The sequence below is a fragment of the Nicotiana tomentosiformis genome, chromosome 12, assembly GCF_000390325.3.
Source record: "Nicotiana tomentosiformis chromosome 12, ASM39032v3, whole genome shotgun sequence".
Lineage (NCBI taxonomy): Eukaryota > Viridiplantae > Streptophyta > Magnoliopsida > Solanales > Solanaceae > Nicotiana > Nicotiana tomentosiformis.
This window is the reverse complement of record NC_090823.1, coordinates 132,850,142-132,922,230: the sequence shown is the minus strand read 5'-3', so window position 1 is coordinate 132,922,230 and position 72,089 is coordinate 132,850,142. Positions and strand designations below refer to the sequence as shown.

Sequence of the window (72,089 nt, the reverse complement as noted above, 5' to 3'; positions counted from 1 at the left end):
ATTTGAGGTGTTGAGGCGGGTTGGGGAGGTTTCTTATGAGCTTGCTTTACCTCCCAGCCTATCAGGGGTTCATCCGGTTTTCCACGTGTCTATGCTCCGGAGGTATCACGCCGACTTGTCACATGTGTTAGACTTCAACACTCTTCAGCTAGATGAGAGCTTAGGTTATGAGGAGGAGCCAAATGCCATTGTTGCTAGACAGGATCACCAGTTGAAATCCAAGAGGATTTCCGCGGTAAAGGTCCAGTGGAGGCGCCAACCAGTCAAGGAGGTGACCTGGGAGTCCGAGGAGGACATGCGGAGCAGATATTCACACTTATTCAGCACTTCAGGTATGATTCTAAACTCGTTCGAGGACGAATGTTTGTTTAAGAGGTGGAGAATGTAACGACCCGACTGGTCATTTTTCTTTCTAGAACCCCGTTTCCCTAAATAAGACTTCCCGTACATGCTTTTAATATTTTATGACTTGCGGGGATGGTTAGTTCGAAATTTGGAAGGGTTCGGGTTAAAATCGGAATACTTAGTTTCAGAAGGTTGGCTTAAAAGGCCAAGTTTGACTTCAGTCAACATTTTGAGTAAACGACCTCAGAACCAGAATTTGACGGTTCCAATAGGTTTGTATGATGATTTCGGACTTAGGCGTATGTTTGGATCGGGTTTTGGATGAACCGGAAATGTTTCGGTGCCTAATAGTGAAAGTTGGTTCTTGAAGGTTTTAAAAGTTCTTTGAATTTGGTTTTGAGCGGGTTTTGGTGATATCAAAATCCAAATAGAATTCCGAGATCGGGAATAGTTCTGTAATGTCATTTAAGACTTGCACGTAAAATTTGGTGTCATTTCGAGTAGTTTAAGTTTGTTCGGCGAATTGGAAGTAAATTGAAGAACTTGAAGTTCTTAAGTTTGATTCAATTGATTTTGGGGTATGATTCTTAGTTTTAATGTTGTTTTGGGCGTTTTGAGAGTTCGAGTGAGTCCGTTTTATGATTCCAAACTTGTTGGTATGTTCGGGCAGGGCCCCAGGAGCCCCGAGTGTCAATCGGATGAGGCTCGGACCAAGATGAGAATTTGGAGCAGTAGCTGATGCACCAGATCTGTCAACACCGCACCTGCGCTTGGTCAGCCGCATGTGCGAGCTCGCAGGTGCGGGCCAAGCCTCGTAGAAACGGCCAAAGGAGGGTAGCCCAGGTTTCGCAGATGCGGCCCATCCTCCGCAGAAGCAGGATAGCAGAAGCGGGTACCCGTCCGCAAAAGCGGTCCCAGTCGGCTCAGTGAATTCCGCAGAAGCGAGGGCGTAGGTATGGCCCTATGACCGCAAGTGCGGAAACTGCTGGAGGCAATGAGCCTCATTTATTACGGGTTAGGACCATTTTTATCATATTTTCTTCCACTCTTGGGCGATTTGAGAGCTTCTAAGGAGGGGATTTTGACCTAGCGTTGTGAGGTAAGTAATTTCTTTTAAATATGAATTTAGTACATATATTATGGGTAGATTTCCACATGCAAATTGGTAGAAATCATGGGTTGAGATGAAAAAAACCTAGGGTTTAATAAAAATGAGATTTTACCACGAAAATGATTATGAAACTTAGTGAAAATCATATATTATGTTCCTAAGGTTATGGGTAACAACTTTCTTCAAATATTTTTTGGAATCCGGGCTTGTGGGCCCGGGGGTGAATTTTAGGAATCTTGCAATTTTGGTTAGGTAATCACTTTAATAGTGGAGATATGAACTTTTGAGCAATAGATTGATCGATTTATATTATGTTTGGCTAGTTCCGAGTCGTTTGGCATCAAATTTGGAGGTTTGAGCGCATTCTTGAATTGGGAAGTAAGCTTTGAGACGAGTTAAGTCTTTTTTCTAGCCTTGTAAGAGGGAACTTACCCCATAGGTGAACTTAATTAATATGTGTTGTTATTTGTGGGGGCTACGTATGCACGAAGTGACGAGAGTCCGTACGTAACTACTATTCTTGTTTATGTCCGGGTTGTTTTAGGTTTACACCATGCTTGTGGACACCGTTATTTGATCATATTTGTTAAATGTATCAACCTTAACTGAGTTAAGGATTTTTAAGGATTTAAAATCTTTAAGTCGAATTGTCTTTATTTTGAAAAGAATCAAGGAAGGGTTATGATTTATTGATAAATTTATATATGACCGTGTCGCATGTATGATTCGCGAGCGGGGTAATAGATGCATCTATGGTTCACATCGTTCGACCCTCGGCAGTGCACAGTTTACATTTATGTTGGATCGGGCCGAACGTCTTCGGTTGTATTCGTGTGTGATAATAAAACTGGAAGTTCCTTTCATAATCGGTATAAATTCATTGTTTGTGTGATCATATGTTTTAAAGGAAGGAAGTGATTCAAGCTCTTAAATATTTTTGAAGACTTTCTCAGTTATTTCTTGTTCTGAGTCTTATTGTTGTATATCATGCTTAATTAGAATTTCATATTATCATGTTATTGGCCCTAGTAAGTATCGGAGTCGACCCCTCGTCACTACTTCTTCGTGGTTAGGCTATATACTTACTGGGTACATATTATTTATGTTCTCACGCTACACTTCTGTACTAAATTGTACATGATCTGAGGAAGGTGCATCTGATTACCAGTCTGGTGCGTAGATTTGATCCCCATCTCGAGACTTCACGGTGAGCTGTCTTCTGAGCCGTACTGCAGCAGCTGGAGTCTCTCTTATGTTTTATTTTGTTTCTGTCTATTTCATTTCAGACAGTAGGATAGTGTTCTTTTGTATATTCTACTAGATTTTTCACATACTTGTGACACCAGGTCTTGGCACACACACTAGTAGACTTACGATTTTGGATTTGTTTACATGATTACGATTTGTACTCGTTTTCTTCCATTTAATTATGTCACCTTTGCAAATTTCTAAATCTTTTAAACAAATGAGGAAATGTTATCCACTTAGTAATTTATTTAAACGGGAAACCATTAGTTTGATCAGTGTTGGATTGCCTAACATTAGTGTTGGGCGCCATCACGGCCTGAGATGGAATTGGGTCATGACTTAACTGAAATAACCATCATAAATATATCAAAGTGGAGCAACAGTGCTAAATTCATAAGAAAGCAAAATTGATAATATGGGATGAAGCGCTTATGACTAAGTGTTAAATGATCGAAACAATTGCCCCTGGAGATATATTGAATACTAGTAATCCATTTGGTGAAAAACTAATAGCTTAGAAGATGATTTCTGTCTAGTACTATCAATAGTTACAAAATCGACGAAAGCAGAGACTGTAAAAACTAGCTTGCCAAAATTATATTTGTGCCTCAAATGAAAAAGATTCAACTCACAAGAAATATAAATTAAGAACTGATCCAGTATTCAGTAACTTCTTCCTTCGTGTCAGACACGAAGAAGAGTATCAAATAAAAGATGATTTAGATCTTCCAGAACACTTGGTTATCAATCCCAATTGTAATAGTAGTGCATTTAATAAGAAAAATAATTCTATCAATAGATTAAAACGCAATTTGTGCAAATTGCATGATAGAAATTAAAAAGCTATCTTAGTAGCAAAAATGAATATGTTGATTAACTAAATAAAAGGTTGATTGCGAAATTTTATGGTAAAAATAAGATATTTTTCAGTTTTTGACTCGGCAAAATATGATACTAACAATTACTACTAAGAATAATGCTTAAATACTTTAATACCAAATGGCCTTCTACCACACAAGTTTGTTGTCAAGTTTATTTTTTTCTTATGTATGCCAGTATCATCGTATATGTAATAGACTAAGTTAACATTGATCTTCCATTGCATATAGATTGATTTTGAAGAAAACTATGTCCGGCATGCTACTGAAAACTTAGATCCACTGAATAGCTTATGTAATAGGACATAGATGGTATATAGAAGTTTTGACAATAATGTTATACATGCAAAAATTATGATACTGGTCAATATGCTTCTAAGTATATTTCTATCCCCGAATTTAGCTTTCGTCTTACGAAACTAAAGAATATCCTTTTAAATTTGTGTGAAAATAATTTTCGGTATGCTTATGCTTTGCAATTATAATAAATAAAGTACAAGGACAAACATCCTAAATATTGAACAATATTTATCGCAATATATTTTCTTGCACAAACAACTATATGTTGAACTTTCAAGAGGAATATCAATATCAACAACAAGAGTTCTGGCCATGGCAGAGCAACCAAAGCATTAGAAGGAAACATACAAAAAAAATCATCTACAAAGAAATGTTCGGTAAGACATGTAACGACTCGGCCGGTCGTTTTGAGTATTACAGCCCCGTTCTCACATTTACTGCTCCATTTGTGCTTTATAGATGTATTATGACCTATAGGATTAGTTAGTTCGAGTCCGAAGAGATTTCGGAATGATTGAGACACCTAGTCTCGTAATTAAAAACTTAAGTTGAAAAAGTTAACCGGATGTTGATTATGTGTAAACGACCTCAGATTTGAATTCTGATGATTCCAATAGCTTCGTATGGTGATTTTGGACTTAGGAGAGTGTCCGAAAAATTATTTGGAGGCCCGTAGTGGAATTAGGCTTGAAATGACGAAAGTTGAATTTTTGGGAAGTTTGACCGGGAGGTTGACTTTATGATATCGGGGTCGGAATACGATTCTGGAAATTGGAATAGGTCTGTAATGTGAAATGTGACTTGTGTGCAAAATTTGAAGTCATTCCGAATTGATTTGATGTGTTTCAGCACAAGATATAGAATTAGAAAGTTCAAAGTTCATACATTTTTTATCTGAGCTGTGATTCGTCGTTTTGATGTTTTTTATGTGATTTGAGTCCTCGAGTAGGTCCGTGGTATGTTTTAGGACTAATTGGTGTATTTGGTTGAGGTCCTGGGGGCCTCGGGTGAGTTTCGGATGGTTAACGGATCAAATTCGGACTTAAGGAAAATGTTGGAAATGCTGCCTCTGATGTGATCGCACCTGCGAGGGTCTTGGCCGCAGGTGCGGCGGTGTTGGCGCAGATGAGGGACTGGAGCTGGCCTAGGGTCTTTGCAGATGCGGCGATTTTTGCGCAAAAGCGCGACCGCAGATGCGAACCTAAGCATCGCAGAAGTGGAGGCTCGCTGGGTAAGTGAGGTCCGCAGAAGCGCAATTCCTTTCGCAAAAGCGGATGCGCAGGTGCGAGCCCAGGCACCGCAGGTGCGGAAATGCCTGGGCAGTGTTAAAAACGAGGGTTTTTGAGATTTTTCTCATTTTAGTCATTTCGGAGCTCGGTTTGGGCAATTTTGGAGAGGGATTTTTCCACACAACTTGGGGTAAGTGTTCTTGACTCCCTTATGATTATATTCCATGAATCTATCTTCATTTTTAGCAATTGGTTGATGAATTTAAAGAGGAAATTGGGGGTGTTTGCCTAAAGTTCACAATATGAATTTTTGAGTTTTGTACATCGATTTGGAGTCGGAATTGAGTGAAATTAGTATGGTTGAACTTGTAATTGGATGGGTTGTCGAATTTTGTGAGTTTCGTCGGATTTCGAGACGTGGGCCCCACAGATATTTTTGGAGTGTAATTTCGGATTTTGTGGGAAAATATTAGTATTTTGATATGGAATTAATTCATATACTTGTGTGGATTGAATCAAATTAATTGTGACTAGACTCGAACCGTTCGGAAGTTGATACGCGTAGAATGGGATTTCTGGAGCATTATTTAGCTTGCCCGGCATAGGATTCGCCTTGTTCGAGGTAAGTAACTCTTCTAATCTTGGAGCTGAGGGTGTGAACCCTGAATATACGTATTTTGTGAATTGTTTGGAGTTGTTGCTAGGTGACGGGCGTGTGGGTGTGCACCATAGAAATTGTGACGTAATTGTTTCCGTGGAATTTTGTAGTCAAATAATCTTGGCATTTTCTATGCAGTTTTATATGTTGAAGAAATTTAGTTGAGAATCATATTAAAAATCATGTTGAGGCTATGTGCCAGTATTATTAGGACCCACATAGGTCATATTGCTGTGAATTATTTGTTATAAATTGAAAATTTATACTCAGTCATATTCATTTCATTGCATATCATATCTCAGTCTCTGTTGTTATTTATTGATACATCATATCATCCTTTTCGTGCTATTTTCATGACATTGTGAGCCTATGAGAGAGAGACATGAGATATTGATGACTGAGGGAAGCCGAGAGCCTGACTGTGAGGATATTATTATGTGGATCGGGGCTGCCCGCCTACAGCAGGTATTATAGGCTTTATATAGCGCTTGGGCAGAAGGAGCCCCTCCGGAGTCTGCACACACACCCAGTGAGTGCGGTTGATATTATTGAGGGATAGATCTTCCCTAGACACGGATCTTGTCCGAAGTATTATATACCTGGAGATGGATCTTCTCCATGGGCTGGATTGGCCCTACTCGGTACTGGGTGACTGATGATCAGTTGATATGTATATTCCGGGATGGATCTAATTTTTTCCAATTTTAACCCCAAAAATCTGAAATTAAAGAGGAAATTAATGATAGATTAGTGGAATATAACCAAAATGGAGTGTAGAATCATTACCCAATCGATATCTCTGAAACTCCCTCAAAATCTCGTCCAAATCCGAGCTCCCAACTCAAGTTTTTGATAAAATGGCAAAACCCTCATTTTTGGAAACGATATAAGTCTACCCAGTGATTCCTTAATCGCGATCGCGGAAATAGCCTCGCGATCTCGAAGAACAACTTTGCTGCCCCAGAAACTAACTCTACGTGAACGCGTAAAACACCACGCGAACGCGATTCTCTGGATCTCAGACTCATGCGATCCCGAACCTCCTCACGCATTCGCGATGAGCAAAGCGCGTGGCCCATCATTAGCCTCCTTTACTCTATGCGAACGCGAGTGCGACCTTGGCCACGCGTTCGCAAAGCACCACTTTACACCACTACACGTTTGCATCCTTCTGCCCGCGAATGCGAAGAACAAAACTTACTCTGCCCAGCTAAGCCTACGCGATCGCGGATCACCCCGCATGGTCGCATATAAGAAAACCAGAACTCAGACACCAGAAAACTTTAGCAACCTCCTAAGTCCAAAAATCGATCTGTTGGGCATCCGAAACTCACCCAAGGCCCCCGGGACCTCAACCAAATATACCAACCAATCCTAAAACACCATACAAACTTAGTCGAGCCCTCAAACCACATCAAAAAATGCTAAAATCATGAATCGCCTCCAATTCAAACTTAAAGAACTTGAAACTTCAAATTTCCAAAACCGATGATGAAACCTATCAAACTACGTCCGATTGACCCCAAATTTTGTACACAAGTCATATTCAACATTACGGACCTACTCCAACTTCCGGAATCGGAATCCGACCACGATATCAAAATTTCCACTACCAGTCCAATCTCCAAGATTTCGACTTTCGCCACTTCAAGCCTAAATAAGCTACGGACCTCCAAAACACAATCCGGACATGCTCCTAAGTCCAAAATCACCTAACTGAGCTAACAGAACCGAAGGAACTCTATTCCGGAGTCATCTTCACACGGTTCTGACTACGGTCCAAATCCTAAGGCTTAAACCTCCATGTAGGGACTAAGTGTCCCAAAACACTCCAAAAACCAAAACGAAACCTCCTGGCAAGTCACAATAGCAGAAATAGATATGGGAGAAGCAGTAAATAGGGGATCGGGGCTATTACTCTCAAAATGACTGGCTGGGTCATTACATCCTCCTCCTCTTAAACAATAATTCATCCTAGAATGAGTATCAAGACATACCTGAAGTGGTGAAAAGATGAGGATAGTGGCTGCGCATATCCTGCTCGGTCTCCCAAGTCGCCTCCTCGACCAGTTGTCCCCTCCACTTAACCTTCACAGAAGCAATATTCTTTGACCTTAGCTTTCTGACCTGCCTATCTAAAATAGCCACTGTCTCCTCAACATAAGCTAAATTATTGTCCAATTGGACTGAGCTGGAATCCAACACATGAGACGGATCGTCGTGATACTTCCGGAGCATCAAAACGTAAAATACCGGATGAACTCCTGCTAGGCTGGGAGGTAAGGCAAGCCAGTAAGCAACTTCCCCAACTTGCCGCAACACCTCAAAGGGACCAATAAACCTTGGGCTTAGCTTGCCCCTCTTTCCGAACCTCACAACGCCCTTCATAGGCGAAACTCGGAGCAAGACCCACTATCCAACTATGAATGCAACATCGCGAACCTTCCGATCCGCATAACTCTTCTGTCTGGACTGGGCTGTGCAACGTCTATCCTGAATCACCTTAGACTTCTCTAAGGCATCCTGAACCAAGTCCGTACCCAATAATCTGGCCTCGCTCGGCTAGAACCAACCCACTAGGGACCGACACCGCCTACCATACAGAGCCTCATACGGTGCCATCTGAATGCTGGATTGATAACTGTTGTTGTAAGCAAACTCCACAAGTGGCAAAAACTGGTCCCAAGCACCCCCAAAATCTATCACACAAGTGCGGATCATATCCTCCAGTATCTGTATAGTGCGCTCGGATTGTCCGTCCGTCTGAAGGTGAAATCATGTGCTCAGCTCCAATTTAGTACCCAACTCCTGCTGTACAGCTCTCCAGAACCTTGATGTAAACTGCGTACCCCAGTCAGAGATGATAGATACCGGTACGCCATGAAGTCTGACAATCTCGCGGATGTAAATTCAAGCTAGCTGCTCGGAAGAATAGGTAGTCATCATAGGAATGAAATGAGCCGACTTGGTCAGCCTATCCACAATCACCCAAACTGTATCAAACCTCCGCTGAGTCCATGGGAGTCCAATAAAGAAATCCATAGTGATTCGCTCCCATTTCCACTTTGGAATCTCCAACTTCTGAAGTAACCCACCCAGCCGTTGATGCTCATACTTCACCTGCTAGAAATTTAGGCACCGAGCAACATACTTCACTATGTCCTTCTTCATCCTCTTCCACCAGTAATGCTGCCTCAGGTCTTGATACATCTTCCCGGCACCTGGATGAATGGAGTACCGCGAGCTGTGAGCCTCCCGAAGAATCAACTCACGTAAACCATCAACATTGGGCACACATAGTCTGCCTTGCATCCTCAATGCACAATCATCCCCAATAATGACCTCCTTAGCATCATCGTGCTGGACTGTGTCCTTAAGGACAAGCAGATGGGAGTCATCATATTGATGCTCCCTAATACGATCATAAAGAGAAGACCGAGAGACCACACAAGCCAATACTCGACTTAGCTCAGAAATATCAAATATCACAAACTAGATGGCTAAGGCCTAAACATCCAATGCCAATGGCCTCTCTGCTGCTGGTAGATATGTTAAACTCCCCAAACTCTCTGCCCGGCAACTCAAAGCATCGGCCACCACATTGGCCTTCCCGGCATGGTACAAAATAGTGATATCATAGTCCTTAAGTAGCTCCAACTACCTCCGCTGACGCAAGTTAAGATCTTTTTGCTTGAACAGATGCTTCAAACTCCAATGATCGGTGTAAATCTCATAAGGAACAACGAACCAATAATGCCGCCAAATCTTCAAGGCATGAACAATAGCTGCTAACTCAAGGTCGTTGATAGGATAGTTCTTTTCATGCACTTTTAGTTGTCTGGACGCGTATGCAATCACCCTACCGACCTGCATCAATACCGCGCCGAGACCAATCTGCGATGCATCACAATACATAGTATAAGACCCCGAACCTGTAGGTAATACCAATACTGGGCTGTAGTCAAAGTTGTATTGAGCTTCTGAAAGCTCTCCTCACATTCCTCTGTCCACCTGAACAGAGCACTCTTCTAGGTCATCCTGGTCATAGGTGCTGCAATAGATAAGAAACCCTCTACAAATCGACGGTAATACCCCACCAAATCAAGAAAACTCTGGATCTCTACAGCTGAGGACAGTTTGGGCCAACTCTGCACTGCTTCAATCTTCTTCGGATCCACCTAGATCACATCACTCGATACTATATGACCCAAGAATGCCACTGAGTCTAGCCAAAACCCACACTTTGAATATTTTGCATATAACTTCTTTTCTCTCAAGGTTTGAAGCGCAGTCCTCAGGTGCTGCTCATGATCCTCCAAAGTCTGGTAGTACACCAGAATGTCGTCAATAAACACAATGACGAATGAGTCAAGATAGGGCAGGAACACACTATGCATCAAGTGCATACAAGTTCTTAGGGTGTTGGTCAGCCCAAAAGACATCTCAAGGAACTCGTAGTGACCATACCAATTCCTGAAAGCAGTCTTCGGGATATCTGGCTCCCGAATCTTTAACTGATGATAGCCTGAACGTAAGTCGATCTTGGAAAACACTCTAGAACCCTGTAACTGATAAAATAATTCATCAATATGAGGCAATGGATACATGTTCTTCACCGTGACTTTGTTCAACTGGCGGTAATCAATACACATCTGCATAGAACCATCCTTCTTCTTTATAAATAAGACAGGATCACCCCAAGGTGACACAATAGGCCTAATGAAGCCCTTATCAAGCAACTTCTATAACTGTTGCTTCAACTCCTTCAATTCAGGAGGAGCCATACGATATGGAGGAATAGAGATGGGCTAAGTGCCCGGTAACAAATCAATGCCAAAATCAATATCTTTGTCGGGCGGCATGCCCAGAAGATCAGCTGGGAACACATCTGGAAAGTCCCTCACTACTGGAACTGACTCAACTGCAATGGTATCAATAATGACATCTCTCACATAAGCTAGAAACGCATCACACCCCTTCTCAACCATTCGTTGAGCTTTAAGAAATGAAATAACTTTGTTGGGAGTATACTTTAAGGTACCTCTCCACTCTATTCGCGGTAAACCTGGCATAGCCAGTGTCACGGTCTTAGCGTGACAATCAAGAATATCATAATGGAGCGACTACCAGTCCATGCCCAAAATAATATCAAAGTCCATCATGCTGAGCAATAATAAATCGGCTCTGGTATAAAAAACACTAAGAGCAATCAAACACGATCGATACACGGGGCCCACAACAAGAGAATCTCCCACAGAAGTAGACACATAAATAGGGGAACTCAAAGAATCCTGAGATACGCCCAAATACGGGGCAAACTAAGAGGACACATAAGAATATGTAGAGCCTAGGTCAAATAATACTGACACATCTCTATGACAGACCGGGACAATACATGTAATGACAGAATCTAAAGCGACTGCCTCTGTACGAGCAGGAAGGGCATAATATCTGGCCTGGCCTCTCCCTCTAGGGCAACCTCTACCTCCCCGACCTCCACCTCGAGCTGACTGAGCAGGTGGGGTGGCAGCTGGTGCTATAATCATAGCCTGAGGACCAAGTGGAGCACAATGTGGCTGAAAAGTCTGTGGAGGTGCACCCCTCCTAAATCTGGGGCAATCCCTCACCATATGGTGAGTGTCGCCACACTCAAAACAAGCCCTGGAAGGGCGTGGCTGATGTGGCTGACTCGGTCCAGATCTACTGGATTGGCCGCTAGGAACACCCCGTGCAGGAGGCACACTAGATAATGGTGGTGCATAATAAGGCTCCTGGGGCCTATAAGGAGCTGGAACACCACTAGCAGCTGGAAGAGCTGAATGAACGGTGTGACTCACATAACCCCTACCATGGCAAGTTTCTAGGGCACGAGCACCAGAATAAGAATCGGTCTCTCGTTGGGCATCCGGCCTCCTTCTCCTCTCTATCCCGGGCAAGCATGCCCTCCAATCTCCTGGCAATACTCACAACCTGCTAATAAGAAATATCCATCTCCAACTCCCTAGCCATACTAATCCGGATACTCGGGTGGAATCCCTCAATAAACCGTCGAAACCTCTCTCGAACTGTGGCAGCCAAGGCCGGTGCATGTCGGGCCAAATCACTGAAGCGAACTGCATACTCCGACACAGTCATAGATCCCTGGCGCAACTGCTCAAACTCCGCGTGCGATGAGTCCTTGAGGCTCTGAGGGACATACTCTCTCAAAAACATGTACGAGAACTGAGTCCATGTAAGTGAAGTTGCCTCAGCCGGACTACTCAACTCATAAGCCCACCACTGATAGGCTGCTCCTCTAAGCTGAAATATGGTAAAAAAAAACCCACTCGTCTCCGCTACGCCCATAGTACGGAGAAAACGATGACATTATTCTAGAAAAACTTGAGCATCATCTGTAGCCAATCCGCTGAAGGTAGGTGGTTGGTATTTCTCGTACCTCTCAAGTCTGAGTTGCTCCACCTCAGAAGTTGTTGCTCTAACCTCGGGCTGAGCTGGAGCTACCGGCTGCATTGGTACAATTTCTGGAACCTGGTCTACCTGGACCCGCTGCTCTGGAGTACAGGCGACGGGAGTCTGTGCTCCTCCCCCAGCCTGAGATGTGGCAGGAGTAAGTGGGATCAATCCAGTCTGAGCTAAGGTGTTGAACATGCTTAGAAATGGGGCTAGAGTCTCCTGAAGGGCGGGTGCAGAAACAGGTACCTCAGGTGTCTGCCCTCCATCTGGAACTACTGGGGCTCCTCTGTAGCAGCTCGTACGGGTGCTCTGGCTGCACCACGTGGACGTCCTCGGCCTCTACCCCGGCTCCGGCCTCTCGCAGCTCTAGCAGGGGGCACGGGTGCCTGGTCATCAGATCCTCCTATACGAGTCTTTATCATCTGTGAGAGAATATAATACTGAAGTTTAGAATTTTTGAAGTCAACAATTTTTCGCACGACAAGGAATCAAAGTAGTAAAAATTTTCTAACAGTTCCATAGCCTCCCGAAGATAAGTACAGACGTCTCCGTACCAATCCGCTAGACTCTAATAAACTGGCTTGTGACTCATGACACATATGAACCTAGAGCTCTGATACCAACTTGTCACGACCCAATTTTTCCTCCGTATGACGCTGTGACAACACCTAGTCTATATGACTAGATAAGCCTAACATTTGCGGAATCATGAAATAAAAACATAAATTTAACAACTAACTGTAGCAATAACACTATAACTGAGTACCATGCCACTTGGCATGTATAATAACCAACTCCTCAATATACTACATAGCAATCCCAAAACATGGAACATCGTAAATCATAAACTATAGAAGGAAAATCTAGTGTCTATATACATCAGAGTCTATCAAAAGAAAATACATAAGATAATGGACATAGGGAAGAGTAGTAGGGGACTCCGAGGTATGAGGACGCGGCAGATATACCTTGAAGTCTCCAAAGCTATCCCGGCTCACTGATAGTATGGCTGATAAAGAGTACCTGGATCTGCACACGAAAAACATGTGCAGAAGAGTAGCATGAGTACACTACAAACGATACCTAGTAAGTTCCAAGCCTAACGTCGGTCGAGTAGTGACGAGGTCAGGTCGGGCCCTATTGGTATATATATAATAACACAAGATAGAATGCAATACCATAGTAAAATAAAGACTAAAATTTAACAAGAATGAAATCATAGAAGACAACAGCTCAGCACACAGAGATAACAATAGGGGTTTTCCCGAGATACCGTCTCGTAGTCCCAAACGTAAATGTGCAGTAGAGGGGGATCTCCCGGAATACCATTCTGTAGTCACAAAGTAAATATGCAGTACAGGGGGATCACCCGGAATACCGTTCTGTAGTCCCAAAGTAAATATGTAATATATGGGGATCTCCCGGAATACCGTTTCGTAGTCCCAAAGTAAATATGCAGTACAGGGGGATCTCCCGAAATACCGTTCCGTAGTCCCAAAGTAAATATGCAACTCAACCAACAGAAATAACGGTTACAGCAAGAAAACCTACAATTGAGACTAAGTTCAAGTTAAGGAAAAATAGGGAATTTCACTAAACATGTTGCATAGAGTTCAGATAGGCAGTTAAGGCACGTAGGCATGCTATTCTAAACTAAACGGGATAGTTACATATGCTAGTGTAGCTCAAATAAGGAGAAACATGTTATTACTTAGTAAAGAACGGATTTTTACAACAAATAGCCCGCGTACATACTCATCACCTCACATACACGGCGCTCACATATCAAAACAGTACCAAATCCTAAGGGGAGTTTCCCCACACAAGGTTAGGCAAGCCACTTACCTCGAACCAAGCTCAATCAATCGGTCACAATGCCTTTTCCACGAATATCCAGCTTTGAATGGCCCAAATCTAGCCAAAAGCTATTACATATCATAAATACAACCATAATAGACTCATCTAATTAATGAAATCAAGACTTTAACAAAATTTCCGAAATCCGTCCTAAAAAGTCGACCCTGGGCCCATGTCTCGGAATCGGGTAAAAGTTACAATATATAAACACCCATTCACTCACAAGTACAACCATATAAAAATTACTCAAATCCAAACACAAATCCCCTTTCAAAACTCGAAATCTTTAATGAAAAAGTTCTTGCAATTTTTCCCAATTTCAACCCCAAAAATCTGAAATTAAAGAGGAAATTAATGATAGATTAGTGGAATATAACCAAAATGGAGTGTAGAATCATTACCCAATGGATATCTCTGAAACTCCCTCAATATCTCGTCCAAATCCGAGCTTCCAACTCAAGTTTTTGATAAAATGGCAAAAACCCCGTTTTTGGAAACGATATAAGTCTGCCCAGTGATTCCTTAATCGCGATCGCATAAATAGCATCGCGATCGCGAAGAACAACTTTGCTGCCCCACAAATTAACTCTACACGAATGCGTAAAACACTACACGAATGCGATGCTCTGGCTCTCATACTCACGCGATCGCGAACGTCCCTACGCGTTCGCGATGAGCAAAGCGCGTGGCTCAGTTTTAGCCTCCTTAACTCTACGCGAGCGCGACCTTGGCCACACGTTCGCGAAGCACCACTTCACACCACTACGCGTTCGCATCCTTCTGCCTGCAAACGTGAAGAACAAAACTTCCTCTGCTCAGCTAAGCCTACGCGATCGCGGATCACCCCACGCGATCGCGTATAAGGAAACCAGAACTCACACACCAGAAAACTTCAGCAACCTCCTAAGTCCAAAAATCGATACGTTGGGCATCCAAACCTCACCCGACAGGACCTCAACCAAACATACCAACCAATCCTAAAACACCATACGAACTTAGGTGAGCCCTCAAACCACAGCAAACAACGCTAAAATCATGAGTCACCCTCCAATTCAAACTTAAAGAACTTAAAACTTCAAATTTTCACAACCGATGTCGAAACCTATCAAACCACGTCCGATTAACCCCAAATTTTGAACGCAAGTCATATTCAATATTACGAACCTACTCCAACTTCCGGAATCGGAATCCGACCCTGATATCAAAATTACCACTACCTGTCCAAATCTCCAAAATTTCGACTTTCGCCATTTCAAGCCTAAATAAGCTACGGGCCTCCAAAACACAATTCGGACATGCCCCTAAGTCTAAAATCACCTAACGGAGCTAACAGAATCGACGGAACTCCATTCCAGAGTCGTATTCATACAGTTCCGACTATGGTCCAAATCCCAAGGCTTAAACCTCCATTTAGGGACTAAGTGTCCCAAAACACTCCAAAAACCAAAACGTAACCTCCCGGCAAGTCACAATAGCAGAAATAGATGTAGGAGAAGCAGTAAATAGGGGATCGGGGCTATTACTCTCAAAACGATCAGTTGGGTCGTTACAATGAGTTCATCTATGAGATACATTGCATTGACATGCACACATGATATTCAGGCATATAGATGTATTTTCCTCATATTGTACGGTATCACATCATTCATGACTTCTCACACATGTTGACAGATGGGCATAGTGATGCATTTGTTTTACACTGGTTATCTGGAAAGAAAATGAAACATCTTATTTATTATGGAAAGGATTTTGGGAAAATTATTGTTTTCAAACTTATTCATATTTTTGGCAACTCCGGTAAACGATTTGGGTTTTCATTGATGTACTTGAAAGGCAGAACTGTTGTCACGACCCAAAATCTCACTCGTCATGATGGTGCCTATCTCAATACTAGGCAAGCCAACAATCTCAATAAACCACATATTTTTTAAATTTGAAAACATAATGATTAAATTCAGCCGAAGAAATCTCATAAGTACAAATATAAATACTCCCAAAACCTGGTATCACTGAGTACATGAGCATCTGATATGAATGCAAGTCTGGAAAATATGGTCTATAATAGTCTGAGACCAAATATAGTAAACAAGGAGATAGAGAAGGAGAGACAAGGTCTGCGAAACACGGTAGTTACCTCTGAATCTCCAAAAAATCAACTATGCGAAAGAATCAACACCCGCTATGTCCGGGAATACCTGGATCTGCGCACGAAGTGCAGGGTGTAGTATGAGTACAACCAACTCAGTAAGTAACAATAATAAATAAAGAACTGAAGATAGTGACGAGCTACCCAGTTATAGTTCATTTTCAGTAAATCTAGCAAAGAATAGACATGCTTACAAATCCGGCAGTTTAAGTCAAATCAATTTTATACAGTTCAAGTTCATGTAATCCGGATATAGAATTTTTCAGGAATTTCACAACAATAACAGATAGCAACTAAGTGCATCAACAAATAAAAAGTAAGTACAGCCTCTCAGTACAACAATCACTCACTGGCTCCAAACCCTCAACACTCACACTCAATGGGTACCCGCGCTCACTAGGGGTGTACAGACTCCGGAGGGGCTCCTACAGCCCAAGCGCTATAATCTGCATGGACAAATCATGTGTTGCACGGACAACTCACGCGCCATAGTATAAATATCTGGATCCGCACGGACAACTCACGTGCTACACGAACAACTCATGTGCTATAGTATAATATAAGGATCCGCACGGACAACTCACGTGTTGCACGGACAACTCACGTGCTATAGTATAATATAAGGATCTGCACGGACAACTCACGTGCTATAGTATAATATCTCACAAACAGGCCCTCGGCCTTGCTCTGTCATAAATCTCTCCAGTCTCTCGGGCTCTCAACAATCATGAAATCAGCCCAAACAACAATGATATGATGCATCAATAATGAACAATAGAGACTAGGTAAAATAATCAAGTAAATTGTGACTGAGTACAAAACAACAATTAAGTAGATAGTTCAACATGTACACGACCTCTGTGGGTCCCAACAGTACCAACATATAGCCTATACATGGTTTCTAACATGATTTATAGTCAAGTTTCCACAACACATAGAGAGAACATAGCTATCAACAAGTTATTCAACTTTACAGTTTCCACGGAACAGACCAAGTCACAATCCCCTCAGTGCACGCCCACACGCCCGTCGCCTAGCATGTGCGTCACGTCCAAAATAATCACATGACACAAAATCCGGGGTTTCATACCCTCGGGACCAGATTTATAACTGTTACTTACCTCAAACCGTGAAATTCTTTACTCTACTATGCCTTTGCCTCGCAAATCGGCATCTGAATATCTCGAATCTAGTCACAAATAATTTGTTTCAATTAATAAAATTTATTGGAATTAATTCCATATGAAAATATAATTTTTCCATTAAAATCCGAAATTACACTCCAAAAATTGCCTGTGGGGCCCACGTCTCGGAACCCGACAAAAGTTATAAAATCCGAAAGTCCCATTCAACCACGAGTCTAACCATACTAATTTTACATAAATTTGACCTCAACTCGACCTCCAAACCCTCAAATCTTATTTTCAAATCCCTAGATTCAAATTCCCGATTTACACCTCAAAAACACGTAATCTAGTGGGTTTATTCGATGATAATTCAATATTATGAAGTAGAAATGATTACAAGTGACTTACCTCAAGATTCCCCATGATTTCTTGCTCAAACATCGACAAAACCCGAGCTCAAAATGTCAAAAATCACAAAAATGTCGGAACCCCTCTATTTTGAACACTCCCCGGGATTTTCGCACCTGCGACCCCCTATCCGCACCTGCGGAACCGCTTCCGCGGTGAAATTTTTGCTTCAACGGAAGTCACTTGGTTTCCCAAACTCCGCACCTGCGTTCCATCGCCCGCGCCTACGTGAGTCGCTTCTCCGCAATAAGATTCGCACCTGCGGCTAATTTCTCGCAGGTGCGATCACACCAGAAGATAGAAATTTTTCAGATTTCTTCTAAGTCCGAATTTGATCCATTAACTATCCGAAACTCACCCGAGGACCTCGGGACCTCAACCAAATACACCAACAAGTCCTAAAACATACCACGGACCTACTTGAGGCCTCAAATCACATCAAACAACATCAAAATGATGAATCGCACCTCAAATCAAAATCTATGAACTTTGAACTTTCAAATTCTATTTCTTCTGCCGAAACACATCAAATCAATCCGGAATGACTTTAAATTTTGCACACAAGTCACATATCACATTACAGACCTATTCCAATTTCAGAATCGGATTTCGACCCCGATATCAAAAGGCCAACTCCCCAGTCAAACTTCTCGAAAATTCAATTTTTGCAATTTCAAGCCAAATTCCACTACGGACTTCCAAATAATTTTTCGGACACCCTCTTAAGTCCAAAATAACCACACGGAGCTATTGGAATCATCAAAACTTCATTACGAGGTCGTTTATACATAAGTCGACATATGTTCACTATTTTAACTTAAGCTTTAAACCTTGAAACTAAATATTCCAATTCATTCCAAAGCCTCACCGGACCCGAACCAATTAACCAGGTAAGTCTTAGAACAACTGTAAATCATAAATTGAGCAGTAAATGGGGGAACGGGACTGTAATACTCAAAACGACCGATCGAGTCGTTACATTCTCCCTCACTTAAACATACGTTCGTCCTCGAACGTGTCAAGAGTTGTTTCCAAGCCATCAAATCACTACTCCATCTTACCACGCGCGTACCCGGGGGTGATCCCACGTCACCCTATTCCACATAGGCCTGACAGCACAATACAACTAAAAATCCTTAATTTAACCTTAGCCCGAGAACCTTGGAATTCAATTCCCAACCTTCAGGACTTCTTTTCAAGACATGAATCTTACATTTACACATTGTATGAGTCTGAACAAGCTGCATCGAGCCATAACCATAACCACGGATATAATCGCCTAACATATTACACAACTCGCATGCTCGTAGCACCATTCCTGATCACAATAACTACTCCAAACCAACCAAGTACTAGTATTAAACCCCATATCGAACCAAACTTCATCCCAAAACCTTTGTACACTGTTGATAAAAAAAAACACGCAGAATCTTGTAACCCCTTATCAGATAAACAAGTCATGGAGCTCTCTCGCCCCAACCAGAACCATAATCACTTTCTAAGCCGACTTTCAATATTATCCTCCCGAATATACCATAATCAAGCCTGATAGTACTCATTTTAGGTCTAATGGCCTTATTTTATTAAACACAACTATCCCACAGACACACCATATCAATATAACTCCAGCCACCACTGCGCAATCCGTTTACCCAAATATGGGAGATGTCACAAGGAAGAGAACTGTATTGCAAGTTCAACAAGCACCACCACAACCACAATGTTACAACCAACTCCTCAAATTTCGTAAAGAGGATAACCGAAGGCGCATGTGCACAATTGTAGAGGGAGGAAATTAATGAATCAAATAATTTATCATAGAACCACATACGACACGGACAACTCACGTGCCAATAATATGAATCACCCGGCATGGTCACAGGCCTCCAGTCCCAGCCTATCATATAGGAGCAATTAAACAAGTACACTTGTATATGATAATGAAATAAGATTCTCGTGCTCCTAGACTGGTATAAATAGCACGCCATAGTGTAAGCATGTGCAAAGTTTGCTATCATACTTCAAATCGGGAATTTTACGCAGAATTAGTAACTACCCCATTTATTTAGGGAATCATCTTCTTTGTAACCTCAAGTATAGCCCAGATAGTTCTCAACAAAGGTACGGATACGGGAAACATTATAACTTTACACTTAACAGTCAACTCTAGTCATATTATAGCCTAAGCATTCTTCCGAGTATGAATACTTGCTCTAATGCCGGCACAATGGCTCAAACCTCATATATATGCGCACTCATAGCGCATAGCTATCACAAATAATTAACGCCACTAGTGCCTTCACTGTGTTTTAAATAAAATAGTCACCTCAAATAGGTCGCAACCCCGAAACAATATACTTTTGAGAACTCCCAGTCTCCAAATTTATCGAACACATGAATCACCGTAACTGATCCCAACTCCAGCACTAAAATGACTAACACATCTTCCATTCACGATAATCCCATGAGGAATACTTTCATAATTCTTCTGTGCCACATAGCAATAATTTGAATATCAGCAGTCTATCAACCAGGTGAGTACTGCAATACCAATGAACATCCGTAAGTCAAAACACAACGCGCCTTCTGAAATGTGCACCCTTCTTAGGAATTACCGAACAGTTATAACATTCATCTAATTATCTGAAATTGACCATTCTGTCCAAAATTCGTGATCTTCCTTTCAAAAATTAACTGCCACCTCGTACATGTAAATCTTAATCTCGTGCCACACACCACATCTATCATGCCATCATGTGACAAGTACGAGAATCTCATTATCAACTTTGGGTAACCAACAAATTACATACCCGGTCATTCAGTAACCTTCATCTTGCTTCATTCCAGGAGAAATTCATAATACACAACACATTCCCTACACCGGTAGAATATATCCAGTTCAACCCATGTTAGAAACCATTAAGAACACTTTGAAATCCATTTGCACATAACCAAGCTATCATAACTGAATTCCTCTAACTCCACCAAGCCACACAGGTTGCCAAATCCGAGAGTATTGCCACAAAACACCCGTAAATCCCCACATCATCATAAGAACCAAAAGAACCGAGCATACCATTACCATATTGATCCAGCATGTTACCCATTTGTCCTATTTGTTTTCTCCGAGTTTCTTCTGAATCACCCTCAAGTTGACATTCCTCCTTGTCAAAACACTATTATCCTTACCCAAAGCTCACTACAAGACATCCTAACATAAAACCATATCGCCCTAAGGCCCATAAGCCACTCTATTCTTCTTAAGCACCTTCATAAATACCCCAACCGTAACACTCACTCTGAAAATACCTTATGCAAATTTAAAATTGTTCCTCTTTCCTTTCTTATACTGAAATGTAGAATCCATAGTCCTACAAAATTACCGCAAGTCTCGACATTTTCAAATGCAAATCTCAGATTTTATCCATACACAAGTTCGGAAACATTCTCCATTGCTATATATAATTCTCAAACCCATTAGAATTTTCTCAGGAGTCACCCACTTTGCTCAAATCTAAATTTCACCACCTGAACGGGCCGAAAGATATGTGCTCCCTTAGCTTGACCACACTTAAAGAAGTAACCCTGCCTTAACGTCACCAATCAAATTCATACTTCGTGCATACTACATCCAACAATAACAACTTGATCATCCCATGATTTTCATATACTCATAAAGTGCAATATAACCTATATTCAGGAATTTCTTTACTCGAGTCATCCTCAATCTCAACCTTTGCAAGTCATAACTAATCCACAAGTATTCCTCGTACCAAAACTAAAATTTAACACATAACTATGAAATCAAATTGTCAATAGTAGGCTCCCCCACTTAGCTTTAAGCTGCAATTATATAAAATTAGAACATGCAAGGATTTCTCTTCTCAATTACCAAGATCTCGCACTGTTAACCAGCCAGACTTCTCGAAGTCTTTTGTTAAGCTTTTCATGAACATTCCAAATCACCAGCCACAGTCACACACCCGACCTCTTACCAGGTAGCAAGTAATATTCCTCGTAGAAGCTTCATCAACATCACGCCACCGCTAACTGCTCACAAGAGATAAACCACCTATGGAATTCCTTACCGACATCTTCCAACGACACTGCATTGGGTGCAACGACCACGTAATCAGTAAATTCTCCTGAGCTCATGCTCGTCCACCATTTGTATAAGTCTGCACTTTCCCTATTGACATCAACTGAAAGTTCAACAATACCTTCCGAACTCAAGTCATATTGCGCCTGAAACGATAATCAGATCTTCACATCCCTCTTCAATACAAAAAAACTCCTTGCTGCCATATTCAATCTTTCTCCGTACAATAACAATCACTCCAAATAAATTATGTAGGCCAAATCACATTCTATCACTTTATCGAGGCGCACGACTACCCTACCATTGAATTCATATGCTAATCTGCCACTCTTACTTCGGTTTAATCATCTCCTTTAAGCAACTTCTCAACCTCTACTTCTCCTACTTGACCTGCTAGTACTTCAACCACCGTGAAACACTTCCCGTTATGTCTTCCCTCACACTTTATTGCCCAATTGTTGCATCAAATCAAAATGCATCTTTGTTGCACCTGAATGAATAAAATGTTACCGACTCTAAGTCTCTTCGAAGATCATCTTTCTCAAGCCATCAACATCAGAAATACCCATTCGCAACCACAATCACTTACTCTTCTTGAGTCCAAACTCATTGACAAGGCATGAGAATTTAATTTGACCCAAAATTTAACAACGTGAAAGATCCTTCAAATCATTCACACTCGAGACCGTACGTCACATCAAAACGAAAATCAAGCACCCAATGGCCTTCCTTACATTTAAAAGAAACACTTCTTGTCACATTCAAATCGTTTTAACACATCCCGCAGTTACATCATACTCCTCGCAAAGCCATTCCACCGCTCATCGAGCCACAAATTCCACTCGTAAGGACATTACCTGACATATGAGTCCAAATGGACAGGTTACAACTGAAGCTACCGAGCCTAAGCTGCGGTCTTGAACCTCCAGACTTGAACCTTGTTCATAGAATCACAAGTTAATGATGCACAGCTGATACCGAGCGCTCATATGCGCATACGAAATGCGTGGAAAGAATTCAAAGAGTTATGTTTCAAGCTGAATCAATTTTGCACGATAGAATACAAGAAAGTGAAATTTTCCTAAGGTTTTGGCAGCCTCTCGAAGATAAGTACAGACGTCTCCGTACCGATCCGCAAGACTCTACTAAACCTGCTCATGACTCGTGAGACCTATGTCACCTAGGGCTCTGATACCAACTTGTCACGACCCAAAATCTCACCCGTCGTGATGGCGCCTATCTCAATACTAGGCAAGTCGACAATCTCAATAAACCACATATCTTTTAAATTTGAAAACATAATGATTAAATTCAGCGGAAAAAATCTCACAAGTACAAATATAAATACTCCCAAAACCCGGTGTCACTGAGTACATGAGCATCTAATATGAATGCAAGTCTGGAAAATACAGTTTATAATAATCTGGGACCAAATACAGTAAACAAGGAGATAGGGAAGGAGAGACAAGGATTGTGAAATACGGTAGCTACCTCTGAATCTCCGAAAACTCAACTATGCGAAAGAATCAACACCCGCTGTGTCCGGGAATACCTGGATCTGCACACGAAGTGTAGGGTGTAGTATGAGTACAACCAACTCAGTAAGTAACAATAATAAATAAAGAACTGAAGATAGTGACGAGCTACACAATTATAGTTTATTTTCAGTAATTCCAGCAAAGAATAGACATGCTTTCAAATCCGGCAGTTTAAGTCAAATCAATTTTATATAGTTCAAGTTCATGTAATCCATATATAGAATCTTTCAGGAATTTCACAACAATAATAGATAGCAACTAAGTGCATCAACAAATGAAAAGTAAGTACAGCCTCTCAGGACAACAATCACTCACTAGGCTTCCAGCCCTCTGCACTCACACTCAATGGTTACCCACGCTCACTGGGGGTGTACAAACTCCGGAGGGACTTCTACAGCCCAAGCGCTATAATCTGCACGGACAACTCACGTGCTGCACAGACAACTCACGTGTTGCATGGACAACTCACGTGCTATAGTATAAATATCTGGATCTGCACGGACAACTCACGTGCTATAGTATAATATAAGGATCTGCACGGATAACTCACGTGCTATAGTATAATATAAGGATCCACACGGACTACTCACGTGCTGCACGGACAACTAACGTGCTATAGTATAATATCTAAAAATCAGGCCCTCGGCCTTGCTCAGTCATAAATCACTCCAGTCTCCCGGGCTCTCAACAATCAAGAAATCAGCCCAAACAACAATGATATGATGCATCAATAATGAACAATAGAGACTGGGGTAAAATTATCAAGTAAACTGTGACTGAGCATAAAACAACAATTAAGCAGATAGTTCAACATGTACACAACCTATGTGGGTCCCAACAGTACCAGCATATAGCCTAAACATGATTTTTAACATGATTTATAGTCAAGTTTCCGCAACACATAGAGAGCACATAGCTATCAACAAGTTATTCAACTTTAAAGTTTTCACGGGACGAACCAAGTCACAATCCCCTCGGTGCACGCCCACACGCCCGTCACCTAGCATGTGTGTCACCTCCAAAATAATCACATGACAAAAAATCTGGGGTTTCATACCCTCGGGACCAGATTTATAATTGTTACTTACCTCAAACCGTGAAATTCTTTACTCTACTATGCCTTTGCCTCGCAAATCGGCCTCTGAATGCCTCGAATCTAGTCGTAAATAATTTATTTCAATCAATAAAAATTATTGGAATTAATTCCATATGAAAATATAATTTTTCCATTAAAATCCGAAATTACTCTCCCAAAATCGCTTGTGGGGCCCACGTCTCAGAACCCAACAAAAGTTACAAAATCCAAAAGCCCATTAAACCACGAGTCTAAACATACTAATTTTATCAAAATACGACCTCGACTCGACCTCCAAACCCTCAAATCTTATTTTTAAATTCCCGATTTACACCTCAAAAACACGAAATCTAGTGGGATTATTCGATGATAATTCAAATTATGAAGTAGAAATGATCACAAGGGACTTATCTCAAGATTTCCCGTGATTTCTTGCTCAAAAATCGCCAAAACCCGAGCTCAAAATGTCAAAAATGACAAAAATGTCGGAACCCCTCTGTTTTGTACACTGCCAAGGATTTCCGCACTTGCGATCCCCTATCCGCACTTGCGGAATCGCTTCCGCGGTGAAATTTCCGCTTCTGCGGAAGTCACTTGGTTTCCCAAACTCCGCACCTGCATTCCATCGCCCGCGCCTGCATGAGTCGCTTCTCCGCAACAAGAGTCGCACCTGCGGCTAATTTCTCGCAGGTTCGATCACACCATAAGACAGAAATTTTTCAGATTTCTTCTAAGTCTGAATTTGATCCGTTAACCATCTGAAACTCACCCGAGGCCCCCGGGACTCAACCAAATATACCAACAAGTCCTAAAACATACCACGGACCTACTCGAGGCCTTAAATCACATCAAACAACATCAAAACGACGAATCGCACCTCAAATCAAAATCTATGAACTTTGAACTTTCAAATTCTATATTTTCTGCCGAAACACAACAAATCAATCCGGAATGACTTCAAATTTTGCACACAAGTCACATTTCACATTACAGACCTATTTCAATTTTTAGAATCGGATTCCGACCCCGATATCAAAAAGTCAACTCCCTGGTCAAACTTCTCAAAAATTTAATTTTCGCAATTTCAAGCCAAATTCCACTACGGACTTTCAAATAATTTTTCGGACACACTCCTAAGTCCAAAATCACCATACGGAGCTATTGAAATCATCAAAACTCTATTTCGGGTTTGTTTACACATAAGTCGACATTCAATCACTATTTTAACTTAAGCTTTAAACCTTGGAACTAAGTGTTCCATTTCATTCCAAAGCCTCACCGGACCCAAACCAATTAACCCGATAAGTCTTAAAATAACTGTAAGGCATAAATTGAGCAGTAAATGAGGAAACATGACTGTAATACTCAAAACGATCGGCCGGGTCGTTACAACTATTTTCATAAATCATGTTTTTGTTGAGCATTTTGATTGTTGAGTTACTTCCGGTATTACTTGTTTTATGTTGTTATGAACTATTGTTGGTTATTGAAGTTGGGACCCGACCTTGGTACAAGTTCGTCACTACTTTCAACTTAAAGTTAGGTTTGTTACTTATTGAGTACATGGGGTCGGTTGTACTCATACTACACTTCTGCACCTTGCGTGCAGATATTGGCCGCTGATATTACTGCGTTCGTTGGGAGATGGATCTGAAGATGTACATGCGTTCCGATTGTAGCTGCCTCTTGTTCATGGTAGCCTTAGATTCATAAAACTTTGTTTATGTACTTTTCAAACAGATGATGTATTACTTCATATCAGCTTTGTATACTTCATTCGTAGAAGCTCATGACTTGTACTACCAGTTCTTGGGGAATGTATAAGATTAAGATTTTTCTTTGCTTAAATTGCTTTAATAATTGTTATTGGAATTGGATAGTTGATAATTGGCTTACCTAGCGGGTTGGGTTAGGTGCCATCACGACTAGTTGGATTTTGGGTCGTGACAAGATACTATCAAATTAAATACGTTTAAATTATAATACGTAATTATCTAACTAACTTGACTAAATTGATCATTTGTGTAAGTTCTGATGATGCCATTTTATTTTGAATTCACGTATTATGCTAATGTAATAATATTTTTCGACTTTCAGATGATTTAAATGGTTAAATCATCACGTGTCATTATTAACGTGCAACGCACGTTCATATATACTAGTCTATCTATCTATATTTATTATAAAAGCACGGATATTGCACGCTAAATGTTAAACGACTAAAATATCCCTGAAATATTGATCGACTTTTATACCCTTCAAAAACTAAATTATTCGCTCAAAATATATATCAATGTTGGACAAATTTGTAATATCTATACTTTGCCTAATAGTTGAGTTTGACTTCAACTACAATTTCGGCCACATAGAATATACAAGAATTTTTGTTCGTTCAGATTCTGTCCCAATTCAAATTGAATATGTTAAGACTTCCAACACAAAATGACATCACTCTTAGCCTCTTACATTAACTTTATATCTATGATGAACAAGGCAAATATCTATCCTTACCCACAAATTCACGGGCAACATTCAACAGGATACTTCCGTGAAGCTATTTGTAAGTTATTATACTTTGTCCTAATTATGGCCTTTACAATTAGATTCATGCGTCTGATTATTGCCTCTAAATTTACTCCAAATACGTTTTCTTCTTTTGAACTACTCCTAATTCATTGATTCGACAAGTGTTTTGATGGTTTATTTTGATTTCTTAATTGTATTGAAAATTGGATTGTTTAGTATGCTGGGAAAAACAAAGAACATAAAAACCAATGCTAAGTATAAAGCCGTAGAAGTTTGGATACTACTTTGGACAGTCAATATTGTAATTTTGTGATTTGCATGCTATCTTATTTTATATATAACTTATTTCAGTTGTGCTCTTTTGGAGGGACGTGCAATGGCCTATAACAAATGTTATTGCTAGAACAAATATGCGATTAAAGTTTATTATCCTTTGTATTAATTATGCCATATATCACTTGAAATATTCGTGCAATGCACGAGCAATAGAGGCTAGTACTATATTAAAAATACGAAGGACCTTAACGAAATGTCGTTCATCTTTTTTACTTTTTAAATATAGAGTTCACACTAGATAAAATAGTCATTTAATTATGTTCCTAATATTTAGAAATTTGAAATTGACTTAAATTTTAACTAATAAATCTTTCTTTATTTTAAATATGTTGGAGTCCTAATTTACACATGTATTGTACCTTAATTACCTTTGTTATTTCCTTATATTCATTAATACTTTTAAGTTTATACAATGCAATTAATTGTTTTTCGTGCAAGACAACGTCTCCTATTCCTATCTCATTACTCTGACGAAGTACGTAGAAGAAGTTATATGAAGGGAACTTGTTTGTGAGAGATTCATTGTTTTAAGGAAAAAGTACAATTTCTTAGAATGCATATCAAATTACTACATGGAATTTCGATGCTAGAAATTTACTTGTATAACGATCCATAAATTAAATATTCATTACCTGAAAACAGTAAATTGCTTTCGTTTAGCAGATTGGGCAATTGATTTTGCACATTGTATTGTGTAGTACATTACGTTTATTCTTTTCCCATTTTTTTCTAATTTAGTTTCTTTGTTAATTTTCGTTGAACAAGATAAATTTTAAATAACACATAAGCAAGTACTCAAGTATTAAAAATCTCACAAGGTAGGAAAGTCTGAAGTTATTAATGAGAAATCTTCTCTTGAGGGACCGAATGAAATACCTAGGGATCTTTAGACGTTAGTTTGTTGATTCTTTATTTTATTTTTCTACTTTCTATTTGGGTGTATTGATTTTATTGTTAATTTTCTTTAATACTTTTGTTAATTTTCTGGTAGGGAGAGGTATGGCTGATTTTACCGGAAGTGTTGTATGTCTGCTTCAATAATAATCCCTGGTTTAATGTAATTATTATTATTATCATTATATTATCATTATTATTATTATTATTATATGTAAGATCTCATCAATACTTTGTGTCCTTTACGAGCATTCTTTTATTTATTTGACTTTCTTGTTAGCGATTGTATCATCTTTAGTTACATAGAAAGAATGCAAATTATCCCGTTGAGTGAGCAGCTATAGCATTTAGTTCGATAAGTATTTCTTTTAGAAGCTTAATTGATAATTTATATATTTTTTGCTATCCTTAAATTTGACTAGGTCAGCATTTTTACAAGTTATCTCTCTACAAATGGTATCTATTATTAGGTTTAGAATTAGTAGTACATAGTTATTTGAAGTCTTTATTTGAAATAAGGATTTTCTTTTCTATTTGTCTAGAAGAAAAGATAACAAAACTAGAAAAATACCAATCATAAATAATGATGCAAACGCATGATGGAGTAGCTTCATTGTCTATGTCGCGATGACTTTTGTTGAGTATGGTTTCTTCCTTTAATACATTAGTTAACTAATGTCATTTATTATTTTCATGAACTTAAATCTTTTTCTTTAATTTTTATTTTATACCTTAAATATAATTTTAAAACAATTTATCAGTGTGATTATTAAAAAGTTTATGTTTATTGATATGAGTACACGCGCAAAACCCGTACTCAAAGACTAGTACTATAAAAAAGTTACTACATATATTTTTTTTAATTTCAGTATTCGTTATCCGCCTTGAAACTTAAATAATTTGGATTCGCGCTAGAAAATCTCATTTTAGGTTAAAGCAAGAATACTTTTGCGGGAAAATACCAGTTATATCCATTTATAAGTAGCTTAATACAAAAATTGGTCAATTCATAAAATATTACTAATATTAGCCAATTAGCTATTTGTAGCCAAAAAAGGTCAAATTTTTGCTTTCTTTTGAGTGAGTATTATTAGAATAGATTGAGTACACTTTAAGGAGCTTGAATCTCAATTTTGGGATTATGTGGTTGAGTTTTGAGATAGTTTAAATTAAAAATTCGAAATAGAAGATGAACATAAAAAAAAATTGATACGTGTATCAAATTGTGTATCATTTGTGTATCACATATGTATCATATTTGTATCAAATATGTATCACATGTATATTCATGTATACCCGTGTATGAGATGCATGTGTGATACATGTTTGATACATGTATCGCAGAATAATTTTTTGAATTCGATTTTAACTACGAATTTTGATACCAAATCAGTCCAAATCTGTAATGACCCCACTTGTCGTTTTAAGAATTTACGTCCCGCTCAGTGACTTAAGGTCTCGAACAACCTTGCAATATGTATTATGACCCGCGTGTGTGGTCGAGTTTGATTTACGGATGATTCGGAGTGATTTGGGACACTTAGTCCCTAAAGCAGAAATTTAAGTCCTAGAATTTTGACCGTAGTCGGAACTGTGTGAAGACGACTCCGGAATAGAATTTCGTCAATTCTGTTAATTCCGTTGGGTGATTTTGGACTTACAAGCGTATCCGGACTGTGAATCTGAGGTCTGTAGCCAATTTAAGCTTGAAATGGCGAAAGTCGAATTTTTGGAAAGTTTGACGGGGGGTTGACTTTTTTATATCGGGGTCGAAATCCGATTCTGAAAATTTGAATAGCTTCGTTAAGTCAATTATAACTTGTGTGCAAAATTTGAAGTCATTCCGGATTGATTTGATATGTTTCAGCACAAGATATAGAATTTGAAAGTTCAAAGTTCATAGATTTTGATTTGAAGTGTGATTCATCATTTTGATATTGTTCGGTGTGATTTGAGGCTTCGAGCAGGTCCCTGTTATGTTATGGAACAGGTTGGTATGATTGGATGGGGTCCCGAGAGGCTCGGGTGTGTTTCGGGGTGGTTTCGGACCAAATTGGAGTTGTTTGGACTATTGTTGCTGAAGTCTGGTTTTCTTCTTCGCGAACGCGAAGGGAGTCCCGCATTCGCGAAGAGGAATTTGAGGGGCTGATGGTTTGGCCTTCGCGAACGCGAAGCTATGGATGTGAACGCGAAGAAGGAGCAGGGCAAGCCTTCGCGAACGTGGCCGAGGCAACGCGAACGCGAAGAAGAAAGGAAGAGTTGGGGCTGAGGTCGTGTGACCTTCGCGAACGCGAACGCAAAAGAGCTGGTCAGCTGGTCACCACGAACGCGACCAGGAGGTCGCGAACGCGAAGAGGAAATGATGGGGCAGGAATAGTTGGCCTTCGCAAACGCGACTCTGGTCACGCGAACGCGAAGAAGGATTTGAGGCAGCTGGGTTTTGGCCTTCGCGAACGCGAAGCAATGGTCGCGAACGCAAAGAAGGTGTATCTGGGCAGAATTAAAAGTCCCAAAAACAGAGGTTTGAGTTCATAACTCAAAAATCAAATTGGGAGGAAATCCAACATAACTCAACACATGGGTGTTTGGGGTAAGTGATTCTTATCCAGTTTTGATTAATTTCCATGATTATGTCTTTGAATCCATCATTTAATTCAGATTTAAATGGGGGGACTTCCAAAAATAAAAGTTTAAGATTTGGAGGTCGTGTTGTTATTGGAATTCGATAAAATTGATATGGTTGAACTCGTATCGGAATGGGTATTCGGATTTCATGAAAATTATGCCGGGTTCCGAGGGGCGGGTCCCGCATTGACTTTTGTTCACTTTTTGGAATAAATTTTTAAGTCAACGTATTGTTGTCCGGAATTATTTTTGATGAATTTTAATAAAGTTATACAATTAATTTGGATAGATTCGGGCGGTCTGGAGGTCAATTCAAGAAAGGATGCGATTTTGGAATATCGGCATAACTTCAAAAAGATAAGTATCTTGCCTAACCTCGAGTGGGGGAATTACCCCTTAGGCATTGCGTCTTATGTGGAAATTGTGTGGTTGGAAGCCGTGTACGCGAGATGACGAGTACGTACTCGGGCTTATATGTGCAAATTTTATTGGTTTAAAATTTTAGGCATCTTTATGTATTAAGTTGGATAATTGTTGGCATTAGTAAATACTTGAATTATCATGCCGCATTCCTTATTTGTCAAGTTTGTATTTTATATAATAATTTGGTGTTATTGTTACTTGAATTTTATGTAAATTCCGTGTGTTTGTTAATTTGATATGTTTCTTGGAATTAAATTCATGATGGAATCCTTATCTGCAAATGTTTATTAAATAAGTTTGAATTGAGGAATTAATATAATTATCAAGAATTTGGATTAATGAAGGTGTTGCCCTATACTGAATATTTTTCACCTCTGTTGATTGTTTGAGGTTTTATATACGTTGTGTAGAGCCTTAGGCTATTTGTTAAGAAATTTATTGATTCTGCTACGTATTTGGAACTTGGTTGTGGTCAGTGAAAAATTGTGATATGAATTATTGTATTGTGTTGTGGATTAAACACTCTCCTTGGTGTTAGTTATGCTTCCTACCTTGCTTGTTAATGATATACATGTACTTGCTGAGGAAGAATGTAAAGCACGAAGGGTGATACCGTGCCATTTTAATTATGTTATCATGTGAGGGAGAGTGTAAAGCACGAATGATGATGCCGTGCCATTGAGAGTGTAAAAGCACGAAGGGTGATGCCGTGCCGTTTCATTTATATTATCAAGTGAGGATGAGAGTAAAAGCACGAAGGGTGATGCCGTACAATTATTTTTATATTATCATATACTCATAGCACGAAGGGTGTTTTCGTGCAGGAGAGGACGAGAGACATACATTATATTGTGATATCGTTTTGTTGTGTATATATTCATGCCTTTATCTTGAGATGTTATTGTGCGCCTATGTTTTCTATGTGACTTGTAGTCGTTGTTGCTTCCTGTGTGCCTCTACTTTATTTCTTTTATTGTTATTGGCATTTCTCCCACCTAGTTGGTACTATTATATGCATGCATAGTGAGGAAGATATAAATGCACGAAGGGTGTTGCCGTTCCAATTTATTTGAATCAAATATATATATTGGGTGAGAATGAGCTAAGTGCACAAAGGTATTGCCATGCCTTTTAATGTGATATGTTTAATGTATTCCTCACGCCAGGAAAGTTAAATGAGGCATCACATGGTGACTTTTATTCGAAAGAATTGTATTAGAAAGATATTTATTTGAAATAATTATATTATAAAGATATTTACTTGAAAGATGTATATTCGAAAGATATTTACTTGAAAGAATTATATTCGAAGGGTATTTACTTGAAAGAATTATATTCGAAAGGTATTTACTTGAAAGAATTATATTCAAAAGATATTTACTTGAAAGAATTATATTCGAAAGATATTTATTGAAAAGGATTATATTGTAAAGATTTTTTTTATTGAATAACTTAGATAAAAGATGTATATTCTGAAGGACCTGATTAATTGGTTGTACCTGTATTTATTACTCGTTTGAGCAATATTTATGGTGTTCCTGTTACCTTGATGTTTAAATCACTAGTTGATTGATGTTGCTATTACTGCCATTTGTTTTTTATTATTTTTGCATGCTATATTACACAGGTTATTAGACTAGTGAGTGTCTTGACTGTACCTCGTCTCTACTCCATTGAGGTTAGACTTGATACATTCTGGGTACCGACCGTGGTGTATTCATACTACACTTCTGCACATTTTTGTGCAGAACCAGGTATTGGTGATATCAGACTTAAGCAGAGTTAAAGAGGGATCGTAAGGATTCAAGGTAGAGCTGCTTGGTCGTCGCAGTCCCTTGGAGTCTTTTCATTTCATTATACTGTTAATTTGTAATCAAACAGTATTGTATATTCGGTCCTCGTTATCATTCCATGTATTCAGTTAGAGTTCGTGACTCAATACTACCAGTCTTGGGAGATGGTATATCTATATTTATTCCGCAGTTAGTTTTGATTACTTATATATATTTAAAAAAAAGACTTCAAAATGTAATAAAAATCGGCTTACTCAGTCTTAGAGACTAGGTGCAATCACGATGCCTGTGGTGGGATTTTGAGTCGTGACAAGTTGGTATCAGATCTCTAGGTTCATAGGTATTACGAGTCACGAACGAGTCTAGTAGAGTCTTGCGGATCGGTACGGAGACGTCTGTACTTATCTTCGAAAGGCTACATAACTGTTAGGAAATTTCTATTTCTTTCATTCCTGTCGTGCGGAATTTGTTGAATTTGGAATTTGAACCTTTGTATCTCCATTCTCTCACGGATGGTGAGGACACGTGCCACTGGGTTAGCTGAGCAGGCATCCGCACATACTGCTAGGACTGCAAGAGGCCGGGGCCGAGGTAGAGGTCGAAGAAGGGCACGTGTTGTGACTAGAGCACCTGTCAGAACAACAGTTGAGGAGCCACCAGTAGCTCCTAAGATCTGGAGGGTTCAGTGGATTTTACTCTTCAGTTAGGACTCATTATAGCGGAGGCTCGAGCAGTCGGTCAGCTCAGTCCGCACATCAGATTACTAGGGGTGCTCCAGTTTATAGTGCACCACTGACACGAGATTCTTGCAGTGGTTATTCCAGTTATCCGGCACAGACTCAGCACGAGCAGTCGCGACCTTAGAGGGGTTGTTATGAGTGTGGTGATACTAGGTATATCATGAGAGATTGTCCCAGACTTGGGAGGGGTGGATTTTATCAGAACATTCAAGCTACAAGCTTTACTCCAGTTAATACTCCACGTGTACAGTCAGCTAGAGGTGGAAGGCAAGTGGGTAGTGGGCGCCTAAGAGGTGGAGGCCCGACCCGTTGATTTAATCACTATGATTTGGCTGAGGACAATACACCGGATGATGTCGTTACAGGTACGATCCTGATTTTTATTATAAAAGGATATCTTCCTTAATTTGATTCAGTTCGGAATATTGAGGTGAGTCCTCCTATTATGCTCCACTTATGGGTGAGCTTCGTAAATTTGTGACCAACTTATATGTTTATCTCTGTTGGGAGATTTGAAGGTGTGAGCCCGTGTCTGTCATTTTATTTTTGTACACCATTAAGGGCTATAAGTCCAAAAGTAATTTTTATTATTCATTACAATGGGTTTAATGTGTTTTGGAATAATTGATTTTAATTTTTATGAATTATATTCCCTACCGGTATGAGGGTTCGTTATGTGTTATGAAAAATATTTACGAAATTTATTGAAAAGAAAAAAGGAAGGAAATTGAAATTCAGTTGGCACAATGTGCAAAACACTTGTGATTCGGATATGAAAACGAGATCCTCGCATTTTTGATGTGAAATATTTAAACCGGGCTACAAGCCGCGGTAGAAGTTATGTAAGGACGAGGTCCTTGTGGTGAAATATTTATGAGTTTAAAAATTTTTCCTTTGTGAAAATAATTTGTACAATAATATTAATAGGGAGTCATGCCTGTTAGGCTTATTTGATAACTCTTGTATATTTTTCTATTCATATACAGTCATTTTCATGTTGTAAACATTGAGTTTTAACCTATGAGATGAGTGCACATATGGCGTTAAATGTAACTCATTAATCTGAGTAAGCAATCATGAGGTCTTCATGCCTCACATTCTGTTGTCAGTATTGTAAAAATTTGAAATGAGGTAGTGGTTAATTGGAGATTAATTGATGATGCTGGAATTAATTATGAACAACTTTTAAGACCAGAGATGTGGTGGTGAGCATACTTATGATGTGCTTCATGTCCTGATATCATTATGATAATATAGTGCTTGTAATGCTGATATTGGTGTTATTGATATATACCTTGTGGTGTTTTGTTGTATTATGGATGTGTTGTTAGGAGTTGTTTTGGTGTTACTCTAGCAGATGGATATGCCCAATTGCAAGGGAGACTCTGACGAAATTTCTGAGAAATTTGGGAGATTGTTATATGCGAAAGAAGAGAAAAGTTATGTTATGTATTTGAGGGCAGACTCTACTCCTCATTCAAGGGCGAATGAACCTAAGCGGGGGGGGGGGGGGGATGTAACATCCCGAAGTACTTCAACAATATCAAGAAAGTTGATGTATGCGTATGCACGAGTTGCTATAGCCAGTTGAGACTAATACCATGCGTCGAAGTGAAAATCAGGCATTTTGGAAATGATTGGAGAGTTAGGGATTTTGCTTTAAAGCTTATAAGAATGGAGAAAAGAAATAATCTCAAATGAGATAGTGTTGTCGGGCTTATTTCTAATACGGTAACGTGGGATTAACCGTGAGTATATGTGTAAAAGTAAAATCATCAATTTGGTAACCGCATAATAATTCTTAGCACGTTCGAGGGCGAACGTTTGTTTGAGAGGTGGAAGAATGTAACGACCCGACTTGTCGTTTTAAGAATTAACGCCCGTTCAGTGACTTAAGATCTCGAACAACCTCGCAATATATATTATGACCCGCGTGTGTGGTCGAGTTTGATTTACGGATGATTCGGAGAGATTTGGGACACTTAGTCCCTAAGACGGAAGCTTAAGTCTTAAAATTTTGACCGTAGTCGGAACTGTGTGAAGATGACTCCGGAATGGAGTTTCGTAGGTTCTGTTAGCTCCGTTGGGTGATTTTGGACTTAGGAGCATGTCCGAACTGTGAATTTGAGGTCTGTAGCCAATTTAAGCTTGAAATGGCTAAAGTCGAATTTTTAAAAAGTTTAACCGGGGGTTAACTTGTTGATACCGGGGTCGAAATCCGATTATGGAAATTTGAATAGCTTCGTTATGTCAATTATGACTTGTGTGCAAAATTTGAAGTCATTCCGGATTGATTTGATGTGTTTCGGCACAAGATATATAATTTGAAAGTTCAAAGTTCATAAATTTTGATTTGAGGTATAATTCATTATTTTGATGTTGTTCGATGTGATTTGAGGCTTCAAGCAGGTCCGTGTTATGTTATGGAACATGTTGATATGATTGGACGGGGTCCCGAGTGACTCGGGTGTGTTTCGGGGTGGTTTAGGACCAAATTGGAGTTGTTTGGACTGTTGTTGCTGAAGTCTGATTTCCTTCTTCGCGAACACAAAGGGAGTCCCGCGTTCGCGAAGAGGAATTTAAGGGGCTGATGGTTTGGCCTTCGCGAACGCGAAGCTGTGGACGCGAACGCGAAGAAGGAGCAGGGCAAGCCTTCGCGAACGCGGCCGAGGCAATGCGAACGCGAACGCTAAGAAGAAAGGAAGAGTTGGGGCTGAGATTGTGTGACCTTCGCGAACGCGAAGTGCGGAACGCGAACGCGAAAGAGCTAGTCAGCTGGTCACCGCAAACGCGACGAGGAGGTCGTCAACGCGAAGAGGAAATGATGGGGCAGGAACAGTTGGCCTTCGCGAACGCGACTCTGGTCACTCGAATGCAGAGAAGAATTTGAGGCAGCTGGGTTTTGGCCTTCGCGAACGCGAAGCAATGGTCGCGAACGTGAAGAAAGTGTATCTGTGCAGAATTAAAAGTCCCAAAAATGGGGTTTTGAGTTCATAACTCAGAAAATCAAATTGGGAGCTCGATAGAAGGCGATTTTTGGAGAGATTCTTGCGTGGGTGTTTGGGGTAAGTGATTCTTATCTAGTTTTGATTAATTTCCATGATTATGTCTTTGAATCCATTATTTAATTTGGATTTAAATGGGTGGAAATCAAGATTTTTGTAAAATCTTCCAAAAATAAAAATTTAAGATTTGGAGGTTGAGTTGTTATTGGAATTCGATAAAATTGGTATAGTTGAACTCGTATCGGAATGGGTGTTTGGATTTCATGAAAATTATGCCAGGTTCCGAGGGGCAGGTCCCGCGTTGACTTTTGTTGACCTTTTGGAATAAGTTTTTAAGTCGACGTATTGTTGTCCGGAATTATTTCCAATGAATTTTAATGAAGTTATACAATTAATTTAGATAGATTTGGGCGGTCTGGAGGTCAATTCAAGAAAGGATGCGATTTTGGAATATTGGCATAACTTCAAAAAGGTAAGTATCTTGCCTAACCTCGAGTGGAGAAATTACCCCTTAGGCATTGCGTCTTATGTGGAAATTATGTGGTTGGAAGCCGTGTAAGCGAGGTGACGAGTACGTACTCGGGCTTATATGTGCAAATGTTATTGGTTTAAAATTTTAGGCATCTTTATGTATTAAGTTGGATAATTGTTGGCATTAGTAAATCCTTGAATTATCATGCCGCATTCCTTATTTGTCAAGTTTGTATTTTATATAATAATTTGGTGTTATTGTTATTTGGATTTTATGTGGATTTCGTGTGTTTTTTGATTTGATATGTTTCTTGGAATTAAATCCATGATGGAATCCTTATCTGCAAATGTTTATTAAATAAGTTTGAATTGAGGAGTTAATATAATTATCAAGAATTTGGATTAATAAAGGCGTTGCCCTATACTGAATATTTTTCACCTCTGTTGATTGTTTGAGGTTTTATATACGTTGTGTGGAGCTTTGGGCTATTTGTTAAGAAATTTATTGATTCTGCTACATATTTGGAACTTGGTTGTGGTCAGCGAAAAATTATGATATGAATTATTGTATTGTGTTGTGGATTAAACACTCTTCTTTGTATTATTTATGCTTCCTACCTTGCTTGTTAATGATATACATGTGCTTGCTGAGGAAGAATGTAAAGCACGAAGGGTGATGCCGTGCCATTTGAATTATGTTATCATGTGAGGGAGAGTGTAAAGCACGAAGGATGATGCCGTGCCATTGAGAGTGTAAAAGCACGAAGGGTGATGCCGTGCCGTTTCATTTATATTATCAAGTGAGGATGAGAGTAAAAGCACGAAGGTTGATGCCGTGCAATTATTTTTATATTATCATATACTCATGGCACGAAGGGTGTTTCCGTGCAGGAGAGGACGAGAGACATACATTATATTGTGATATCGTTTTGTTGTGTATATATTTATGCCTTTATCTTGAGATGTTATTGTGCGCCTATGTTTTCTATGTGACTTGTAGTCGTTGTTGCTTCCTGTGTGCCTCTGCTTTATTTCTTTTATTGTTATTGACATTTCTCCCATCTAGTTGGTACTATTATATGCATGCACAGTGAGGACGATATAAATGCACGAAGTGTGTTGCCGTTCCAATTTATTTGAATCAAATATATATATTGGGTGAGAATGAGTTAAGTGCACAAAAGTATTGCCGTGCCATTTGATATGATATGTTTAATGTATTCCTCACGCCAGGAAAGTTAAATGAGGCGTCACATGGTGACTTTTATTCGAAAGAATTGTATTAGAAAGATATTTATTTGAAATAATTATATTATAAAGATATTTACTTGAAAGAAGTATATTTGAAAGATATTTACTTGAAAGAATTATATTCGAAGGGTATTTACTTGAAAGAATTATATTCGAAAGATATTTACTTGAAAGAATTATATTCAAAAGATATTTACTTGAAAGAATTATATTCGAAAGGTATTTACTTGAAAGAATTATATTCGAAAGATATTTACTTGAAAGAATTATATTCGAAAGATATTTACTTGAAAGAATTATATTCGAAAATATATTTATTGAAAAGGATTATATTCTAAATATTTTTTTTATTGAATAACTTAGATAAAAGATGTATATTCTGAAGGACCTGATTAATTGGCTGTACCTGTATTTATTACTCGTTTGAGCAATATTTATGGTGTTCCTGTTACCTTGATGCTTAAATCACTAGTTGATTGATGTTGCTATTACTGCCATTTGTTTTCTATTATTTTTGTATGCTATATTGCACAGGTTATTAGACTAGTGAGTGTCTTGACTGTACCTCGTCTCTACTCCATTGAGGTTAGTCTTGATACTTTCTTGGTACCGACCGTGGTGTACTCATACTACACTTTTGTACATTTTTGTGCAGAACCAGGTATTGGTGATATCAGACTTGAGCAGAGTTAAAGAGGGATCGTAAGGATTCAAGGTAGAGCTGCTTGGTCGTCGCAGTCCCTTGGAGTCTTTTCATTTCATTGTACTGTTAATTTGTAATCAAACAATATTGTATATTCGGTTCTCGTGATCATTCCATGTATTCAGTTAGAGTTCGTGACTCAGTACTACCAGTCTTGGGAGATGGTATATCCATATTTATTCCGCAGTTAGTTTTGATTACTTATATATATATATATATACATATTTTTTAAAAAGCTTCGAAATGTAATAAAAATCGGCTTACTCAGTCTTAGAGACTAGGTGCCATCACGACGCATGTGGTGGAATTTTGGATCGTGACAAAATCACCTCCAATCTTCATCAAATTTTGTATATTGACTCGTTTATGTGTTTTCAGTGAGTTTCAATCATACCCATTAAAAAGGTTCCTTTTTTCTTAAATTTTTAGAATCTTGTATATATAATTTTTTGTATTTCACCTTATTTGCTACCTTATCCATGAAATTTTCTTTCTGTCTTGCATCTAATATTGTTGATCACGCTTAAGAATATAGAAGGCGATCTTTGCATGTGATTCTTTGAGAGAAAGAATCTTATTTATTTAGGTTTTCAATTTTTATATTTGTTTGACTAGTTTTGGTAAGTTTATGGTTAACAGCTAGAGCTTGGTAAGTTGGAACTTATTTGGGACATTTTCATAAGATTTCCAAAATTTATTAGTTTTTGCAAAAACAGGAACTTTTCTCAAATCGTGATAGGTTCTAAATTTTTTTGAGGAAATTGGAAAAAAGTTTTTCGGAATTTTCTTTTAACAGTTTTTAAAACAAACACTAGAGCAGCTAAGAAATTCTGATATAAATAATTATTAGCGTATGGCTTGTATTTACTGTTTGCTACTAGAAATAAAGTAAGTAGTAACAATACTAATAGATTATTGCATGACTAATAAAATATTTTTCAACTTTTTGATAAAGTTAATGATGATGTAGCCATTCAAATGTTAGGTCTCCGGTTAAGGCAAGATTTTTCCTCATTTGTTTTAGATGTGCATGTCATCTAAATTTATATTGTTAAGGATGACCTTATATGTTTTCATCAATAAACACATTTTATTTCATATAAAATAATACCTAGATTCAACATAAATTAATTCAGATATTATCTAATAACGTCAAACTTATTGAATTTACCATAATCTCCTACCAACCAAAATCTCATAAATCATGCACTGATTATTATTTCTAATATCTCTAACCATAATTTTTTGTTTCCAATTATTCCAACAAAACCTATTAAGAGAGGGCATTCTTGTACTAATATTTACGTCAAACTATACAAGCTTGTCATGATTAAGTGATTTAATGTAGTGAAATATAAGTAAGTGAAAGAAATATATGTATTTATTTATTTGATATAAATAATCAAACAACACAACAATAACATACCCAGTATTATCCCATATCATGAGGTCTGGGGAGGATAGTGTGTACGCAGACCTTACCCCTATCTTATGAGGATTGAGAGGCCGTTTCCAATAGACCCTCGGCTCAGGAAAGTATAAGCATCACATTAATGAAAATATAGACAAGAAGGGACAGTACCAAAAAGCCATATAAAAGCAGAATAAAAATAACAAGATAATAAGGTGATCAACAATGAAAAAAAATAACGGTTAGTCATAAAAAACTACTACCAACAGAAAGCGAGACTGCGTGCCAATACTACTGTTATGAACACTCTAGACTACCTACTCTACTACCCTCCTCGACCTCCATACCTTCATATCAAGGGTCATGTCCTCGATCAGTTGAACCTGCGCCATGTCTTGCCTAATCACCGCTCCCCTCTTCTTTGGCCTACCTCTTACCTCTCCGTAGGCCCTCCAATGTCAACCTCTCACACCTCCTCACCGGGGAGTCCGTACTCCTCCTCCTCACATGGCCAAATCACCTAAGCCGCGCTTCCCGCATCCTGTCCTCAATAGGGGCCACACCCACCTTGTCGCAAATAACCTCATTTATGATCCTATCTAACCTGGTGTGCCCACACATCCATCTCAACATCCTCATCTCTGCTACCTTTATTTTCTGGATATGAGCGATCTTGACTGGCCAACACTCAGCCTCATACAACATCGTTGGTCTGACCACCACTTTGTAGAACTTACCCTTAAGTTTCGGTGGCACCTTCTTGTCACACAAAACACCGGAAGCGAGTCTCCATTTCATCCATCCCACCCAATACGATATGTGACATCTTTATCAATCTCCCCATCCTCTGAATAATAGACCCAATGTACTTAAAACTTACTCTCCTAGGGATGACTTGCTAGTCCAGCCTCACCTCCCATTCCCCTCCTTGAGTCTCGCCACTAAATTTACACTCCAAGTATTATGTCTTGGTCCTGTTCAACTTGAAATAAATAATCCTTGTGAATAAAATTTTTATTGTGTATTTATTCGGTGCAAATCTAAATTAGTCGAATTAATTAATTTTTAAAAGGTTAAAAAAAAATAGAGTAGGTGAAATAAATATTCCTCTTCCTAGACAGCAGTGGCATACTCCGGTATTTTCATGCAAATGAAGGGTAATAAAGGCATTTAATAACCAACCAATGTACTGCTTCTGTGTTCCAAAGGTCGGGCCACGTAAAAACACTTCAGAAAAACGAGAGAATAAAAACGAAAGAGAGAAGAGAGAGAGAAAGAAGAGAGAGAGAGAGAGAAGCATAGAAGATTCAATTCACTCAGCAAAATAATTTCAATGGCGGTTAGGGTTTTGAATTGATTCCCCAATTTTTTTATACCTCAAAAAAACCTCAAATACTTCCTCTTCTTCCTCTTTTTTATCTCCCCTTTTTTTGCCCACTCAAAAACCCTAGTTATCGTTCCTCGTTATCCAATCTACACTACTGGCGCAGTGAATTTTGGCTTCTAGAAGTTTCCATGGGCGCTCAAGAGAAGTCTACAGGAACTAATAATCCGATGCAGGTTAGCTCCGTTTCTTAAATTCACTCCAAAAAAGTCGCACCTTTGCATTAACCCCAGCACTAATTTCACAGTGATTGTTTTTTCTTTAGAATTATTATATTACACAAGTGATTACGTGGTTATCCCGAACTAGTTGGGGTTGAATATTCACTATATTTTGACTATATTAACTATTCGCTGAGCTAAAAAAATGGATATTTACTGGGAATTCTGCACACTGTTTGTCCGAGTATTTATATTTCGGTTCAGTTTCCTTGTAGACAGAGGCGGAGCCAGGATTTGAAGCTTTTGGATTCGGGTCCTTTTGGGTTTTAATAATTTATATATATCCAATAGAGTTCTTAAGACAAATACAGGGTTTGTAACAAAACCTGGGTTTGGCTGAATCCATAATCGAAGAGCTAGCTATGACCCTGCTTTTAGAAGGTACTTTGTAGTGCTAAGTGGCACAGTATGTCTTCTATGTTCTTTGTGGGCCTTACCCGGTATATGTGTTAGGGGGAGGTAGCAGATACCCGGTGGAATAGCTGAGGTGTGCGAGAGCTTGCCCGAACACTGCCGTCATAAAAAAAGTCTTCTATACTTGCTTTGTTATACTGTTAAATTCTTGTGGGTTTTGTAATTTATGCTCTGATTATTCAGCCCTGCCCTGGGTTTGTAATTTATGCTCTGGTTATCCAGCCTTCTACAGTTTATATTAGACTAATTTATGTCTTCTGGGTACTGATCAATCCTAACTGACGCTGGACCTGTATTGTTGATTTGTATGTTAGAATTAAAAAAATCAGGCTCTTTTGGTTGGCGCCAAGGGAAACTTATGATTTTATATCTAATTGGAAGAGCTCTTGCTTTATAGTTGTTTCTGGTGCTTAGTTGTTTTTGCTTCCTCTTTTGTGTAATCTGTGTAGGCCGTAGGGTGAGGCAGCCACTTGTCGTCATATTGATGAATTTTTCAACTTCTTAATTTTTAATAGGTTGAGTACCAGATGTTTCTAGCACTCATCTTTTGGCATTTTTTGGAGAAAATCATTTACTTAATTGTTTTCCTAAATTGCAACTTTTGCACTTTTTTGTAGAAGAAAGAAAAATAGAGAAAATATCAGTTAATGGTTTAGCCCCCTTGGGACGGGAAACATATGCATGTGCCTGGAAATGTCATATGCACCAAAGAAAAATAAGATTTCTCCAAAAAGCATTCAGGTGAAACAGAGCTGGTTTGATTTGAGTGAACTTGTTTTAACTCTTCTGGTTCTTAGGGAGTCTAAGAATGTCCTCTTTAAGTTATAAAAGTCTTAAGCACAAGTTTCAAACTTGGTCTGCAATTAGATTTTTCCTGTGATTTGGAAAGTGAGATGGATATTTCGTATTGATGGATAAAACTTGCTCTTGAGATAAGGAAATTGGGATATGGAAAATATAAGAGAGACCTAATCGATCTTCGGATGATGTTGAAGTATGAATTTACAAAATTTTGAGTGACCTAAGATTTGCTACAATATGATACACAAGCTTCTAATTTAGCTATAAGCTTGAGTTGGCGTTGATGGTTAGCTTTGTATCTCAATGGATCTCATATGCAAGAGTTGAAAAACTTGTGAACAATCACATCACGAATCTTGCTAGATTATTGAGGGCACATGCAAGCAAACTTAATGTGAAAAAGCACAAAGCTACTTTAGTCTTAATAGTGACACACAATATTCAGCATACTATACCTTTTTGTCTATGAGTTAAATAGTGTTAGGGGGTGAAAGAGGGCGTAAATTGAACAAGTTTGGCTTGCTAGTGTTGAGTATTTGTGTAGATGTGTTATTGTTGCTTCAACGGACCTTTTGAAGTTAGTTTGATATTAGATTAATGTTAAATTAGTGGGGATTCAGCCAAAAGTTTGAACTGAGAAGCACTTTACTGTGTGAGGATTTTAGGGTAAGTAGAATAAGATACTATTTTTTTCTGAAGTAAGTTTCTATCATCAAAAACCATCTAGCAGATGCAAAATTTACGAAATTGAGATTGAGTGAGCCCAAATATTAAGGAGAGACTAATAAGATTAAGGAGCGGACAAAATCCAAAAATTGATCAGTGTTATTTACAGGGGAAAGGTTAATCCGGCTAATTTCATTAAGCACAGCTAACCTTCAGGGAGTAGCTTGAAGCTGAGATTCCATCAAAACATATACCTAAGAATACTCGTAGGCACCATTTTCCAGATCTTGTATTTCAGTTCTCGCAGGCATCTCTAACGCATAACCCATTTAGTCCGAAAATAGTGAAAAACATGCTCCATAGGTCTGCTGCAACTTCACAGTGGAGGAATATATAAATTAATACTTTTTGATTTGGATTGACAAATACATCACTTGTTAGCTAGCGGAAAGCATTCTGATGAGGTTGTTTTGTGTTAAACAAGCTCCATCTAAAAACTCTCCAAAAAAATATATCCAGTACAAGTTTAATTCCAATCAGAAAAATGATTGTGAAATGAGATTATTTAGGATTGTTAGTGCGTAAATGCAGACAACCTAAATATGTGGACTCAGTCTTCCTGAAGAATAGTATGATGGATCATAGATGAAGATGTAGCACATTGAATTGGAATAAGATGGTTGAAATGGAGGGGTGTTGGCCTGGTGGCAATTGACTTGAGCCTTGGGGTTTGCTCCCTTTCAAGGTCTCAAGTTCGAAACCCACTGGGTGCAAACAATTTCTGAGGGCCATCGGACTGGGTAAAACCTGAATTAACCGTGGTGCACTTGCGGGAAACTCCTTGCCGAGGGCCCGTGCACCCCCGGGAGTAGTCGGGGCTCAAAGAGACTCGGACACCCGGTGCAAATAAAAAAAAATGGAGGAGTGTTACAAGACTACTATATGGCAAAAAAATATCTAACTACATGAAATGCAAGTTTGTAAAACACTTATGAGACCAGCAATGTTGCATGAGAGTAAATGTTGGACCTCCAAGGTCCAATATATCCACAAGATGAATGTTGTAAATATGCAGATGTTAAGATCTGTATTTTTATAAAGGGGCCTCCTATTATGTAATGTCCACCATTAGCTTATTGCTCGTCTGTTTACATTAATAAAATTTTACCTACTTATCAAAACAGAAAAAGAAGATAGGCGTGCAATGGTACAAGTCCGTACAATATTAGAAATGATCCTTTATCGACAACGTGAACTTTTGTGCTGTCTTCTTATTTATCAACAAAGAATATTAAAAATGTACGCATCTAGTAGAGGATGCAAAAAGCGAATATAGAGGAAACATTGGAGAAGGTCACTCGAGATTGTTTGGTCATATCTTGCATAGATTTCCACATCCATTGGTTGGTAGGTATTTAAGAATATGATGGTTGAAGGTAAAAAGGAGGCAAACTTTTCGTTACTTGTTTAAAAAGGTAATAAATGAAGACAAAGAAGACCTAAGATCACACATTGTAAGTTGTCTCAGAAGGCCTAAAATCTCTTGGAATTGATGCAAACTTAGCTTAGAGTAGAATACCATTTATTAAAGAATCTATAAAGGTGATACCAAGTAGTTGAGATTGATGTAGAGGGCCAACGTTTCTTAAAAGGAATTTTATTTAGTATTGATGAGCCAACGAATATAGACGATCTACATATCTTACTCTAACTGATTGGTACGCAACATCATTGGTTTGTCAATCAACATATTGGATATTTTTTTTGATAAGTGAATCAACATATTGGATATTAAGAACGAAGTTTAGTATAGAGTTTGCAGATTGGTAATGGATTGCATCAGTCGAGATGTCATTGGAGATGAACTTATTCCGATGTAGGATAGTATCTTGGCATTGCTGCGCTAGTCCTTTGAAAAAAATAGATGTTATTGCACTTCCTATTCTTATTACCAGTGACTTTACCATCTGATATTTGTCGCATAGCAAGTAATCTTATTCTTTTGGATGTGATATTGGGTTATAACTTATAAACTGCAATTACATTTTCTAAAAATAAAAAATAAAAGATATTGGTATTAAACTCTGTCCAGTTTATTTTGATGAAACAATTGATTTGATTGCTGGCATCAAGAAGATGCATAATAGTTACAGCAGATTTATAGCAAAAAAGGTATAATGCTAGCTCCAATACAGATGTTGAGGCTAATACTAAGGAGGTAACAAAGTTCAAATAACTATCAGGGGAATCTACGGGGGGGAAAACTCTGTCCAGTTTTGTGCAGAAATGAAAAGATCTATCACTTCTTTTTTAATTTAAAAAGATATATTAAAGTTGTTTAAAACGCAAATTGGTTACATGAGTGGAACTGTGTTTGGTTTGTCGTTACCAGCTGAAACTTCCTCTGCAATTCCGGTGTGCAGGAGGTTTTGGAATACTTGTGCAGGTTGTAGCATCTTTTTGTTCTGTGCGCTTTTCTGTACTCAATGTAGATTTTCTTTTACATTCTTGTATCTTTATCTCTGTATTTTTTATGAGAACCTACCTTGCCTCTCACCTCCCACAAAACAAAAAACAAAGAAGAACCTTCCTGCCCTTTCCCAACTATGATTTCTTTACAGGCTGATGAACATTCCTAAGCAGCTTTGCCTACTAATATATTTGGCCTTGCAGTTGGTCTTTCTTACTTTCTCGTATTAATTCAATTTTGTAAGATTAACCTTGTCCCATCTATGTTGCAGCGTGTAAAGGTCTATCGTCTTAATGACGATGGAAAATGGGATGATCAAGGAACAGGGCATGTAACTGTGGATTATATAGAGGTGAGTTTTAGTAGAATGTTTGATGTTCAGTTTATACCATTTTGCTTGTTTTGTCAAAAAATGATTCATATGAACCGATTGAGAGGGTTAATTTATTGCTTCTGATTGTGGATGCTGATGCAGAGATCGGAAGAACTAGGATTGCTTGTACTTGATGAAGATGATAACGAGACTTTGCTTCTGCACCGTATTAGTGCAGAGGATATCTATCGGAAGCAAGAAGGTATCCTCAAGCTCCATAGTTTTGTCCCCTTTCTCCCCTTCTATGAATTCTATTATGTTGTTATTCAGTTTCAGAATAAAATATTCTTCTATTCAGATACAATTATTTCTTGGAGGGATCCAGAGTATTCAACTGAACTAGCTCTTAGCTTTCAAGAGACGACTGGTTGCTCCTATATATGGCAAGTTTTTGGAAAATAAATTTTTACATTTATCTCCTTTTTGTTTGGTTATACTTCCCTCCTTGTTTTTTAGAAGCTGTTAGAAACATCAGCAAATAACATCTTATGTCTTTTTTTGCTTTGTAGGGACCATATATGTACTGTGCAAAGGAATATGCACTTCAGTAGTCTTAACAGTAAGTCTTTAACGTAATCATTTTATACTCTTGAAAAACAGAATATTGTTGAGCTCCCATGATTCTGAGTTTTTAAAATTTTGGCTGCAATTATGATACGGGATAGTCATACTTCTGGCCCCATGCAAATATAAGGAGTATGTACATTGAAAAATTTCGGTCCATTTTTCCCAATTAATTGAGTTGGAAATGGAACTTTATCTTCTTGGTTAGCATAGGTTGCTAAGACTTTTGGTCCTCAACTCAATTGTCAAACTGGAAATGTGAAAGTCAATTGCAATTTGTCGTCACTTAGTATAAAAATTTTCCCCACGAATACTTTTGAGTTGCTATTGTTAAACACTTCAATTGCTATTGTTATGATTGTGAGTCAATTATTCTGTTGGGAACAATGATTAGTTTATGTGAGGCGCATTGTTGATGATTTTGATATGAGTGTATGTGAGACATGTTATTGACGATATATAATCCTCTGACTGAGTTGGGAGATGCAATGAGAGATACTCCTGCATCAGAATGATTTATTAAAAAAAGTGGATATTGTTGTCTGACTGGTGGAGCTCTTCCTTTAACCTTATTTTCTTGGCGAAGTGTTCATTTTGACGAGGATTACTTTGAACATATAGATGTATTGCTACTACTGTATTCCCTTTTAATTTAAAATTTGTAAAAATTAGCTTCCGCAGATTTTTATTACCAAATTTGTTTTTCACGTTCACATTTCATTTTAAAAAATTTGAATTAATTGATTAGCTTGGATTTACGAATAGCATTTGTACCATCTTGGTACCCTTTTTATTTAATAAAGTTTTACCTTATCAAGAAATAACTTGGATTTACGAATCGATAATCTTGACCTCATAAAGTTGGGCTATCACGTGAAACGGGATTGAGGCTGTATGTTCTGCTGTCCGCCTATATCAGAGATCCTCCAATGGAGAGTCTGGGGTTCATGATATTGTAGTCTTGATTGTTTCGGGAAAAAAGAGAGTAAAATTATAAGTATGACGACAAAGGAAATAGTAAATCGATGCATTACAAAAATAGGTTCACATAGTTTCACTCTTACTTCAAGGACACCTGTCATTGGGCTCTCTTTACAAATTACTGTTGGTTTCTATTGGCTCATTTTTCGTACCTATCGGAAAAAGGTTTTATGTATATTACTTATTTATTTCTTTTCTTTTTTTTCCTTACTATTTTCAGATGAAACATTTCATAGTGTCAACAGTGACCTGAGGGAGTTGCCTCCGGTTGAGCTTTCTACGCTTTGCCAGATACTTGAGGTTTATCTGAATGTCCTCCTTCCAGTATTTCTTTTCTTCTTAAATAGTTCAAATGTCTTTTTCTTATATTGCCCTGATGATCACCTATTCTCAAAGTTGCACCCAAGGGTTTGGCTTGTGGTCAATGAAGTTGGTGTTTTTTTTTTCTTTGAGACTTTGGTAGGTGATTTCTTCCCATCTGCTAAGCCTTGGTGGCTAAGTTATTTAGTACCTATAAATAATTGAGGTGTGCGCAAGCTCGCCCAAACACTACCATTATTAAAAAAATTACTTGTTCTCAAAGTTCGAATGTCTATTAGGTTTGTGGTTAGTTTCAACCTCGAGGCCTTTAACACTCTCCTTGGGTACCTTCCACATCCCAACCAAATAAAAAGGCCTGTAAAAGTAAAAAGTTTAGGGCCAATATCATTATAAGGGATGCACCATAGGTAAAGCTCTCTTTTATTTTTTGCGAAGGCAATACTCTTTCGAGTGCTGTAAATCTTTTCATACTGTTTGCTGATTTCTGAAAATTTGTTGTTTATTGTTTGTTTTGCAGACAGTTGTGGAGAGTGGCATTGCTGATCAGTTGCGTGTTACAGAACTAATATTGCATGATGTGAGCTTCATGAATCTTTCAGTTCTCTAAGCTTGATTTCTTTTCGGGCAATAAATCTTCATTAAAATGAGGGTTGTGTGACCTCATATTAGCATCAGTAATATCTCCCTCGTAACAAAGAAGCCAAGAGTGGCAATGGTTGTGAAACTGCTTCGAGCATGTCAGCTTAGGAATTGTTCGCTATCATATTCATCACCTATCTTGAAGATACAGATGTTGGGTCTTCCCTTTTTAGAAGCAATTATTGATATCACTAACAATAACTGGATGAGAACTTAATTATCTGTTATAGATAAGTTGGAAAAATGGAAACTGAACCATGAGTGGATGTTACCTTTGTTTTCATATGTTAGGTATAAATTTTTTGTTGAGTCTCGCACATCGACTTAGGGATGGGAGACTTGATCTCTTTATATGGCTTGGGCAATCCTCACCTCACGAGCTTGCTTTTGGGGTTGAGTTAGGCCCAATGTCCATTTCTTATCAATTTTGATAGGTGTGGTAAACTTTTCAGTGCCTTTAAAATGGTGGTTGTATGTACAGTTTAGTCTTTCGTACTGCCAGGGCTCCTTCCTCAACCACTCTTCACCCCCCTGATTTTTCCCACTTTAGCCCTCTTCCACGTCAAACTGTATTCAATCTGGGCCCTGGTAGCTTAACAGGGGCCCATGACTCCTTTGGAATCTGCACAGAATTTTCCGTCGCCGGCGTAACTCCGGCGTAATCTCTAGTGACCCCTCAGTTTCCCACCCTGCCTCTTTCATCCTTATACCAGTCTTGGAATAGCTGGAGGCCTTTGAATCCTTTGTACTGTTTGTGATATCCTTTATGCTAAGTGCAATACTGTATTCAAGTTGTTGGTGCACTCTCCAAGGAGTTTCTGATTTATGTAAGACGAGAGAAATGCCCCCCCCCCCCCCCCCCCCAAAAAAAAAATCAAAAAGAAAAAGAAAATCCCAGAAAGGGGAAAACATGAGAAGTGTTTCGCTCTTTTCATTGATCTTGGATCATCCTAAACTTGCTTGTTTATTCATTTGTTTCCTTGTTTTCTGAGTCATGGGTGAATCACTCTGAGTTGGTTTTTTTCTTCCACAGCAAGATTTTTTCCGTAAGCTGATGGATTTATTTAGCATCTCTGAAGATCTGGAGAACATTGAGAATCTTCACATTCTTTTCAAAATAGTGAGAGGAATCAGTTAGTATTGTCTATTCGTCACCCGTTTTTCTTTTGTGAATAGTTCTGCTTGTTTTTGTGGGTGTTAACTAATCAGCATGAAGTGGTTTCTTGCAGTTATGCTCAATAGCTCTCAGATCTTTGAAAAAATATTTGGTGATGAGCTGATAATAGATATTATTGGGTGTCTTGAATGTAAGTTTTTGATTTTATTACTTTCGATTTTTAGTTAAAATGACTTCTTTTGATCCCAATGGAACTCTATTGTTTAATTATATACTGAATCGCCAACCTCTTCCTCCCCCCACCCCAAAAAAAAAAAAAAAACCGATAAAGGGCAAAAGAAGATAGGATTGCTTGAAGACCTGTAGTGGATGTGCTCCTTTCTTCCAACTTACTTATATTTGCATTTTAGTTGCGGTATATGGTAACCAATTTTGCTTCTTTTACGCATGAGTGTTAGCCGCTAGCTCTATGATTAGAATTTCAACTCGATATGGTTCATTTTAATTTCCTTATCTACAACAACTACGCCTCAATCTTAAACAAAGTTGGGGTCGGCGATATGAATCCTCACTTCTTTCCTTAAGCTCAACTCATATCATAATCATGCCAAAATAAAATAAGAGTGGTACTGAAATTAAGTTTTATATATATATATATATATATATATAAGTGTTAGATAACTTTTTTCATATTATTATATATATATATATATATATATATATATATATATATATATGAAAAAAGTTATCTAACACATTTAAAGCCTATTCCTAACTAGTAAATATCACCTATATGAATCTTAGGTGAATGTATGTTTTGGCAATTCAGTTAGGGATGGAAATGGGGCGGGGCGGGGCGGGGCGGGTTTGATCTTATGCGGGGCGGTTGCGGGTTTTATTGCGGTTCCTTGCGGGTTTACTCTATGGAAATCACTATGGACCGTACAAATAAGGCAAAAAAATAGTGAAGAAAATTCTCTGTGACATTGGTACTTTTCTGCACTAAATTTATAGGTGATTGAATCAACTTATTTTCCATTTGTCTTTGTTTTTGGGTATCATATGGTGGCCTACAAGAGGGGGATCCGTATTATGTCCTTAAAAAGGTTCTTTTAATTATATACATACGGTCTTTTTTTGACAAAAGATTAGTAAATGAATATAGGAAATTCTTGTGAGGTCATTTTCTTGTATTTATAAAGTAACTGGTTAGGAGATAATTCTTACTGAAAACGGAGAAAAGAAAAATACTATAAAATCAAGCAGAAAGTATATGTTCACATATATGAGCTTACATATTATATATTATAAACTAGTTATAAAATAATTATGGTGCATATTTGTTATATGGAAATATATCAAGTACAAGTTAATATGTAAATTTAGGTATACGATATGTTGATGTTACGCTTTTCAACACGTTTATTTTCTAGCTTTTACGCGTTTCAATTAAGTTATATTTTATATTATAATTTCTGAAAATAAAAATATAATAGTTGGATCCATATGAGGGATTTAGGAAACTGAAAAAAATAAAATATTAAACTTGTGCTTTTTCAGCAAAAATAACAAATGAAAAAAAAAATTGCTGGGCGAGTCTTTGCGGGGCATGGCGGGGTGGGTTGAAAATAGAAAAAACTGCTATGCGGGGCGAGTTAAAATTTTGCGGGTTAAGCTCAAACCCGTCCCGCCCCGCCCCATTGCCATTCCTAAATTCAGTGGAAAATTTAATCTGCAGATGTGAATGGCAAATGTATGTTTTGGCAATTGAGTTGCAAAATTTTTATGCATTGTGCTGTTAGTTGTTTTATTTGATTTAAAGAGCATTTGGGGGGTTGATAATTGGATGACAAAGTAGAAGGGAAAAGGTAGAAAATTTGCTCGAGGTAAACTAGTGTTTGATTATAGGAAAAAAGCTCATTATTGCCCCTGTACGATTGTAAATAGTATACGTTTGTCCTCCGTTTCATTTTACGTCCAAAATCCACCCTACCGTTAACAAAGTAAGTGGAACTGCCCCTAACCCTAACGGATGGCCAATGTGGCACTTGACCCTATTCCCTTTCTCTTTCTTTCTCCTTGAGTTACGACAAAAGCAGCGACCAAAACGGTGGAACCTCTATCACTGGAAAACTCCATCTCGTTGAAGGTCCATCCGAAACCCTTGGATCTGGTCGGATCTGAACGGATGTGACCGGTATGTCATTTGGTGGCCTTTCTTTTCTCTTAATCTGGCCGGAATACACGAACTACGGTGACTGCTAAGTTTCCGGCGCTCCTGTTGTTTTGGACGTCGCTCGTTAGCCTACTGCTGTGATTTTTCTGTTGTGAAATTGGTATGCTCCGTCGATTGCTTGTGATTGACCATGATTTGGTGTTGCTCACACTTTCACTGTTTCTCCATCTCTGGCCCATGAGTTTCTCGACTGCTCTTGTTTGTCAGATGCTACGTCTTTGATGGTTGAAATTGTTGTTACTAAATTTTCAATTGTGCTGTTGCTATAGTAGTTTAGACGTGCATTCTAATCTTGTGCTTAAATAAATTGTGGGTATAGTTTTTCCTAAGTCTCTATCTGATTGAATGATTATGAAAAAGCACAACGTTTTGAGGCCACCTGTGTTCGTCCTGGAGAATTTTGTGACCCTTTATGAAGTTGTTTGGATTCACTGGTGCTATCACTCATCTCTGTTTCAAGTTTGGAAATTCAGTCGTGAGAATCTCGAAACCCATTATGGTGTGTTCTTTGGGTGTCGAAAACTTGAAGTTGACAATTCGATTTGTTGATTATATATGGAGGAAATCAGCTGGGTGTTGTTGTTTGGAGCTTAAAATCGTGAATCAAACATTAAATTCGTGGATTTAAGTGAAGAACAAATTTGTACTCCATTTTTTGGGTTGCCGAAATTTGAAGTTGAAAAAAGACTCAAGAATCTGAAATTCTTGCTTGTTTCCTACTGAAATCGAGTGAAAAAAATAAAAATTGGAGCTTGAAACGGGAAGAATAACACTGATGTTTATAGATTTGGAAAAAAAAAATCACCATTAAAGGATTTGTAAGAATGCTTGAGAACATAAAATGGGTATTCTAATTTGCTGAAGTTTAAGCAAAGTGTTAGCTGGAATTTGTTGAGAATATTAATGTTGAGAAGTTATGGTTGCAACTTGAGTTAGTTTGATGAAAAACTTGGCCTAGTTTGGATTGAAAAATTTGAAGCAAAGATGAAGAACTCATGGAAGAAGAAGAAGTAGGGAGCCCGGAGGGGGTGGGGTTGGGGGGATATGTTTTAATTTTTTTTATTGAGTAAATAAGTGACTTGGCAGCTGACATGGAAAAAATGGAGTGGGTCAGGTGCCACATTGGCCATCCGTTAGGGTTAGGGGCAGTTCCGCTTACTTTGTTAACGGTAGGGTGGATTTTGGACGTAAAATGAAACGGAGGACAAACGTATACTATTTACAATAGTACAGGGGCAATACTGAACTTTTTCCCTTGATTATATTATCTCCTCTACTTGAGTAGCTGAGTCACTTATCTGCAAAAAGGAGTGACTGAGTCTTTCATTTGGTGCTCTTTAGATATGCTGCTAATCCTCTTGTTTCGGGATTTGGCCTTGCTTTCTTTTCTGGTATGTGCTTTTTGAAAACTGCAAACTCTTACTAGACCAAGTGCTTAGGTTCAATCCTTGTTTATTTTTGTTGTAGTTTAGAATGTTGAACTCAATCGCATTTGTTGTTGGAGTGGGACACTTTAGGGCTTGTCATTGTTATTGGCGAAGTGTTTTGAGTTGTATATAACAAGGACATTCTTGATGCGCGTATAGCACTGTGGATTGTGAATTTGGGTTTCTTGTATGTGGATAACCATAATCTGTTTGATGAGTTAATATTTTTGCCGTTTTCAAGCTTTCTTTGCTTACTTGTTCTCATTTTGGAATGGCCTGATGCATATTTTGGTCAACAGATGATCCAGATGCTCCTCATGTTCATCATCGCAATTTTCTGAAAGAGCATGTGGTCTTTAAGGAGGTATGTTATGTTTCTTTTCTACTCCTCCATACCTTCCTACTGAAATAGTACCTCTGAGGAATGTTTGCTGAAGTGTCTTGTTTCCCTTGTGGGTGTGGTAGGCTATAGCTATTAAAGATCCATTAGTCCTTTCAAAGATACATCAAACATACCGAGTTGGCTATCTGAAGGTGATACTTTTTTTTTTCTTTTTTACCTTTTAGACCATGTACTATCAATGAAACTTATAGTTTGTGGGACTAACATTCAGGATGTCATTTTGCCTCGAATGTTGGATGACGCAACAGTTGCAAACCTTAATTCCATAATCCATGCAAACAATGCAGTTGTAAGATTTGCTTTTACTGTAGTTAAAATATTCTATCTTGTGGTTATTATGGTCTCCTGATTATTTGGTTTTGATACAGGTTGTATCTCTCTTAAAAGATGATAGCACCTTCATTCAGGATTTGTTTGGAAAGTTGAAGTCGCCTTCCACATCTGCAGAGTCAAAGAAAAATTTGGTAAAGAAAATTGTTGTTTCCTCTCTCTTTTATGCTTGCCTCTCTTGCATTGCAGCTATTAATTGATTTCTTTGTTCTTTTCTTAGAAGACATTTAATTGTTCACTATCTTGTCAGCTTCTGATAATTGCTTGTCCTTGTAGTCTTTGGATTCTTATCTTATTTTTTGTTGGGTCATCATTCTTTTATATTCTTTTTGCTTGCTGTTTTGTCAGTAATTGAATTGGTCAAACATAAGATTTGAGGGCAATCTTTTCCCTCTTTATACTCGTTGATAATGATAATACAGAGTAATTTCTTGTAACAATATGGAGAAACACTGCAATCAAGATAGTATACCACGTAAAGAACCTTACAAACAAACATGGTTCTCTACAAAGAGCACCCAAATCTTAAGTACCAACCTTAATCTTAAAGGCGCTCTCCTATAATCTGTTCAAAAGTAATTTCAATCTTTAATGCATTCTCGTTCCTTTCCCTCCATCATGTCCACATGACCGCTAGGGGTGCTACTTTCTGCTTTTATTCTACTTCTCTACGACTCCAAATATATTCCACACCATACACCATAACTTGTGTGCAACAGGACAATGACGTAACAAATTGTTGACACCATCTCCTGCTATCTTTCACATAAAGCACCAGCTTGTGTGTATCTTCCTCCTCGGCCTCTATTAGCACCTTGTTGGTGCTTTAGTAACCACATTCTATTAAAAACAAGAAAAATACACATTCTATCTCGACTATTTCACGGGGTACCTGCTATCTCCCACCAGCATAGGGTAAATCTGTCTACCAAGGCTTAGGCCAATGGGAAAAATTACCTAGTATTTTTTTGTCTCGGTGAGAATTACGTGCATTCCCCCCTCCTCCTGGAATTGATTGTGTCGAGCGCCTCTTCCCTCTTATTACCCATGGTATATCCAGTGTGTTTGAGAGCAAGAAGCGCAAAAAAGCGACAGGGGCTCGCCTCGCGTCAAAAGCGAAGCGCACGCTTCATTGAAGTGAAGCACAATTCTTAAAAAACATAATGTAAACCTTGCAAAGACACTATAAATAATCAAAAAGTTCAATTTAAAGACTTAAAAGTAGGTACCACCAAATCCTCCACAAACCATAGGACAAGCAAAATCAAAGCTACTAAATTACTAGAATCAACATCTTATTCTTCTACTCTTCTTGTTCTTCTTCAAGATTGTCAAAATCTTGAATTCCTCTATTATCTTCATATTGCTCGTCATCTTCTTCTTCCCCTCCTCTTCCTCTTCATGATCACTTTCATCTTCATCAATTAGGGATAAGGATCGACTTGTAGTAGCCACACTTTTTCCTTTTCTAATCGAGATTGAACTTGAAGTATTCCCCCTTAAACCATAAGGATTCTCCCCAACTCCACTAGCATCCGCAACATCACTCCAAGTGAAATTAGAGTCGCCTTCAAATACTTCTTCATCTTCACAATTTTCGGGGACTCCGGTTAGCCACTCATTAGCCTCATCAATATTGTCCAAAAGAATTGGATCAATTAGATTGCGGTGGTTGTAGCGACGCCTCAATGCTCTATTGTATTTTATGAACACTAGATTATGGTGGCGTTTCAAGGTTAGTCGATTCCTCTTCTTTGTATGAATTTGCAAACAAGATGTGTCAACCAATTAGTAGGAGTTAGGACAATTGAGATATAATTTACTTTATCTCAAAACGCGAAATCATTCTTTTTATTTCTCACGTGTTAAAAAACATTCCAGTTCCTTTCACATCCAGATGAGCTACAAGTTAAACTTAGAACTTTGATGGCGAAAGTCTGTAAATCTGGAGTCTCTGCACCATATTGGTCCCACCACTCAACTATAGAAGTTAAAAAAAATATTCAAGAGTTAATAAGTATAAAAAATACATTAAAAGTTAGAGCTATAAAATATAGAAGCACTTGGTCACCTGGCTACTTCGTCTTTCTTTGTTTAGTAGCCAGTCGTAGCTTAAAAAGTCCTTCAGCTGCCTTGTAAATAGCAAACTGATCTACTATCTTTTCTTGCAAGTCTTCATCTGAGGTCAACTTAATGACACACTAATGGAATCCTATCCACACTTCTCTAGCCAATGAATTATTCTTATACTGATCATAAAAGAGTGACGGGTTCAGAATAAGTCCAGCTGCATGCAAAGGTCGATGAAGTTGCTCCGTCCATCTTGAATCAATGATCTGAAAGACCTTTGCATATTTCTGCTCATCAGTGAATGATGCTTGAATAGCCTCCTTGGCCCTATCCATAGCTTCATAGAGGTAGCCCATTGGTGGTTTTTGCTCCCCATCCACCAAACATAGTACTTTAACCAAAGGGCCACCAATTTTAAGAGCATGAAGGACATTATTCCAAAAAGAATAAGAAAGAATAATGCGTGCAACATCTTTCCCCCCCAATTTCCTTTGCAAATTACTCTTGTTCCATTCCTCTGAAATGAACAACTTTCTCAAATTGGCTTTTTGCTAGTGGATACTATGCAAAGTCAAGAAAGCAATGGCGAACTTTGTCTTGCCCGGTTTCACCAAATTTTTTTGTCTGGTGAATCTTTTCATCATATTCAATAACAAGGGCCGCTGAGCAATATAAGAATGTACCCTAACGCCCTGGCCAAAAACTGTAGAGAAGGGTTTTTCCTTAAAAATGTCCCTGAATATTAAGTTGATACAATGAGCCGCACATGGAGTCCAATAAACATTCGGGTACGCTCCTTGCACCATGCCACCCGCTTTCACATTTTCACTCTCATTATCAGTGACCACTTGAACAACTTTGCTCTGGCCAATCTTTTCAATGGTGTTCTGAAACAAGGTGAACATTTTGATGTGGTAAGTGGACGAGTCGCTAGCATCAATCGACTCAAGAAACAAACTTCCCTTGGGAGAATTCACCAACACATTAATAATCATTTTCCCATTTCTTGCCGTCCACTTATCCATCATAATGGAGCAGCCATACTTGTTCCACACAACTTTATGTTCCTCCACAATTTTATTAGTCTCCTCCACTTCCTTATTTAGATAAGGACCTCTGATTTCATGATAAGTGGGAGGCTTCATTCCAGGTCCATATTGACCAACGACCTCAATAAAGTCTTCAAAAGTGTCAGTATAGTTGACACAATTGAAGGGGAGCCCATCATCATAGACCCATCGTGCAAAAGCTCTAACTGCACGATCCCTCAAAATGTCCTTAGCAATTTTTTGTACATCTTTTCCACCGCTCTTTGCTTCTAGCTTCTTTAGGAAATAGCAATCTACAGGACCTTTAGTCTTACTCGTACCCGTCAATCCATGGCTTAAAGAGATTGCATCTCTTCCCCTTTGTCACTTTCTTCAATATCATCATCATCATCATCAAGATTGGTCACAAATGGTTGATGACTTATTTGATTTTTTTGCTCCTTCTTCTTCTCAACAAAATTCTTTATTTCATCCCTCACCTCCGGTGGGCATTTCGGACAACTTGTGACGTTTCTATCGCCACCAATAAGATAAAATTTAAAGCGATAAATTCCACCTGTTGTAATCTTGTTACAAAACTTGCATACAACATTTGTATTATTCTTCTCATTAACTTTATCGCCATATCGCCAAGCCGAGTCTTTCTCTTTCGAACTTTGAGACATTTTTAAATCCCTATTAAGATATAAGAAAATACATAATCAAATAAACTGAAAATACATATAATATATATAATAATTAATTTTATAAACTGAAATACATATTAAAAAAATCAAATAAACTAAAATATAAAATATATATATATATATATATATATATATATCAAATAAACTGAAAATACATATAATATATATAATAATTAATTTTATAAACTGAAATACACATTAAAAAATCAAATAAACTGAAAAATATAACATATATATATAATAATTAATTTTATAAACTAAAATACATATTAAAATTAATAAATAAGAAGAATAAAAGGGGGGGAAAAGGACCAGCACCTGCCCTAGCTGTGCAGACGGCTGGACGAGAAAAACTGAAAAAGAGAAGAGAAGAAGAAGGAAGAAAGAAGGAAGGAAGAAGAAAGAAAAAAAGATAAAATACCTCAGGGTGAGCAGACGCCTGGACGGGAACAAGAAGAAGAAAGAAGAAAGAAAAAAAGGAGAAGAAGAAAAAGAAAGAAAAAAGAAAAAAAAGAAGAAAAATTACCTAGAGGTCTCTGGCGACTGAAACCCTAGCAGCAGCAATTGATTTTGGGAAGAAGAGAGAAATTGTCGTTCAATTTCGTCTTAGGGGTCTGTTTTGTAGAATAAAAGAACAGACCCAAGCTTTTTTTTAAAAAAAAAACTGACCCCTCTGAACAGAAGCGAGTGCTTCTGCGCTTCACGCTTCAAAGTCGCTTCGCGCTTCATCTGGTCGAGTCGCCTCAGGCATGGAAAAGCGAGCAGCCATCGCTTTGCGTCGCTTCTTGCTTACAGCGACGAAGTGATCGCTTTTTAAAACACTGGGTATATCTTGGCTTATCACCCACCAAATCCCCATTCTTGTTATCGGTCATTTATTAACTAATGAATCCCAATGGTCTTCCATATATATCAGATCACTTCAGGATCTCATAATTTCTCTGGACTCATGTCTAGGTTACTAATCTTGAGCGGGGTGGGAGTGGGAATATCAGCTTGCATATAATAAATAACAGAGATTGTAAATACTCAATGTTAAGTTGCAAAAGACAAGTTCACTACATTGGACTTTTTGAATCATTCAATGGAAGCCGTGCGTGGTGTCATTTCTCTTTATATTAAAGACGTTTCAGTAGTTGCATCTTTTTCCTTTTTGGTGGGAGGGGGGGTGGTAAGGATCATTTTCCAGAATTTTTTGGGTTTATGTTTAAGCAGCAAGCTAAGGGATTTCTTTTTAGTTAGTTATTTTCCATTCGAATTGTTTAAAGCAAGTGGAATACGAAACTCTTGGTATCCTGGTCTAAGGGTGGCATGTGGGCCGGGCCCGGTCCTAAGTGGGCTTCGCGGGCTTCTTGTTGGAACCGGTCCGGGACTGGGACCACGAACTAACGGTCCCGTGTTAAGTGGGCCGGTCCCGGGCCTAAGCGAGCCCAAGTGGGCCCAACAGATACTTTCTATTTTTTAAATTATTTTTATACAAGTTGGAGAAAAAAAATGGTAACAAAAATATCTAAGGCAATTCCTAGTAAATTATATTATAGGATTGTCACCTAAATTTTTTAATTCAAATTTAAAGACAAAAATATTGTAAAGAGATATTCAAAGCAATGCGTTATAATATATATATATATATATATATATATATATATACACTAACTATCGAATATGGCTTAAGATCTCTCTCTCTCTATATATATATATATATATACATCTTACTACACTATCGTAAGATGTATATATAGTATATCGTAAGATGTATACTATCGAATATGACTTATATACTATGTATATAGTAAGATATATATATACATATATATATATATACTATATGTATGTATAGCTATATATATATATATATATATATATATATATAGTATATAAGTCATATTCGATAGTATATATAGTATATCGTAAGATGTATATATAGTATATCGTAAGATGTATACTATCGAATATGATTTATATACTATGTATATAGTAAGATATATATATACATATATATATACTATATGTATGTATAGCTTAATAAAGATATTGCCATGATTTTTTAATGCTATAATAAAAATATAACGCATTGCTTTGAATATCTCTTTACAATATTTTTGTCTTTTTATATATCTTAAGCTATACATATAGTATAGTATAATATATATATATATATATATAAAAGATATATATATATATATCTTACTATATACATAGTATATAAGTCATATTCGATAGTATATTGTAAAGAGATATTCAAAGCAATGCGTTATATTTTTATTATAGCATTAAAAAATCATGGCAATATCTTTCTTAGTCTTCCTCCCCCTATGGAATGAGCACAACAAGGTGCTCATTGAGAAGAAAAAGAAACTAATCAAGATGTGCCAAAATACAAGTTACATATTAATTTACATGGTATCTCTTACAAATTTCATAAATCCTTCAAGGTCCGGAGGAATTTTCGTTGGTGGTGGCGGAAATGAAGCTTGGTCATCACCGCTTCCAGGCGAAGCATCATCCTCCGCAAGTTCAGCTAGCATTTCTTCATAAGCTTCGTCTACCTCTGGTTGTGATTCAGCAAGTCCAAAATTTCTTCTTTCCGAACGGATCCAATCTCTGAAAAGTACTGATTTTTCCAAGCTCTCCCTCATAGACGCTCTATAATCACCGAGTTGAAGTCTTGCTTGACTGAAAGCGCTTTCTGATGCCACTGTTGAAGCTTGAATAGTTAAAATGTCTCGGGCCATCCTTGAAAGAATCGGAAAGTGTTTTTCTTTGTCCTTCCACCATTCCAAAATATTAAAGGAACCGTCGGGATTCACTTCCTCAATTCCCTGTGACAAATAAACTTTAAGCTCATTTAGTTGTGAAAAATCACTAGTAATAGAACCTTGAGAACCCCTGAACCCTGCCCAAGCACTAAGTGCTCTTACTCCCGCAGTTCTTTTAGATGATTGAGAACTAGAAGGAGTTGGAACATTTGGTCTAACATGATCTAATGCAACTTGATAAGCATTATAAATAGTTTGAACATTTATTTTAATTGAGGCTATTGCGTCCGCAAGTGTAGACAACTCCTCATCTTCAAGTGCTAAACCATTATAAACAGTTTCATACCAAAATTGAGGACCTCCTAATTTCATAGTAGGATTTAACAATGCAGCAACACCATAAATAGGGGGAATAGGGAAAAAATATTTTTTCTCATGGAATCAATAGCAAGTTGATAAATTTCTCCACCCTCTGAAAAATGATCAAACAAATTTGCAAGTTCTGCAATATAAACTAAACAGTTAGAAATAGTAGGATAATATTGCCCAGAAAATTCATTTGTAGCAATATGAAATTTTTCTAAAAAATCTACAAGCATTTTAACATTAGCCCAATCCGCATTTGTAAGGTGCTCATCATCATCACTTACATGAGCATTAAACGTTGAGTTTATGGGGTTTCTATATTCATATGCAACAACTAAACTTTCATACATGTAATTCCATCTAGTTGGACAAGGTTTAGGAACCTTTCTTTCTCTTATGCCAAATTCATCGCTTCTTTTAAAATATTCTCTAAGTCTACTACGGTTTGAATAAAAAAGACAATTAAGAGCCATTTTAACCTTTTCAATTTCAACATTTAAAATTCGCATACCATCACCCACAATTAAATGGTAAATATGACAAATACATCTAACATGAAAAATGTTACTAAATGCAGGACTTAGTGTAGTGGTAAGCAAGGCTACAACATTTGTGTTACTAGTAGCATTATCCATTGAAACTGACATTATTTTATCACTAATGCAAAAATATCTACAAATATTCGTAATCGTGCTAGAAATAAACTGCCCTGTGTGACGTGAATTAATTATTCTATAAGCAATAATGCGCTTTTGCATTATCCAATCCTCATCAATCCAATGACTGGTAACAGTAAGGTAATCACAGTCATTACCACTTCTACCAATATCGGTTGTAATAGCAACACGACAATTTATATGAGTAAATAAATAGCGCAAATATTGTTCATATTCATGTTTATATTTATAAATATCACTCTTTACGGTTGTGCGAGGAAAATCTTTATAAGTAGGATTATAAACTTTTCTAATATAATGCACAAAGTGAGTGTTAGAAGGAAAACTATAGGGTAAGCACATAACAGTAACCATTTTTGCCAATTCTTCCCGATCTTTTTTGGATCATAATATAAAATACCACCGGTAACAGTGTTAATTCCCGGTTGAAATTGATTTGACCCGGTACTAAGGTCAGCCTGACTAGGTGCACTTGTCCCCTCGGCCAAAGCTTTCATACGAAAATATCTAGCTTTATCTTGAGGGTGTAGCAATATGTGTCTAGTCAAACTTCCCGTCCCCCGACTTCCAACATATTTAAAAACGAACTCTTTGCCACAAGTTTTACACTTAGCCCTATTTTTTTCTCTTAGTTGAGTAAAAAATGGCCAAACAAGAGATGTTTCTGCCCGTTTAGAAGGTTGTCTAGAAAAAGTAGGAAAAGTAGGGGCAGTAACAGGAGGGTCAGACGGGGGATCATTTGGATTATTATTAGTTGGGTTAACTTCAGGAGCAGGACTAGTGGGTGTATCGTCATCCGGTTGCGTTTCATCAAAATCTATTTCTTCATCATCATTTTCATCAATAGTTGGATTACCATAAAGAGCATTCATATATTTATGGTTTAATTGTTCACCGGGTGCAATATTATGGCAAAATTGACTCTCGGTAAATTGTAATAAACTGTTATCGCTACCAAGAATAGGAGGTGTAGGACGGGTAACAGGTTTGGGCCGGGGAGCCGGGGGAAGTGGAGGAGGAACAGATTGGCCACTAGATTCACCATTCTTGGATTTTCCCTTATTTTTACTAAATATTTTTTTAAGGAATAAGCCATCTTAATTAATCAAGCAAAGTAAATAAAACAAACAAAACTATAATATTAAAACTTAAGAGTTGGAACGAGTTTACCGAATTGACGAACAACTTGTTGAAAAATAATTATCGTTGAAGACTTGAAGACTTCAATTCACCAACTTCACAATTTTGCACAAATTGTAACAATTAAGTAAGCAATTATAGAAGAATATTAGAGAGATTGATGATTTTGTGAGAAAAATGAAAGAATGAAGGAGTATTTATAGTTGAAAATAGGAAAAAAAGTGTAATTATAAAAAGTTTGGGGTTAAAACAAAATTTGGGGGGTTAAATGACTATTTTGCAAATAGCCAACGGCTATTTTGGCAGACCAAACGGCTAGTTTTTAAATGGCCAAACGGTCATTTTTTAAAAAAAAATTATCCGTTGGGCCCGGATAGGACCGTTTGGGACCGCTTGAACCGGCCCACTTCTCAACCGGTCCCGGTCTCGCGGGCCTCGCCTATGAGACCGGCACACTACCCGGCCCACCACCCCACGGTCCCGGTCCTATCCGGTTAGGACCGTTTAGGCCCACCGCCCATGTGGGCTTGCGGTCCTGGGCCTGTCCCGGTCCTAACCGGCCCACATGCCACCCTTATCCTGGTCAGATAAAAGAAAATATTTTCAACCAATTTCTCATCGGGGCTAGATCTTCCTTTTCCCTTTTAAGCCTAGAAAGAGTGTGCTGGTTAGATATAGAAGTTGCCTGGCGCAAATGTAGGAAAATTTCGAACTCGGGTGGGAGTGGAATTTGCAGAATTATGTATCGTAGTGTCTGTTTAACATTAGTTCCAAAATTTACTTTTTATGCTATTCACCTGTAGTGAGATTGCAAAGAGTAGTTGAGCTTGTTGGATGACATGCTAGAAAATTATTGTCTTTTCTTCCACCACAAATCCAAAAATCTGGAATGCACAGGTTGGAGTCAAGCCTAACTCCATCACTATGATGGACTTTGGATTAAAAAAGAAATCCAAAAATCTGTCCCTGGCATTTGGCATGTTGTTGCGCTCATAGTATATCCTTTATTGAGCCATGATAATAATAGGTAAATCATGTACTTATTCCTCTTTCAGCCATCCCTAAAATGTGTGGTAGTAACTTTACATCTTGACCTTATACGTTTCTGTTCCTTATTCTTATATTTGACGGGAGACCTAGATAGGGTACTTGTAGTCTCATCATTGTTGCACTGAATGTTTGCTTTTCTTGGATTTGGGTAGGTGCACTTCTTGCATGAGTTTTGTACTTTGAGTAAGAGCTTGCAAGTGGTCCAGCAACATCGGCTATTTAGGTATGCATCACACGCATATGTCTTTCATATGAAATATCAGTCTAATTTATCTTATGTTGGAAGGGGGAGCGAAACAATCAACCTATTGATATTGGAAGAATCCGTTACTTGGAGCAACGGAGACAAGTTGTCTCCGTGTGGCCTATAGGACACGGGTTCGAGCCGTGGAATTAGCCACTGATGCTTGCAGGGTAGGCTGCCTACATCACACCTTTGTGAGGGTGCGGCCCTTCCCCGGACCCTGCATGAACGCGAGGTGCTTTATGCATCGGGCTGCCTTTTTATTTATTTATCTTATGTTGCTTTTATAGCAAATGAGGTGATATAACTGCAAATACTATTATGGTTGCAGGGATCTTGTTAATGAAGGCATATTCGATATCATAGCTGATGTTTTGCAGAGCCAAGACAAAAAGCTAGTCCTGATGGGGTAATGGACCATATCGTTATATTTTAGCAAGTAGACTCTTTTTCTTTTCCTTTTTCTTTTGTCTTTGCATATCATTGTGGTTGTCGCTTCCCTGAAGTTCTTATCCAAAATGATTCTAACTGATGCAGGACAGACATCCTCATTCTATTCTTAAATCAAGATTCAAATCTTCTGCGATCTTATGTAATTCGTCAGGAAGGCCTTGCTTTGTTTGGACTTCTGGTGAGCAAAGATTAGGTTTTTCTTCTTTTCTTGTTTCATAGATTATTAAAATCAAGGATTGCTCGACAATGGAGACTACTGAAGTATGTGTATTATCAGTGTGAGTCTAGCTGTTAGTTACCTGCTCCTAAAATGCATTCTTTCATGTAACATTTATTCAACTGTTGGGATGATGTGCTTCAATATATGGATTTTGTTATCTTATGCCTATCCCCTTCAACATGTTAAGTTGTGAGGCATCTGCTGCTGTCGTGTGAGAATGTTCAGTTATTCTATGCTGTGAATGTGGTATGTGATTCATGAGATAAATAATTGGAGAAGGTAGTTTGTCTCTCCTCCATTTCTCATTTTGATGTTTCCTGTTTCCATATGCTGGATATTTTCCTAATAGTAGCACTAAGACGTGCCCTTTTATTTGGCTTAGACGATATTTGTTAATTTTACCCCTCACATTTTTTTCCCTTGGCTTTGCATTCCTCTCAAATGGAGGGTAGCCGTGCTTGCTGCCATGCAAGGTACTAGAAGTAAATAATAGCATGGTTTCAAATTTGCAGGTCAAAGGTATGCTAACAGATTTTGGGGATGAAATGCACTGCCAGTTTCTTGAAATTCTGCGCAGTCTCATGGATTCATATGCATCAGGAACCCAGGTGCTTTGCGCATAACTTTTCTGGTTCTACCATAATAGTTTTAATTTTCTGTAAAAATTTAGTACCTTGTCCAAAAAATTCAGGTTAGTCGAGTTAATGACAGGATTGGCATTTAAAACATGGATACGTACAATGTCCTTTTTTCTCCTACAGATCTAGAATTTTGTCTCTTATAACTTCTCAAGTATTGTGATGGTGAGTGGAACATCTTACGCAATTCTATTCCTGACTGATAATGTCTGACCTTTCTTAGCGGGGAAACTGCATTTCAATATTCTGACCATGTGTAACTAGGGGAAGGGAAGGGTAAGGAAGAAACTGTAGAGGAAGAGGAAACACAGTTAAAAACTAGAGGCTGGGAGGGCATATAGGAAAATGGATAAAAATGATAATAGTATTTAGATAAGGTTGTTCTCTCTAGTCAACAACTACTTTTGACTTTTATTTACTTCAAGCTCTTGATTATCTTCCTTAAATTTGTTCCAGAGAGAGGCCATTGTTGAAATTTTCTACGAGAAGCACCTAAGTCAACTCATTGATGCTATAACATCATCCTGCCCGGCAGACGGTGCTGCAGAAACTGTCCGTAACTCGGAGTGCTCTGATGGAGGAACTGAAAAGCAAAGCAGCGTCAAGCCTGAAATACTACTAAATATCTGTGATCTCCTATGTTTTTGTATTGTGCACCATCCTTATAGAATAAAGTAATCTTCTCATCTTGGTATGGTTTTGCTTGGTTCCTAAATGCTAAGTTTGATTCTTTGGTTTAATGTTGATTCTCTTCTGTGTCGCAGGTGCAACTTTCTTCTAAATAATGTGATAGATAACGTTCTCTTTCTGACACGAAGAAAAGAAAAGTACCTGGTAGTTGCCGCTGTTAGATTTATGAGAACTCTTATTTCGCGCAATGTGAGTTGTTTACTTCTCTCAAGCAAGAGAACGTTGTCTGTGGACATGACTTAATTGACTCAAGTTTTGATTTATTTCCTCTATGGTGAATGTGTCACCCCGTGAAATGAGCTTAGATGTTTTGAGAAGCAGCCCCCAAGGCTTCGGACCAACAGTAAAGGAATTAAAATGTGGGATGTGTGGTAGGAGCACGTCACGACTTTGAACCATACCTAGGACTAAATCCTGGTCTTTTAGTGGTTGGAAGGTAGAGGGTGGGTCTGTACTCTCCTGAGTTTCGAACTTGTCCACCACCTGTGGTTGGGCCAGCTAATCCACAGGGGATTGGTTTGTTCTGTTAGTCTTATGGTGATTCATGAGTCCGTGAAGGCCCAATAGACTTGGCAAACGTCGAATGAAACTGGTTGGGATCTTATGTAGGTTTTTATCTGATAATAACTAGGTAAAACTGCTAAGACATTAGACTTGGCCTAAAATTGTATGTAGAGTCAACAGAGAGGTAGAATAGGGTGGATTCAAAATTTAAGAACCAATTCTTGTAAAATAGGTCTAGGTTCTACTTGTTACATCCATGTATCCACACTTTGAGAACCGATTCTTGTAAAATATTAAGATAGATTTTCTGCTAAAAAGTGTAATAGTACGATTTTGAAGCTCTTATTTCAGCGCTTGACAGATAAATTTTCACCCTCTAGTTAGCTAATGTCTTATCCTGCGACTTTTACTTGCATCAGTGAATAATTACACTGTATGCATGTATTACCACTCTCTAGTAACCACAACTAATGAGATAGATTAGTAGGTTTGAGGTAATGTCACTTTGATTGAGTTAAAGAGAATTTGTTGAAACATTGAACATCTTTGTATTTGTAGAGGATTGTACTGTAGAAGTCATAATTGCTTACTAAAATGACATGGAAGATTGTAGGTTTTGTAGCTACTATTCAGAATTGAAACATTATCTTCTTTTTTGGGTTCGTTAGTGTAAAGTAACTTTCTAAGAATGGTTTCAAAATTTTGGACCAGAATATTATAGGTTATGATTCTCTTTTCCCTTTTCTTTTGTTCATAAAAGTAAATTCTACTGAACGGTTTGATTTAGTGTATGGCTGCGAAGAAACCATACTCTATCCTTTGGGGATAAGAGCTAAATAGTGCCTTCTTTTTGGTTGTACTGCTTAAATGTCCTTCAAGTCGGTTGAAGCTTCTTGAAAGAAGAGAATAATAATAAGAATATTGTGTATAATATTCTTAATAATTATTCTCATATATTAGAGACACCCAAGACCTATGAAATTTTCCTTATCTTACATAACCTAAACTCCTATAAAGTGAGTCAACTTCTATAACCAACCAATTTCATTAAGAGTTTTTCTCTATTCTTCATGTCTTTTCACATGGCAGTAGAGCTTCTACAAATTTGGCAGAAACTAAAGTGTAATATTATGTTCATTATTTCCGAGTGTTTCCCTTCTGTGTATTTGTGAATATATTCAAATTCTTCTAAGTACGATCAGCAGGATGAGCATTTGATGAATTACATAGCGAAGCACAATCTCTTAAAACCAGTGGTTGATGCTTTTGTTGCTAATGGAGACCGCTACAATCTGCTAAACTCAGCTGTTCTTGAGCTTTTTGAGCATATTCGTAAGGTAGTATCTTATTTCCTTCACCTGCTTAGATTGTGTAAAAGTAAGTGTGACATGACTTCTCTTATTTCTTAGGCTCTGACATGACTTAATGTAGGATAACTTGAAGATATTGCTCAAGTATTTAGTGGACTCATTCTGGGATGAACTGGTCAAGTTTGAAAAGTTGACATCTATTCACTCTTTGAAAATTAAATATGAGCAGGTATTGTCCATTCTTGCCCGTATTGTTCACCATCGCTCTCTTGGAAGTGATGCTTTGCTCATAATCGGTTATTTGGGTCTAGTCCCTAGATTGTTCAGGAACCAGAAGTGTTGGCGATCTGTTAGACGACCCTAGGAAAAGAGTTAATGAGCGTGGTTTAGAGAAAGAAGAAGAAGAATATTTCAATGAAGACAGGTATGCCTTTTTACTTCTTTGCATGTAAAACTTTATATGGTAGCCACTGAATATGTATTCCTTCAGTGATGAAGAAGATTCTGCGTTTGCCTCTGTGGCCAACGCAAGTAGAGCGCAGGCTCAGCCGGCCTTGCCTAATGGGTCTGCTCCAAGCCCCTCATCTGTGAGGTAAGTAGATGTTACTGCTGGAATCTGGATTTATTAAATTGAGGGAACATGTTGTGAGACTCTCATTGTTGCTTTAGATCTGGAGGACTTGTTGATTATGATGACGACGAGGATGATGAAGATTATAAGCCACCACCTAGGAAGCAATCTAATAATTCTGATGAAGATGCGGAGTCTTTTCCGTTGAAACGAAAGCTATCTCCGAAAGAAGAGCCTGAGCCAAAAAGGTTGCAGCGGATTGCTAAAGGCTCAAAGTCTCGAGACGGTGTTTTCGCTGCTTTGTGCTCAACCTTAAGTCAAGCAGTTTTGCCCTCTAAAAAGACAGTAAGTACAGCACAAGATGGTCCATGCTCAGATGGAGACAAGAAATCTGTGGAGTCCAACCATGAGGAGAAAGGGAATTCTACTGATAATGGGAGTGCTGATTTGGATACTCATGATGACCAAGAACCAACTTGTCCTAAAAGTTTTTCTGAAAGCATGCACAGTTCTCCAGATGATAGGCAGAGGGGAGATGATTATCCGTTAATACCGCCAAAATCATCTCCTGAAATGGCTGTAAATGGATCATAACTCCTCTTTTGAGACAATCATGCCATTTTTACTCCTACCGTGGTCTACAAGATATTGCTTGAGCATGTGCTTGCTTCAAATCAGCTCTCTGCACAACTTCGACATGAGGAACGAGCTAACAAGCGAATCCATTGTGGAGTTTCTAAAGTATTGGTGGAGGGGAGTCTGTACAGTGCCGTTGCAAGCGCGAGAAGAGATTAGTATCCCTCTTGGGTTCTCTTTTGTTTAGCATTTCCTATTGGTCCTGTAAAACATTCCATAGCTATAGAGTTTTGCTTTCTCCAATTCTTTGTTTTATCCCTACCCCATCTCCATTCTAACTTTCCTTAGTTATATACAATGCATAGGGCACCAACTTTTGCCCTTGAAAGGTTATTCTTCGATTTCGTGGGCGTAGTGACCAAATGTTACGTTAGAGAGGTCAGTACTGCTTGAGGCCAAGTTTTCTATTTCGATGTTGTCTAATTTATACGGAATTGTATATTAAAATTGTGGACAATCAACTTTGGCTGCAAATATGTACATTAGAGCTACTCCTTTAAAAAAAAATGAATGATCAAACATTCTGTCTCAAGTTCGATTTTTTGTGTATATGCCTTTCTATTACTTTTAGAGATATCTCTCGCGGGAGGGAAGCAAAACTTTTGCTCAATCAAATACGGTGTTGATTAGTTTGTTCATTTAGTTCATTAATCTCTTCTTTAAACATGTTCGTGATAAATTAGCGAGCAGCGCATGTTAATCATCTTTGTGCAGAAGGATTCCACCTTTTTCGATGTCATTTTCTTAAAAAAGGGACCTCACTATCAGCACAAGATAAGGGTAAGGTTTAGGTACATACTATTGTTTTTCAAACCCTACTTGTGAAAATACACAATGTATATTGTTGTTATTGTTAGCTTAACTAGCATATAGTTGTTTAGTTTCGTATATTGTTAGCTTAACTAGCATATAGTTGTTTACTTTCGAAGAAAATCCAGGCTCCTGTCACATTATAAATTTAGATGCATTTACTCATAATTCTATTTTTTCTACCTTCAATGTAGGAGTAGGGTTTGCGTACACATTATACTTTCCAGACATAGATCATTTTGATAGTTACTACGAAAACATGGAAGAGTTTGAATCGCAATATTTTACAGCTTGTTTGGATGGTTGTTACATGTCGTTCCATAATGTATCATATTGTATTGTACTGTATTGTATTGTTTGATGAATACAATATTTGGATAGATTGTATTGTTTGCCGCCGTTTCATGATGTCACGCACCAAACATATGAAGAATAAGCTCGCAACATTACTAAGAAAAAATAGGATACAAAGTAGAATTATTAAAAAAGTAGGGCAAAGGATAAAATATGATTATTTAATAATAAAGAAGGACAAAATGAGAGGAAAAAAATAAGGTAACGACGTCACCACACCAAATCCGTCATTACGTAAAGTGGCACTTCGTCATTATTTAACGATGCGATACAATAAAGTTTAAGTAACAATCAAAACAAATATTATATTTAAAGTAACAATACGATGCAATACAATAGGTATATAGGGTAAAATATGCTATGTTAAGTAATTACATAAGATGGTGACACGCGGAACCGAAGGCAGAGAATAGCTAAGGCCGAAGATAACTGTTTCATTTGTTACCGGAAAGAATTATGCTCATAAAGATGCAATAAATGCTTGCCACCCAGAAGCATTTAATTGGGAATATTCTACAACATTTATTACAGTGCCAATTACAAAGAATTTGTCATTCATGCTCACTGTTACACATTCTTCAATTACCCTCATAATTGACACTAAAGAAGGGCATGATCTTAGGACCTTGTTCCCTAGGTGAAGCTATAAATAGTGAGCTCTGTAATCATTGTAAATGACACGAATTTTCTGGCAAACTTATGCTATAATCTATTCAAAGCTTTTTACAATTTTACCTTCTTACTTTTTGATTTCATTACTGTTGTCCCCGGAAGCCTTGCTCCCGAAACTACTATTTCTGCTATTTCATCCTCATCTCAAGACTAAGTATTGCATATCTCTTCAATTCTTTTATTATTTCAGGAT

General features: G+C 38.1%; 1 protein-coding gene across 4 annotated transcripts; it reads left to right on the top strand.

Moving 5' to 3' along the window:
- The first annotated feature begins 41,864 nt into the window (after nucleotides 1–41,864).
- On the top strand, nucleotides 41,865–70,592 carry LOC104091823 (uncharacterized). 4 transcript variants are annotated; one of them, XM_033654979.2, is made up of 24 exons: nucleotides 41,868–42,210; nucleotides 46,878–46,958; nucleotides 47,082–47,181; nucleotides 47,278–47,362; nucleotides 47,489–47,538; nucleotides 48,745–48,824; nucleotides 49,363–49,422; nucleotides 50,518–50,617; nucleotides 50,714–50,791; nucleotides 54,564–54,628; nucleotides 54,730–54,798; nucleotides 54,879–54,956; nucleotides 55,036–55,131; nucleotides 64,947–65,017; nucleotides 65,370–65,447; nucleotides 65,576–65,669; nucleotides 66,224–66,319; nucleotides 66,806–67,023; nucleotides 67,114–67,228; nucleotides 68,749–68,880; nucleotides 68,975–69,082; nucleotides 69,165–69,277; nucleotides 69,344–69,445; nucleotides 69,523–70,592. In XM_033654979.2, the coding sequence occupies exons 1-24, from the start codon at nucleotides 42,166–42,168 to the stop codon at nucleotides 70,016–70,018; spliced, it is 2,610 nt and encodes an 869-aa protein (XP_033510870.1). In that variant the 5' UTR covers nucleotides 41,868–42,165; the 3' UTR covers nucleotides 70,019–70,592. The 4 variants fall into 4 exon arrangements, 3 of the variants coding, with proteins under 3 accessions (XP_070048053.1, XP_033510870.1, XP_070048052.1); XM_070191951.1 differs by having other exon boundaries at nucleotides 68,746–68,880; XR_011412864.1 differs by lacking the exons at nucleotides 67,114–67,228; nucleotides 68,749–68,880; nucleotides 68,975–69,082; ... (1 more) ...; nucleotides 69,344–69,445; nucleotides 69,523–70,592 and having other exon boundaries at nucleotides 41,865–42,210; nucleotides 65,581–65,669.
- The last annotated feature ends 1,497 nt before the right edge of the window (nucleotides 70,593–72,089 follow it).

Coding starts and splice junctions, on each gene's coding strand:
- LOC104091823 (XM_070191951.1), top strand. CDS start 42,166: ATGGGCGCTCAAGAGAAGTCTACAGGAACTAATAATCCGATGCAG. Junction 50,792..54,563: donor TATTATTGGGTGTCTTGAAT/GTAAGTTTTTGA, acceptor TTTGGTCAACAG/ATGATCCAGATGCTCCTCAT. Junction 69,083..69,164: donor TGAAAATTAAATATGAGCAG/GTATTGTCCATT, acceptor ATTTGGGTCTAG/TCCCTAGATTGTTCAGGAAC.